The 72089-nt window shown below is 37.6% G+C and overlaps 2 protein-coding genes and 2 long non-coding RNA genes across 4 annotated transcripts in view; 2 read left to right on the top strand and 2 right to left on the bottom strand.

Moving 5' to 3' along the window:
- Nucleotides 1-23736: 23736 nt before the first annotated feature.
- LOC141646241 (uncharacterized) lies at nt 23737-24293 on the bottom strand. Its single transcript, XR_012545453.1, has 3 exons — nt 24259-24293; nt 24128-24173; nt 23737-23957 (listed from the first exon to the last, which is right to left on the bottom strand). It is a non-coding gene; the product is annotated as an uncharacterized LOC141646241 (long non-coding RNA).
- Nucleotides 24294-48594: 24301 nt separating this feature from the next.
- On the top strand, nt 48595-54292 carry LOC141649551 (uncharacterized). Its single transcript, XM_074458238.1, has 6 exons — nt 48595-49889; nt 50239-50279; nt 50723-51139; nt 51258-52836; nt 53012-53348; nt 53636-54292. The coding sequence occupies exons 1-6, from the start codon at nt 48595-48597 to the stop codon at nt 54290-54292; spliced, it is 4326 nt and encodes a 1441-aa protein (XP_074314339.1).
- Nucleotides 54293-54386: 94 nt separating this feature from the next.
- On the top strand, nt 54387-68839 carry LOC141647893 (uncharacterized). The gene is made up of 18 exons (XM_074456260.1): nt 54387-55110; nt 56282-56795; nt 56893-57153; nt 57250-57341; nt 57961-58167; nt 58746-59150; nt 60236-60396; nt 60629-60722; nt 60802-60858; nt 62603-62737; nt 62847-62918; nt 64255-64368; nt 65767-65928; nt 66017-66145; nt 66596-66697; nt 66791-66867; nt 67380-67505; nt 68010-68839. Exons 1-18 carry the CDS (start codon nt 54592-54594, stop codon nt 68575-68577), a joined length of 3795 nt encoding a protein of 1264 aa, XP_074312361.1. The 5' UTR covers nt 54387-54591; the 3' UTR covers nt 68578-68839.
- A 2863-nt stretch (nt 68840-71702) lies between these two features.
- Nucleotides 71703-72089, bottom strand: part of LOC141647892 (uncharacterized) — a 1730-nt gene continuing 1343 nt past the window's right edge. The window contains exon 3 of the long non-coding RNA XR_012545887.1: nt 71703-71860. This is a non-coding gene — a long non-coding RNA (uncharacterized LOC141647892). The remainder of the gene's footprint in view (nt 71861-72089) is intronic.

The following is a 72089-nucleotide window of genomic DNA, read 5'->3' as shown; positions in this document are numbered from 1 at the left end:
GATCCATATCAGACTCTCTAATTAAAAATAAAATTATATCATAATTCGTTTTTATGTAATCTATGTAACATGCATGCAAATATAAAAGCATAATAAATAAAGATTAAGGAAATACAATTTTCTTACATTGATTTTGATGATAATATGGGCACAATCTAGATCACCTATCTAGATTGTTCTTATGCTAATAAAAGATGGATGATCCTCCTAGAACAAATCTCCAAATAAGAAGATCTCCTTCAATATGCACCCAAGAACAACACCCAACAATCTAACAAATATTAACTAGATATTTGTTAAATATAACCCTTGATAATATGTAAATATTACTAACAAATATTAGTGAATATTTATTTTAATTACTAACAATCTTAGTAAATGATCTATATTAATTTTAGAGAGATGTACCAACTTTTTATTCACATGCAAAATGCACAAGTGAAGTAAACAAATAATGAAAAAAGTTTGGTCTATAAAGAAGGGAGTGACCGGTTTGAAGAGAGGGAGTGGAGTGTTATTTTTGTCTTATTTTAATATGCCCAATGGAGCATAGTTTAGAAAAGAACAAAAGTATTTTGGGAAGAAAAATGTGTAAGTGGAATGATAGTGTTTAAAGCAACACACATCTCATTTACACGATTTTCATGACCCATTTACGGGTCCAAATTGGTTCTTATATTTGTCGCACAAATACGTGTAATTTTACTTTAAACATCATTTTATGTTTAAATGCTTCCCGATTAATTTTGTCTAAAACACTCCGTAAATATACGTGTACTGCTACACATATTATTTACATACTAATATTAATCATATTAATCAATTAGTACAATTTTAGTGAATTAACAATTAATTGACTAAAACTCGTCTCATCAAAATTTATTATTTAATTATCGCATAATTAAATAATAACTGTCGCGCCTTGAGTTCGCAACTCGAAATCTCTCTAAAAAGAATTGACTAACCTTTTAGTCAATAAATCACGGGACTAAATAAATTGTATCTCATAAAATTAATTAGTTGTCAATTGGGATTCGTTCCTTTAGGTGTGACCGAAAGGAGTCAGTTGATTACTGTCGTCTCACGACAATAACATCAAACTCCAGTCAGCCAACCATTTTCGATTTACGTTAATCAACTGACGAGGATCAAATAAAAAATATCCTGATGATATTCCTTTAATGAGATTTAATATGTAAACGCACTATTGTGGAGGACACTAACTCCAACAATCTCTCACTTGTCCGACACAAGGTGTGCGCTACCATAAATTACATACTCACACATTCACCTATACATCTAAATATTACGGCTAGATTTTATAATCTCTTAGTTGACTAAATTTTTAAACAAATTTGACTTAATAATATGATATAAACTTATACACATCTATATATATTTTTCCCAATTTTTAGGTAGAAAACTCATGCATTTTTGTTAAAAATTTTAGTCAATTAAGAGAAAATGGAGACAATAAAAATAGAAAATAGGTCCCCTACAAAAATCTAGTGCAAAACAGTGGCGGAAATACTGTCGAATGAGATTAAATCACAATGATAAAACGAAATTAAGTATTATTATAACGAGAATGTGAAAATTCCCAAGAATAAAATTTAAATGGTCAAGTCTAAACAATTGTCACTTTTATAAAAAGGGCGAAAATAAAATTTCTCAAAAGTGTTCAAACTAAAACCATAAAAGAAAGTAGAAAAACAGAGTAGGATCTGCAAACCACTCGCTAGCTCACTTTTCGAACCCAGCAAAACCAAAATCTGTCATGTTATATACATAACAGCCACAATCAGTGGGGAGTAACTCAGACGTTCTCTCAGCTACATTTCAAAAAGTTAAAAATCAAGTAAATGCCAAAATAATAATTACTTGAAATATGAAATTTCAGTAAAACATAATATGTTCAAAACATAAATAAACATTGAACAATTGCAAATCCAAATCAAAGTTCAAAACATTAAAGTATAAGATACAATTTCAAATACTCCTTATGGAAAACCAGCTTAGTGTCTTAGTATAGGTTTTCACTCGAGACTATGCTAAAGTACCATAATACCACTCAACTATAATAGGGCGACGACTTACCTCACTGTGCATCACTCGAGGATAACACCGGTACGAGGCCCTAGTCTAAGACATGTAGAAAACTTTTGGAATACTTCACACCCAGTTCGACTACTGATGCATCCCTCCGGATAACACCAATTCTATAGCTAATGGCAACAACTTATTACACTGATGCATCACTCCAGGATAACACCAGTTGTATAGCTGAAAGCACAACTACGCATAGCCTAAGTTATTATTCTAAACCTCACACATAGCTGTTCCATAAGTATTCAAAACCGCTTCAAAAGTGTTCACTACTCAAAGACTTCTCAAAAGAGAAGTATCACGGCTTAATCATATCTCTAAAAAAGGAAACTTCCAAAAATAAAGACTTTCTAAAAAGGAAAATTTTCTAAAAATAGAAACCTTCTCAGAAGAAAATCTCGATCTTATGAAAATAGTAATAAATAATGTTATAAATAATATTATAAAAGAAGTTAGAATATATGAATTATTAACTTATTTCTAAATCGGGTAAAATAATTTTAAACATTAATTCTTCATTAAAAATAATAAAATAATTTTATTCAAACACTTCTTATAAAAAAGGCTCTTAACACATTCTGTAATCATATGAAAAATGACCATAGTACCATTCTCCATAAATTAACTTCAAAACCATTCTTTACTCGGTTTAACCAAAATAGTATTTTATTTTTATAAAATCGAGTTTAACTTCAATGCTCATGAAATTTAGCGTGAGTACTTTTTGTCACATATAAGACCAAAATGTAAAATTTCGTAAAAAGATATACTCATTTGGTATTTTAATCGAATTAAAAACCAGATTATCATAAAAAGCGCAAAGCACTATTTTAATAAATAAAAACAATTTTCGTCCAAATAATTTAGCAAGAAAATTTGTATTATTCTAAAATATTATAAAAAGGTCAACAATAAATTTACCAGCAATCATAAAGCATAAATATAATTTATTAAAATTATATCACTAAAACAGCCAAAATGGTATTTAATTTATTAAAAATAAAATTCGACCCAAAATAATTTATAATAATTTTTTTATCATCTTATGATGAATAACCAGAGCCATTAAAATAGATGTCGTAATTTAGAAAAATTAAAAACGATTTAATACCTAATAAACACCAAAACGGCAGAAACAATGTATAAATCATAATAATTATTAATTAAATCAAAAGATCAAAACCTTTATGATCCTAAATCTTAAAATATGTCATAGGACCAAAATAAAATCATCAAGATGAATTTTCATCGTAATTAGTATTTTAAAACCCTAGAAATCGATATATTGTTATTTAAACAATAACAACAATACATCTAATAAAAACAATACTTAAAATTGATGAATACATAAATAAAATAAATTTTGACATATGATTAAACATCATAAACTTTTATGCCATAAGATTAAAATTTCGTAACGTACAAATAATATATCAAAAATTGAATAAAACAACAATTAATTAAAACAACAAGCAACTACTCAACAATAACCATTGAAATGTCGGGTCATGCCCTTAAGAGTTACCTCTAATCGCTGTCCGAAACAATGAAATACTTGTCCTCGTACGGATCTTGACGATAGCCTTCCAAAAACAAACATTCTTATATGATTAAATCATCATATACTAATTAAATAAAAACAAAACTAATTATAAGACAACGATTAAGGGTGATAATTACCCTTAGAATAAGATGAACGGATGATCAGAAAAGGTCGATCCAAATAGACTAGCAAGAAGGCAAGCATGTACGTAAAATGATTTGTAAAACGGAAATAAAGAAGCAATAAGGTAAGCACGTACGTAAATTTAATTGAAACAACGAACGTAGCGCGGCCGTAGGGTTCCTGCGTTCCTCTTTTTTTTTTTGCAAGGGAGAATGATATGTGAATGATAAGATATTATGTGAACAAATAAAATAAAAAGATGCTAAACACCTTTTAAAATATCTTGGCAAAAGGCTTGGGCTTTGATCTTAAAATGATTATTTGAATAAAACTCGGTCCAATTGAGAAATTGGACTGCAAATCAACTAAGAACGGATTTAATTAAATAAATAAATCAAAATCGTAAATTAAAGATAAAAATTTAAATCTCATAAATAAGAATTAAAATATATGAGATTAGAAATGAATAAGAAAAAAACGAGGGTTCAATAGAAATAATTTCCGAAGTCCAACGAATTAACTCGGAGTAGAATTAGAATACGAATTAAATGAATAAATAAAACGAAGCTCCAATGATTAGAAATATAATAACTCTCGAAAACAAAGGAATATTTGAGACATAAGAGAACTTAAGAGTTCAAAGGAAGAAAAAGAAATCACTCAGGAATAAATTCCGAGTCAAACCAATTAAGTCATAATCGAAAATAATTACGGTTCCAATTTAAATTAGAATAATGGCGGGTGTTATAGTAAAAATTAGATTGAGAGAGTAAATTAATTAAAATGAGATGAAAAATAAGACGAGTTTCCTCACATGCTTATACTTATTTTGATCTTATTCCTACACCTAACAAATTAATTTACATTTAATATTAAAATTTTAGAAGCACCCTATGCAATTTCTGCACAGGTGTAAAACTAGTTTAAGTCTATTGGTCAATGACATTTTTATGTGCTTCACCAGTTTTTCTTAAATACAAAGTATGATTTTTAGTCAAACCCAACACAATAAATGTGGAATGGAGGGAGTATCTATTACCCTCCCGAAGTATCCGTTAACTCATTCGGTAGTGTCTATGTACATACCTAACAATTCATGAAACCGTTTTTATTATTTCATAATTCATGGGGATACCGGTGTAGTTTTATATATACGGACTACTATTTTGTGTTTGTTAAAGGTTATATATGATTTCTTCTCATATAGGAAAGCCACATAATGTTTATGGGTGAGAATGAATTATTAAGATATAAGAATGGCGAAAATGGTAATTAATGCCCTTAAGTTAACTCTATTGTGATATTAAGCCTTATAACTTTGAAATATAGTAATTGATCTCATTTACTTTGATCAAAAGTAAACACGAATCCTTTTATTATTTTGGGTTATTTAATGAGAATACTCCAAACTATTTGGGTGCTTCTTAAAATATTTCAAACTCTATTTTAACTACCAATATACCCAACTTTTACACTCATTCTCTTTTATTAAAACAGGTGGACTAGTTACTTGTTGAACCGGTTTCTTTGACTTTAACCTTTCTCTTTCTTGTACTATTCTCATCTTCTTCATTATTTAATTATCATTAATCTTCTCTCTCTTCTCCAAAACACCATTAATACTCTTCAAAACTCCATACATTTTGTATATAGATGACGCGCAGACCAATAATTTAAAACATTGCCTCATGAATAAATCTTCCACAAATACAATTATGACATTATGAGAGTACGACCGTCTTATTCATCAACTTTAACATAGTACCAAAGCAACTAATAACACTGCCATCCAAGGAGCCGTTTGCCACCAAGAGAGTCGTTGGCTTATATCTTACCTCCATGGCAATTTGTGATTATTTCCTTTCCTTTACAATGTTAGTATTTCTTTCCGTAAATACGCAATCTTTACATTGTATAAATATAGCTATAATCTGTTTGTATAAGACATAATTTGAATACGCAGAACATACGTTTACTTCTTCTATTATGGTATCAGGCTTAGGGTTTTTCTTTTGAAATCTTTTGCCTCCGTCTTTCGAAACGAAAATACTGGTACAATGACAAACACCGAAATCTCTACTGTCGATCAAAAACAAACCTCTTCCTTCTCGATTGTACCAGTTGAAACCCCGGGCACCAAAATCACTCAAGTTATTTTTACTGGTGCAAACTATGATGCTTGGTCTCGCGATCTCCGTCTAGCTCTCCTTACCAAAGGAAAGTTGTATTACATTGACGACATAATATCGAAACCGACCACCACCGATCCCGATTACAAGTCCTGGCGGTCCGCGAATGCATTGGTGACGGATTGGATCTTTAATTCCATTGAACCCGATCTCAAAAATTCGATTTCACTTCGTGATGAAGCAGCCCAGCTTTAGGCCGATATCAAACATCGCTTCACTCTGGTAAACGACGCTCATATCTTTAAATTAGAGTCTGACATTCTCGCTTGTAAGCAGGGTCCCACCGAGACGATCATGTCTTATTATGGCCGCGTTAAGAAACTATGGGACCACTTGCTTGCAAGCGATCCCGTTCCAGCATGTGATTGTAATCCTTGTGCTTGCAATTTGGTTACACTGTTGCATCGTCGGCATGAAAAGAAACTGGTACGTTCCTTTCTTATGGGTCTCAATGCCCGTTTCACTTTCCTTTGATCTCATATTCTTGGCACTGATCCCCTGCCCAATATGAACCATATTTATAGTCTTCTTTTACAAGAGGAAGGTATGCGTAATACTATCAAATCTCAGACCGAAACCCGTCCCGAACCTATGATTTTTTCCACCACTGCACCATATGGGGGACGACATCCAGGGGGGTGTCTCGGGAAACAGGGGCAGTCAACCACCTCGTATTGATAAAATAGAGACTCCTCAACCCGTTAAACCCTCTTATCTTGCTTGTCGACGACCCGGCCACACATATAAAACTTGTTTTCGTGTCACCGAAAATTTTTCGGATTTGTGGGGGGAGAGGCCACGCGACCGTATTTATATCGTCCCGATGCCACTGACTTGAGTCAAGCAATTTTTGTTCCCGACGAACGCGGTAGACAAAAACGACAGGCTGCTCATCCTTCTCGTGCTCATATGGTCGGTTGATACCGTCGTTTTGTTTCAAAATTAAATTTATAAATCCGAACTAAAACTATAGCTAGTGATAGTAAGGGTCGAACCACAGAGAGACAAGATCAATTCTATTTGCTATTTTTAATCTATTGAAGTAACAATTATGTGGGGGGGGGGGGGGGGGGGGGTTGGTTGGTTGATTCTAACTAAAAACTGGAACTTAAATGAAGATTAAATTCGATAAAAAAAAGCAGTTAGGAACTTCGGTTCACTATGGCAAAATGGTCAGTCAAGCAAAGTCAAGGTTTGTCCAATACCGTTTCAGGATGTCAAATAGGTCCTCTAAGTCCCTATTCGAGCTAAGCCTCTCGGTCTCTTTTCCACCCTAGAAAGAAACTAAATTACTTTCGCTCCATAGTCTTTCCAATTACTTGTAAGAAATCTAACTCCGCTAATCTCTCAATCTAGCAAAGGGATGAAATCTCACAGCAGTAAATAAGACCGGTATGGGTTCAACCTAGACTTAATAAAACCAACTCATGACACCATGGATTCCCTAATTCCTAGCATAGGAATTTTAGCTACGCATGATTAAGAATACGACAATTGCAAAATTAAAGACAAGGAATAAAATTGACATGATTGAAATTGAGTTTAAAATAGAGGATTAAAACTGAATTACTTGAATATAAATTGGTAACAACAAGAATTAAAAATACAAGAATAAAAGAAGATTGAAATTAAATTAAAGCTTACTAAGGAAATTGATGAACAAACAATTAATTCGAATCCGTGCCTCCACTTCGTGTCTCCAAAACTAGATCTCAAACTTCAGTTGTTGAATAATGAAAAGCATAACCTAAATTATTGTTGCGTACTACTGATAAACGTTCTGCCCATAAGATAAATTACAAGTGGGCTTTCAAAAGACTAACGCATAAAATAAACCACAGCTTCGCGATCTAGTCGATCGACCAAGTGGCACGGTCGATCGACCAACTAGTACAGTGCTGGCACACTGTTTCTTCTGCTGAACTTCCACAGTCGATAGACTGGAGATGTTGGTCGATCGACCAACTACGCTGTTCAGTAACTTCCTTTACTCTTCCAATCAGCCTCTTCACTCCATGCACGTATCCCGAGGTGAACAAGTCCGAACTCCCATCTTCCAAGTTTCCATAAAGTTGCCTCCGGAGGACGATTTAAGCTTGATTTAGCTCACTTCCACTCATTCCTACAATAAATCATAGAAATTCCAAAGTAAACCGTTTCGGGAGAAAAAGTAGCTTTAAGCTAACAAATACGCATAGAAATACGTGCCAAAACTGCGAATAAAGTGTATAGAATATGCACGTATCAAATCTCCCCAAACCAAACCTTGCTTGTCCTCAAGCAAGCACTATGACCCGACTAAAAACCTCTAATGGAACGGATTTCATGCTCAGAGCTAATACAAACCATCATACCCAACCAATTTAATGCAGCTATTAACATCCAAGTATCTTGTCAAATGCAAACGAGTTTAACATGTTAAAGAATTTGCTAAACCTTCGACCTTGCAAGACTCGTATATATCGGACTCTCACGGGTCGCTCATTCACTCAATTTAAGAATAGAGTGAGATATATTATGCAAGATAGAAGAGTGATAAAAATAAGACTCTCACCTATCTACGACCCATAAAAACATGCCTACAATCTAACATGAATAAAGTCTCTACAACCGTGCATATGCATTCCAACCATTTAATGACCATGACACATACCGAGGCAATTTTGGAATTGTGAGACTACGGGTAAGAAGGGGCTAAAATAAATTTGGATAAGAGGAGATAAAGCCGAGCAAGCAACTTCTAAACCCAAATTTCTGAACATTTCCCAACTTCATACTCGAGAGAAAATCAAAACGGTGCTACATGTAAGCACAAATCTCACAAACTCCCAAAATAACAATTCCCCAAATAATATGAATAGCACATGGGAATTAAGAAATCACCATCCGAAAATCATTTTAAACATGTGATCTCTCTCTTTTTTTTCATTTTCTTTCTTTTTTCTTTTCTGACTTTATTTTTTTTTTTTTTCAATTCCTGGACTGGCAGTCGATCGACCATACACTCCAGGCGATCGACCACCCCTGCTGGCCTGTACTCTTCTGCCCAGTTCAGTTCTCTTTTTTTTCACTTCATTCTTTTTCAAATCATAGCTTCCCTTCATTTCCCAACAAATCATCCAACAAGATAATAAAAACCAAATCGCAAGACAACATTCCCGAATTACTACCTTTACTAGCTCGGCTAGGGTGGCTTAATTTGGAATGTAGTTTGTGGGACAAAAAGGGCAAATTTGGCTTTTGTGGGGCTTATGGGCAAAATGAAATAAAGGGAACCTCTACCACATGTGTCAACAAACCACGGACCCGAATGCATATAGGTATCAAGTAGACTAGACTCATGCTTAATGCACAAGGTATATGCTTTGTAGAGTCTTGCAACAATTTGTCAAGATGATTAGCCTAGCACTTCTCACAAGTCCTAGCATATTAGGGAATATTAGTTATGAGTAACTTCTTACTTTAACCAAGTATTATTCCAAAATTCTTATTTCTCCTTTTAGCTTGAGAGCTTAGGATTTTCATAAATCCTTACATGTGTTCGAACTGCAATATGTGCAACCTCTTGGCACACAACAGAGTCTTCTATTCAAACACTGAAATCGCTCATCAAATTCTCCTCGAGTATTCATGACGTTTCTTGTATGGCTTGCCAACGATTCATCATGCTTTTATGCATATGAATCATTATTGGACATGTGCATGATTATTCTAATGGCGGAAACATTAGTAACTAATAATCATGAGATCAACCATTCTTAGGTTCAAGGAACGACCATGACTGCTAATGGCAATTCCATTTTCATTTACATGAATAACCTACGTTTCTTGTTGATTCGATGTGTATATCTCAATACTTATCCAACATCTCAAGATGTGATTGGATTCATCATAGTCCATTTTCATCCAGAATTGAAAACTCAAATACTCCTTTGTGAAGGAAGGTATTAGCTCGTCATTCTTCAATGAGTGATGAGTTATAAACTTTACAAGATTATTGCTCCCACTAAATTCCATGTCTTCACATGATAATTTCTAACTCCCACTTGATTCGCAATTGACTACTCAATTGAGACATTTCAATAATTGAAATTTATTGCTTTGTTTGAGATAGAACCATATATGTTCCCTATCATATCCTTACAAAATACCTATTTTGAAGTGGTCTCATCTTTAACCTTATGGAAAGAGACTTTAATCTCTAACTCATTCATATCATAATGATGCGTAGCAATGTCATTATTTAAATATAAATAATATCTAATACACGTCCTTCAAAAATACCCTTTTCGGAAGGAGGTTTAACCATTTCATTTTCATAATGAGGTTAAGTAATGACATTAGCGTGGTTAAAACTTAGCTATTGATGATATCGGTATATCAATCCTTGCAACCTCTAGTCATAAATCATGTTTATTTTCTAGGATGTTACTTGATTCATTTAGGCTCTTAAGTAAATATCAAGGTTGAAACTATTGGTCAAAATTTATCATAAACTAGTCAAAACTCTTGTTAAGACTTTACATTAGTCTTTTTTCTTCCAAAACTTTCTTTTGGTCTCCTCGTGTAATTATCGTGAGAAAACATTCATTTGATTACTTCACTTGGTCTCTTTTGTCATGTAGTTTTATCCGAGACCATAGATCTTATCTATTGGGTATACTATATAAATAGATATACCTTTATTCAAATCATTCTTTCTTGCGTAGATCTCGTATACACAAGTATATAGATTTATCTTGGTGTTGTGTCCTCATTTTCTCCCACTCTATCGTTAGAATAAATACACTAGAGATTCAAAGATAGCTTATGGGACACAAATAATGATTTGAAGTATAAGGAGGACTATCTCATAGGTTTGACTAATAGTTTTAGATTTTGTAAGTGTACTTGGTGATTGACATTCCTTTAAGAGAGTTCATAAACTCAATGACACTTTGTAAATGATCATACACAAGCCTTAAGCATGTGGTCATATAATGAATCTCATCATTATAATTGTCTATTAGATCACTTTAAGTGAGTAATCATATGTTTCTAAGAACAAGCATGTAAATACGAATTTTAGAACAAGGATAAAATGATAAAGCGGGTGACTTGGGTTGCAAACCAAGCCACCATTATCCAAAATACAACGAATTATCCAAAATACATTTCCATGTCGAACACGGAAATAAAAAGGTTCTAAAATCCAAAACATAATTAAAATAAGACAATAAAAAGCGAAGCTCCATGAAAGTTATTCCTAGCTTCTTGATGGTTTCTCAAGCTTGCTTTTCCTTTTCCTTGTCTTTGCTTGGTGGAGGCCCTATTTACAATAAAAAGGGAGATACATTATCACAACTTTGTATCACAATACCATAGTTGAAATAGAAACATAAAAGAAAGGATAGTCATTTACCTACTGGAGTAATCTTTCCAGCCTTAATATCACCAAGGTATTTGGAACAATTTCTTTTCCAATGTCCAACACCATTACAATAATGGCATTTATCAAGAGGACCCTTCTTGATTTTTGAAGTGCTAGCTTCATAAGTCTTAGCTTTGGTGAAAGTGGGAGCTTGTTTCTTACCCTTCCTCCCATTCTTCTTGAACTTCCCCTTGCTTTTGGTGCTAATGTTAAGCACATCCTTGGGTGGGTTCACATTTAACCCCATGTCCCTTTCGGCTTGCACAAGTAACTTGTGCAATTCTTCAAGAGACACATCCTTGTCTTGCATGTTAAAATTCACCCGGAATTGAACATACGCTTTGACTTTGGACAAGGAGTGTAGAATCCTATCTACAACAAGTTCTTTGGGGATTTCAACCTTTTGAATTTTCAAGGTCTCGACTAGCTCCATAAGTTTGAGCACATGAGGGCTAACCTTTTGGCCCTCTTTGAAGTCGAGATCAAAGAATGCCGCGGCCGCCTCATATTGGACGATCCGCGGAGTTTGTGAAAACATTGTCACAAGCTTGGAGTAAATCTCATTAGCGGTGCCCATTTTAAAGGCTCTCCTTTGGAGATCCGCCTCCATCGCAAAGATCAACACGTTTTTCATTGCGGCGGACTCCTTATGGTAAGCCTCATATGCTTCCCTAGTGGCGGCGGTCGACCTAGTGTTAGGTTCGGGTGGAGAGGCCTCGGTAAGGTAACGAAGCTTGTCGTCACCTTGGGCGGCTAATTTGAGTTGGGCATCCCAATCGGAGAAATTTGACCCATTCTTTTCAAGTTTACATCGATCCATGAAGGATTGGAGCCATGATGAATTAGCGAGAGGCGTGGCGTTTGGGTTTGGTGTAGCCATTTGTTATGAGAAAAAGAAGTGGTCTACAAAACAAAAGATAGAAGGAATAAAACATATGCCGTTTTAATAATAATACTCGTAAAATAATTTAAACAAGTTTTATTGCATTTTTCTAGTGACCTCTACCCAACTAGATAAATGATTCCAAGACCCAAATTCATATCAACTTAGGCACGGGGTAGCCGATGAAACCCTTATCAATATAACTTGGTGGATTAACCTTTTAATCGATTCTACTTTTAGAACTCTTGGTCGATAAAATTACTCTAATGTTTATCTATAGCCCAAAACACATCCGACAAGGGCACGGGGTAGCCGATGAAACCCTTATCAAAAACTTTTGTTGAGTTCAATCCAAATTTCGAATAAATGTGTCCATGATCCAAATTTACATTAATTTGGGCACGGGGTAGCCGATGAAACCTTCATCAACATAAATTCGGTGGATAGACATTTATCACCCACTTCCCCTACGTAACAAGGTTTGTACCCCGGGGTAGCCGAGTGCACTCCCTCGCGAAATAGGTTTTCATGGTTTCTATTATTTGGTAAGGCTATGTCTCAATTGATTGTTTTAGCGAGAGGTCATGTCAATTTATTATCTATCACGTTTTAAGTGAACTAAAGCGGTGAACTACGATAATTCTAATTGACACGGTCGATAAACTCGATAAAAAAGACAATGCATGTTTTAGTTATGGCGATTTAGCGATGCATGCGACATATAATAAAAATGCAAAACATAAAATAAATCCTAGTATGGCCTTCCTAAAATAGAAAAACTATTTAACTATTACATATTCGGAAACCAACTCCATTGGTCCCTTGAACTTCGGTTGTGGCACACATCTCGAGGTAACACCGTCTTTATGTATCGCCTTCTTGAAGAAATCCGTCTTTATGGAACTCCGGAATAAATAAATTACATAATAAATCACATAATTTCCTATTATACATTTGTACTTAAAATAAAATAAATCTATTAAATTACAAAACGGTGATACGAGATCACAATAAAATTACAACCGAATCGATATTCCCTTACATTTCGGGTAATATCAATTAAAAACTAAGGCCATACTAAGTAAAATTACATAATTTAAAATTACATAAAATAAAATTATGATAATCACAATGAAAATGCAGCATTATAATATATATGAGCATGCCCAATTTTATGCTAAATCGCCTTTAAGTAGTCAATATCGTATATTACACGGTTTTTACGGATTTGCGTGATTCAACGTTTTATAATCACAAAAATTACATTAATTCATATTTATGCATAAGTTAATTACCCTAACCTCTTAGGACTCAAAATTTAGTCTTCACCAATTATTTGACCATAATTAACTCATATTTCTAAAATTTGTTCATTAATGGACCTAAAATTACAATAAAAAGCTATAAACTTCAAATAAATCACAAAATTTCAAATAAATTCAAAATTTGAAATTTAAACTCATGAACATTCTGGAAAAATACCATGACACTCATAATGTTCAAAAACTTAGGTTAAATATTTCGAAATTTATCCGGGAAAAACAATGTTGCGGTTTATCGGTTTTAACAAAAATAATCATAAAAACATGAGAAAAATATATTCATCAACTTTTCAATTTTAGATCTGAAAAAGATAATAAAATGCAATATGTGACGTTTTTCCTTAGTCATGGAGTATGTTTTATTAATATTTCACTAATTAAGTCACTATTTATGCTATTTTTCTTCAAAATATCATAAATCATGCATAAAGACTTCAATATAGCCTATTATTTTACACACATCTTGTAAAATTTCATGTGACAACATACTAATTTTCTATGACCAGATTCGAAATTTATCTCATATTAACCTATTTTTCATCTAAATCCGATTTTCATAATGAAAAATCCATTTTTCGAGCATAAGAAGTCCAAAAATTATGAAAATTTACAGGTCATCTCAAAATAAAACATGTGATAACATATCCAAAAATCACTGGAAAATTTGTGAAGTTTAGCTAATTTTAGTCCGAAAATGACATTTTATTCATAAAATCACATTTTAATGTCATTATTGTATAATATGAACAATAAAAATCCATAAAATTAACCAAAATATCCTAACAACATTTTAGGACCAAAAACTTAACATGCATAAATTTATTTCGTGATATATCATAATAACACAAATTTACAAGTTTTATATGTTAATCGTATAACTCGGAAAAACTTTTAACCGATTTGCATGCAAACAACCAAGGCTCATGATACCGATTGTTAGAAATCTAGATCTCTTTACTAACATATTCATATATGTTTTATGTTAATTTAATCATAAAATTAATTGGTGATCTTATGCATGCAAACAATAAAATAGTTAAAGAAGAAATCTCTATCTTACATTGGTATTTCGGTTTATTTGGGCACAAGAGAGATCTCCTTCTCTCTTGTTCTTGTGCTCTCCTTAATGGATGAACTAGGATCCAAGAGTAGAATCCCTCCCAAAGTAAAATACCCAAGATAACAATCTTAATAAAATTAATATTATTATTACTAGAATAATACTAATTTTGTATAAAAATGACCCAAAAATATTTAATTTTTGGTCTCCTAAAACCGGTTAAGAGAGAAGGAAGAGGAAGGTATTTTATCTTTCTAAAAGTTCTTATTTTAGATGGATGATTGAATGAATTTTCACTAGTTTGCATGTAGTGTATCTTATGAAATTATAAGGCAAAACCCTTGGCTTTGCTCTTATGAAAAATCGGGTAAGGGGAAGAGGAGGGACCAATGCATGCACTACTTTGTCTTCACAATGACAACTAGGTTTTGCATGGCTAGTTTAGTAGGTAATGATCATGTTTACCACTAACATAATCAACACAATATAATCCTAAATCCTCCCTTAATTTCGGTACATATGGATAAAATGGAATCCATTTTATTTTTGTCAATTTGTCAATATGTCACATGTCACATGTCACATAAAATTGTTATGTATTTTTAACATATTAAAAATCAACGTATTAATAAAAATACGTCATATACAAAATCGACTTAGTAATTCGCAATTACTTGTACCAAAATATTTTACCAATTATAAATCACAATGAATTGTATTTATAATAATTCAATTGTTTCCTTAAACAATAATTTCATCTGAGTAATGAAACAATTCGATTACTCAGACCGTATCTCATTTAATCAGATTATAATGAAATACGTAAATTTTACTTCCAAAATCGTCCGTCAATTTTAAGTAATTTAATTTACTCGTAACGTTATACGATTAATTAAATGATCAATTAAGAGTGTTACCCTTTAGGTATGACCTAAGGGGATCAACTGGTCACCACCGTCTCACGACAGTTAATGTCAAACTCTAGTCACCAATCATTATCGATATGTGTGGACCAGTTGACAGTAAAATATTACTTCCCAATTGTATTCTTTATAATGAGACTTAAACATGTGATCATCATGATCAACAGTTGTGATCGCATTATTGTCGGAGGACACATATTCCAACAAATCCAACCCTCAACCCTTTCCCTTATTCCTCATTGTAAGGTGAGGTTGCATTTTGTGAGGCTGTCAAAGTTAATGTTGATTAGTTCATGCAGGTGTAGGGTTGTTTAATGTACATATCTTTTTCTTTCATGCATGTGCAACGCTACGTCATGTAATGATAAGGAATTTTGTTTTCATGAATGTGCAAGAGTAAACTGATTTTCTTACTCAAATTGCTTGGGTCAACAGAATCAGTTGTTGCGGCTTTCGATTTTGCTGGAAAATAATCTTTGACTGACCGACCTCCTTTTAGTAGAACTTTTTTCTTGGATGCAACACTCTTTCGCCCCATATCTATCAATCATTTGAGGGATATTGTAAAGAAAGTTGAAAGACAAACTGTTGTACAAATCACATGTTTATAATGAAGGTAGATTGCAGCATTTCACAGTTAATTATGTTGCAAAACAATGGTGAAAAGCATAATACAACTTGATGAATACAGATGAAAAATAAGTAAAATTGGGAAATGAAAGAACATAAGCTGTGAAAGTCAAACCAAAAATATAATATATATATATATATATATATATATATATATATATATATATATATATATATATATATATATATATATATATATATATATATATGTCAAACCAACATTCATAACAACTTCTACAATCCAAAATGCCAAAACTAATGACATAATTATTAGTAAAGCCTGACAAAAAGGAACATTTAAACCTTAACGTTCAATACCCTAAGTGGCCTAAGTACAAATACAATCGTTGGCGAAAAGTTGTACAAACTTATGATAAACCTACGTCAAATCAACGACTTCAACATAAGAGAACCTTCGACGAGCTAGTAAGGGTGTTGCTATTGCTTTCGCTTCTTCATGTAACAAAGGTGGCATATCCGGCAACATCTCATCAACTTGCTTAATTTGACTGTCATTAAGTGGATTGAGATGGGTGTTCTGAAAAACATTTCTTCGTTGGTGAACATGCATGACGAATTTGGCTGCCATATTACCCGTCATAAAACACTTGCATCTTTTGGAAATTAGTCTACCCCGACTACGCACTATCCTCACGCCATTAATGTCATTAAATCGCAAAGTTTGCAGGTAAGCTATCAGAACACCAGGTGAATACGGGAAGAAAAGAAAGAGTTTAGCCCACAATTTGCAGACATTGGCCATGCTTGCCCTATCAGAGTATTTATCAAGGTGATTGAAGATTTCTAACACAAGATTTGGATCAGTTAAGACATCATTTCTTGATTGATTGCGACGATCAGTGAGCTCCACTTTGGTAACTTGACCAAGGTAAGTCAGAGAGTCAGTTTTCTTTTTGACATAATGTTGGATAAAAAGTTCTTGTTCTAGTTCCTCGTGATTGACTACCCAACCTTTGCACCAATTTTCCATTTTTTAATGTTTCTGTATGCAGAATTGAAAAGAAGGAATACTTTTAAATGGAGAAAATTTGTAAAAATTTACTTGACTCAGTATAATAGTTACTAACGTTAGTAGCTTTACTCACAGCGCATATGCTACTTAGTATGCATTGTTTGAGCTTGAGATTTAAACAATTTCAGTAAAAAATCAGCAACAAACGTCAACAACAACATGGGGAATCAGGGTTTGATTATTGCGTAATTAGGTTAATTAGCGAAAATGTGAACAACAAGACTACAAATCTAAGAATCTGCCATATAAGGACAATGAATTAGCGTAATTAGCAAAAATTTTGGAAGTTCGGTCCCTAATTTCATGATTTCAACTAAGAATCTGCCAACCCTCATTTCCAAGTTTCCCCAATCTAATTCACCAAAACCCTAATTTAACAAACATAATTCATTATTCCGACTGTAACACATTAATGAAGGCGTAAATTCAACTAATATGGTCGACGAATTTAAAAATTACAAAGACAGAAACACTGAAACCCTAATTTCGCAAAATCAGTCCCTAATTTCATGATTTCAACTAATGTACCTAATTTGACAAACATAATTCATAATTCCGACTATAACAAATTAATGAAGGCTTAAGTTCAACTAATTTAGGCGACATAAAAATTGCAAAGACAGAAACACATAAACCCTAATTTCGCTAAAAAATTAATCATGAATATCGGAAGTTTACCTCGTTGAATTACCAGGATCTGTTGCTGGAAAAAACGTCGAAGATTTTGATGGACGAGGAAGTTGATCGGAATATTTGTGACCTCGAAAATGGAGGAAGAATCTAGAACGATGTTTTTCGAAGAGAGAGAAAGGGAGATGAGTGAAAAGGGGAAGTTGTAAAATGAAAATGATGGACGGGTTTGGGTAATGGCGTTAGTAACAATGTTTTGTTCAATTATAAGTGGCTCTCATGGTTCTCATTATCTTGTTGGTTCTCATAGGATCCCAAATATATATATATATATATAGAGGCCGGATCCGGTGAGGCCGCTAATTATGGCGAGGCGGCCGGCCTCACCATATTCCTTCATGGACTGATTTTCAATGTTTATTGGGCTGGAAACTTAGGGTCATTCCTAACTTTTCTTTTGGCCCAAATATTTTCTCACACACAAAAGCCCAAATACTTTACTCTATGTCTCTAAAATATAACAAACAAAATTCTTAAGCTACAGCTTGTGAGACTACTTGATTTATCTAAGCTTGGACCTGATTTTGTGAACCCTATGCATATTTTTGTGAATCTTGGATCTTATTTTGTGAATCTAAGACTTGAATAGGTGACTTTAGACATACATTGGCAATGGTAATTATTATATAATAATCGTATATTTATATTTGTTCATCTATGTGGGTCTCGAACCCACACCTTGCGCAATAGCACAATGCTCTACCTTTTGAGCTAATAGATGATATTGTACCAAAATTAAATTATGCATCAACAATATAAGGCCTATGATTCACGAAACAAGGTCTATGATTCACAAAATAATAAAAAGAGCAAAATAGGTGATTTCGATAATTTTGTGACCAAATTTCACAATATTACCTTCTAGTTTCACAAAAAAAGTTCTAAGATTCACAAAATAAGGTATATGATTCACAAAATAAGAAAAAGAGGAAAATAGGCGATTTTGACCATTTATGACCAAGTTTCACAATATAAGGCCTAGGATTCACGAAACAAGGTCTATGATTCACAAAATAATAAAAAGAGCAAAATAGGTGATTTCGACCATTTTGTGACCAAATTTCACAAATTTCACAATATTACCTTCTAATTTCACAAAACAAGCTCTAAGATTCACAAAAAAAGGTATATGATTCACAAAATAATAAAAAGAGCAAAATAGGTGATTTCAACCATTTTGTGACCAAATTTCACAATATTACCTTCTAGTTTCACAAAACAAGCTCTAAGATTCACAAAATAAGGTATAAGATCCACAAAAAAATAAAAGGAGTAAAATAGGTGATTTTGACCATTTATGACCAAGTTTCACAATATAAGGCCTAAGATTCACGAAACAAGGTATATGATTCACAAAATAAGAAAAAGAGCAAAATAGGTGATTTCGGCCATTTTATGACCAAATTTCACAATATTACCTTCTAGTTTCACAAAACAAGCTCTAAGATTCACAAAATAAGGTATAGCATTCACAAAATAATAAAAGGAGCAAAATAGGTGATTTTGACCATTTATGACCAAGTTTCACAATATAAGGCCTAGGATTCACGAAACAAAGTCTATGATTCACAAAATAAGAAAAAGAGCAAAATAGGTGATTTCGACCATTTTATGATCAAATTTCACAATATTACCTTCTAGTTTCACAAAACAAGCTCTAAGATTCACAAAATAAGGTATATGATTCACAAAATAATAAAAAGAGAAAAATAGGCGATTTTGACCATTTATGACCAAGTTTCACAATATAAGGCCTAGAATTCACGAAACAAGGTCTATGATTCACAAAATAAGAAAAAGAGCAAAATAGGTGATTTCGACCATTTTATGACCAAATTTCACAATATTACTTTCTAGTTTCACAAAACAAGCTCTAAGATTCACAAAATAAGGTATATGATTTACAAAATAAGAAAAAGAGAAAAATAGGCAATTTTGACCATTTATGACCAAGTTTCACAATATAAGACCCAGGATTCACGAAACAAGGTATATGATTCACAAAATAATAAAAAGAGCAAAATAGGTGATTTCGACCATTTTGTGACCAAATTTCACAATATTACCTTTTAGTTTCACAAAACAAGCTCTAAGATTCACAAAATAAGGTATATGATTCACAAAATAAGAAAAAGAGGAAAATAGGCGATTTTGACCATTTATGACCAAGTTTCACAATATAAGGCATAGGATTCACAAAACAAGGTCTATGATTCACAAAATAATAAAAGGAGCAAAATAGGTGATTTCGACCATTTTGTGACCAAATTTCACAAATTTCACAATATTACCTTCTAGTTTCACAAAACAAGCTCTAAGATTCACAAAAAAAGGTATATGATTCACAAAATAATAAAAAGAGCAAAATAGGTGATTTCGACCATTTTGTGACCAAATTTCACAATATTACCTTCTAGTTTCACAAAACAAGCTCTAAGATTCACAAAATAAGGTATAGGATCCACAAAATAATAAAAGGAGCAAAATAGGTGATTTTGACCATTTATGACCAAGTTTCACAATATAAGGCCTAGGATTCACGAAACAAGGTCTATGATTCACAAAATAAGAAAAAGAGCAAAATAGGTGATTTCGACCATTTTATGACCAAATTTCACAATATTACCTTTTAGTTTCCCAAAACAAGCTCTAAGATTCACAAAATAAGGTATAGGATTCACAAAATAATAAAAGGAGCAAAATAGGTGATTTTGATCATTTATGACCAAGTTTCACAATATAAGGCCTAGGATTCACGAAACAAAGTTTATGATTCACAAAATAAGAAAAAGAGCAAAATAGGTGATTTCGACCATTTTATGAACAAATTTCACAATATTACCTTCTAGTTTCACAAAACAAGCTCTAAGATTCACAAAATAAGGTATATGATTCACAAAATAATAAAAAGAGAAAAATAGGCGATTTTCACCATTTATGACCAAGTTTCACAATATAAGGCCTAGGATTCACGAAACAAGGTCTATGATTCACAAAATAAGAAAAAGAGCAAAATAGGTGATTTCGACCATTTTATGACCAAATTTCACAATATTACCTTCTAGTTTCACAAAACAAGCTCTAAGATTCACAAAATAAGGTATATGATTCACAAAATAATAAAAAGAGGAAAATAAGCGATTTTGACCATTTATGGCCAAGTTTCACAATATAAGGCCTAGGATTCACGAAACAAGGTCTATGATTCACAAAATAATAAAAATAGTAAAATAGGTGATTTCGACCATTTTGTGACCAAATTTCACAATATTACCTTCTAGTTTAACAAAACAAGCTCTAAGATTCACAAAATATGGTATATGATTTACAAAATAAGAAAAAGAGAAAAATAGGCGATTTTGACCATTTATGACCAAGTTTCACAATATAAGGCTTAGGATTCACGAAACAAGGTCTATGATTCACAAAATAATAAAAAGAGCAAAATAGGTGATTTCGACCATTTTATGACCAAATTTCACAATATTACCTTCTAGTTTCATAAAACAAGCTCTAAAATTCACAAAATAAGGTATATGATTCACAAAATAAGAAAAAGAGGAAAATAGGCGATTTTGACCATTTATGACCAAGTTTCACAATATAAGGCCTAGGATTCACGAAACAATGTCTATGATTCACAAAATAATAAAAAGAGCAAAATAGGTGATTTCGACCATTTTGTGACCAAATTTCACAATATTACCTTCTAGTTTCACAAAACAAGCTCTAAGATTCACAAAATAAGGTATATGATTAACAAAATAAGTTAAAATAGGCAATATTACCTTTTTCCTAAACGTTGGCTGCTATGTTAATTAGGATTTGATAAATTATTAGCCAGTGTAGCCACTGTATGTTAATGTACAAAGAAAAAGCAAAATTACGGAACCACAGCCAGTATATCAACACAATTCAAATTTAATATCAAGAGTTCTCTTGTAAAATGGTTTGACACTGTTTTCCGTGGAAGACACACTTATACCCCCATACTGTAATAGAAGATGAAGAAAAAATCAACAAGGTTATGTGGGTCAAAACTACACTATTTTTCAAGAATACTAATGTAAATCCGTCTTACAAATATATTAGTAATTCACGATAAAGGGAGAATTAAAGATTCTTACTATATTCAGATCCAATCAATCTTCCAGCACTGGATGCCCTACGAAAGTTGCTGCCAACCCATTTAACCTGCAAACTTGTTCCTCAAATGGCAGAATACAGAATATGTGGTCCACAAAATGAGAAAGCCCCTTAAGTCTTGCTTCACCGCCTCTCCACGCCAAAAAAAGATGGTGCCACCCACATAATGAAAGTGAATTGGACTTCTTAAATGTTGCAACTGACATGAAGCTGCAAAAGGCAAGCTCTAACCTTATTCACAATGACTTTACACAGAAGAATAATTCACACAAATCCAAGGAACTGAAGTACTGAAAAGGAAACGAAAAGAGAAGCCTTTGGATTCGACTGTCACCACAACATGTGGAGTGGATTGAATGAGAGAGCAGCTTTCACAGTTTCATTTTAATCTTGCCTGAAATTCTACACCAATTTTAGAATCACAGAGCCAAGAGTCTTGACATAAATTATTGTCTTGTTAATACTTGTTATAACTCATTCTAAGGTTTTCACTGAAAGTTCAGGATCAGCATATAATTATTTGTAAAGAAGTCGTTAGCAGTATTCACCTCGAGCAACACGGTACTATTTGATGGGGAAAAAGATGAGCTTGAGTTTGATATATGCCAATCAGGAACATATAAGCCATAAATAAGCCCACTCTATACGGCACAAAGAATCCCAACAACACACCTACATAGCAACATTGCATCAGCATACACTGCATACATGGAAGAAAATTTCAGTCTTAATATGAGATGACATTTAAAACTCACCAATGCATAAAGTTGAATCTCATAATTCCGAATCTTTTCCACTTTCGACAAGGAAGCCAAATCTCACATAATGTAGCCGCTAAGTATGCAATAGATATCCTCTGGACATATGAAAGAAAATCTGAATCAATGCAATATTTGAGACGGTCTCACATGTAAGTGACTCAGTATATCAGCTAAACTAGCTGACAGACATCGTTATACCTTCATTTTGATATTAGCACAATACCTTCATTTTGATACGGAAGGACAGGGACGGGCTTCATTATTTTCGATACAGAAACAGGAGCAAAGGGACCATACTGAGAGCTTCCATTATTTAATTTCTCCTCCTTTGCTGCTTCTTTAAGAGTATAATCAACCTTGGTTTTCTTAAAACTCGTGTTAGTGATGTCGCTTCCAAACGTCCTTTTCTTGATTTCAGTGGAGAAAGGAGGCCCGGACACACTGCTCGTTGATATTTCCTTCAACCGCAACCATCTCCATGCGGCCTTGTTGTTCTCCCTCTGATTAATCTGAACAATTAACATAGAACTACATTTACTTTTATAACAGTAGAAAAACCGAGATGCATCAGTAAACCTTTTATATTCACCCAAATGAATATTTGTCGAAAACATTCTTACCTTTTCAATGAGTTGCATAGCGCATAGAACATTTCCAATGTCATATAACCGTCTTCTTTTAGCTGTATTATAATTTGAAGATACAATAAGTCACTGAAACTGCAAATAACATCGAGAGCAAAAGTAAATGCAATGAAATTATTCTTACTTCGCATCACTGTTGCATCGGAATATCGCCAAGCAAATACTTAGCAAAGATCATTGAGAGTGATTTGCTCCGTCTGCAAGTTCATAGACAAGATTAATCACAACATGCTATATATTCCGACATTTCATCAGTGTGATTCTTGTGTCCGACACCACATGTCAATTTAGTACTTCATTTTCATTTTAGGCAAAAAAACAGGATACGTCTTCACAGAAAAAAATATATCGTGTCAGACATTTTCAACCGAAATTGTGCAGCATAGAAATCAAATTGATAAATGATAAGACATGAACTTCACTCACATTAGAACAAAGAAATAGCTTGATAAAATTCCGCGTCATAAACCCCAAACACTTCTCCCTTTTGTTATCTGCCATATTACCAAGAAGTCACATTAATCCTCACTCTTGACTGTACTATAAAGCCGACTTCTATGTGCAAAACTCGCTGACCAACACGACACCCTACAAATATTCTGAATAATAATACGAGTAATTGAAAGCGAATACTTAGTAGCTTGTAGGCAGCAGATTATATTACCAAGCCTGGAAGCACCATTAGAATTAGCATTTGCATCATCCAGAACCTGAAATTGTAAGCCATGTTTTGTAAATCTTCGGTCTGTTATAAACATAAGAGACAACTGAAAATCAAACATACAAAATCCTCACATTTATTCGGCTTCTTCCTTCATCAGAAACAAATTGTAAGCCATCTTTCGTAAATCTTAGGCCAGCGTGCCTATTGTTTTTGCAAATGTTGCATCTAAAATGCTATAGAGCAAACTAGGAGTAGCACAGAAAAACCGAGTTTGCTAGTCTACATACACTGGCTACCTACAAGTTATAACTGTTGCACCACTTAGATATTCAATTAAAGTAACGAGAAATTTGAACCTGAAGAAGTTAGCATTATGAAGTACTTAGATGCTAGTATATCGCCGTAGCAAAACAACAGTCGTTCTTAGAAGTCATTCATAATAATCATCTAGCTAGAGATGTGACAGAGAATTCAGTAATTCAGTGGCTGCTTAGGCAAAAATATCCTATTTCAGTCCAACTAAGTAAATGCATTCTTCAATACATGAAATCGATCATAACTAATAAAGAACAAACCTAGGTAACCTGAAATCGATCATAACTAATAGGGAACAATAACAATGAAGCGTCAACTACGAGCATAATCGAGCACAATAGGAACGTATAGAAATCAATTGAAGTCGAGTGAAGACAAAGAGTAAAACAAGAGCGAAACTTAGTAATTAAACGAATTTAAGAAGTTTGTAACCAAAACTTAACAGATTAAGCAGCAAATATCGAAATCTAGGTGGTAAATAGTATACAAAGGGAAGGAACATACGAAGAAGGGCAGAAATCGACTTCAATTGATTTTATGCGTTCCTACTGTGCTCGCTTATGCTCAGAAAACGATCAAAACCTGGATAAGAACATGATAATTTGACGAATTAAATAAGTCGAATGAAAATTAGTGTGAAAAATACGGAATGAAAGCGGAATGAAATGAAATTAAAATTAGTTGATCGAAAATACGTAATTTGCGGATGATAATGGCGGTCGAAAAGCTCTGTGATAATGGCGGTCGAAAAGCTCTGTGACAATAGCGAAGATGTAGCTCAGCTGAAGGTTGAAGAGAGAGATATCGGATGGGGTAAATGAACGGTCGAACGAAGTTAATGATTGAGTAATGAGGAGAAATGTGTGTTAGTTAGAATTATATAAGGACACGTGTCATCATCTGGTGAGTCTATAGTTATTAGATCCGACGATTTAAGATGGGTACGGCCGCCTCACCCTAAGAAGGGTGCCTCACATGATTCAATTTATATATATATATATATATATATATATATATATATATATATATATATATATATATATATATATATATATATATATATATATATACTTAAAAGATGAACTTTTAAAGCGATTTCATTGGCTATTATTTTTGTTGAATAAATTATGTGTATAAATAAAAAATATAAAAAGATGTGTTGAATAATTATGTGTATAAATAAAAAAATAAGAGTATCTTCTTTGATGGGGCATATTCTGCACCCGCTGACCGAGTCAACATATTGAGCAAGGTCAAAGATATCCACAGCAAGTCAACACCTTGGACAGCCTAACCGACGCATCCTGTCGGCATGTCACTTGGGTCTCGGCTGGTCGATCAGCCAGCCGGGAGGCACATCCGCATACTCACATCCCAAACCCCTCGGCATTGAGTCAACAGGGCCCGCCGGCCTGCCATGGGTCCCCCGGCCGAGGGTAGAACAGTCTTTCCGCCTGCTAGCCACTTGGCCACTACGTGACAAAAGGTGAAAGCCTATAAATACTCCTCAACCCTCATTGAGGAAAGGATCCCGCAAATAATTAATTAAACATACTAATCTGGTATAAACTCCCTTATCTCTCTACAATATACTTTGTGCCAAGTAACACACAACTTAATCCCTTTAAGTTTACTGACTTGAACGTCGGAGTGAGTTCGCTCGGTACCAAGCCGAGCCCTCAGTTTGTTCATCGTTTCAGGAGAGGCCGAAAGGAAGAGTCAAGCAAAGTCATCATTCTACAAGCTTACGTGGTAACAAATCTGCTCCGTAATCACACCCGAAACAATTGGCGCCGTCTGTGGGGAAACACTTACTAAAAGCTGATTAAATCCCTTACAAAAAAAAACAAAACCCACCCAACAAGCTAAGAAGATGTCGAAACAACAAGAAGCAATTGTGACCGACGAAACTGCATTCTATCAGGATGACACAGTCCACAATTCTGAGATTGGGCGGTCCCCCACCGGCCGAGTAATTCAACCGGCGTACGGGATGCCAATAATACCAAACACCGCCGCACGCACGCCATGTCACTTGTCATGGGACATGTGGTCGATGCAGCCAAATCAAGTCGCTCCCGGACCTGATGGGTAATACGTCGATCACCCCCGCCGCAACGATGGTGACGGCAGCACACCCGCAGGTGACCAGGGCCCATAAAGTGACTCCGATCAACTTGAACGGAGCAATACAAGGAGCTGAGCATGCAAGGACGCCGGCGGTGCCCGTGGTGTCGATGGGCGGACCAAAGTCTTTCCCACCTCGCGGAGGACAGGCGTCGCCGCGGCAACAACGAGGCCACCCCCGAAGAAACGAAGAAAGGAGCCCGACTCACCAGAGTCGGATAACAAGAAGCCCTTCCCGCTACGGGGAGAGAAGCCGGACTAGGAATGCGAGGAGCCGATCGCCGCGCGTCATTCGGCACGTGGTCAGACAGCCCCTCCATGACTACGTCCTCGAAGTCCCGGTGCCGACCAAGCTGAAGCTGTCGTCCCTATCGTACAAAGGGGACAGTGACCCAACCGACCACGCCGAGGCTTTCGAGTCTTACATGTCGGTATGGGAGCAGCCTGATGAGATATGGTGCCGAGTTTTTCCAACAACCCTACACGAGATGGCCCAGAGTTGGTACAAAAGGCTACCTAATGGCTCGGTGTACTGTTATGCCGACCTTAGAGATAATTTCATAGCCCAGTACGCTTGCAACAAGCGAAGGGCCGTGTAGACATCGGATCTCCTGACTATCCGACAGGGGGATGACGAGTCCCTCCGGAGCTACGGCAAGAGGTTCGACGCTAAGGTTCAGCAGATTCGTGAGCTAAACCCCGAACTGGCGGCCTTCGCACTGATGAAAGGCCTGCCGAGGGGCGATTTCAAAAATGAGCTCATCAAGTGCGAAGACCTCAATCTAGCCTCCGCCAGAAAGATGGCCGACCGAGCCATAAAGGTGGAGGACTACCACAAAACTCAGGGTAGGCCACGCCAAGCCGGGCAACCAGAGAGGAGGAGCCGCCGGAGAACACCGACGAAGGTCGCCGTGACAATAATCGGTCACGACCTGAAAGATCTAACAGAAATGTAACTCGGCGGGCGCCGGGGAGTTCGGGACCATACACCCGAAGCGGTACCACGGTCTCACCCCCGGTCAAATCACCGGCCGAGGTCTTTGCCCGAGCAAGAATGAAGGGCGAGTGGGCAAGGCCCCCAAGACAAAGGCGGAGGGCGACGCAAGCCAATTTTGCGATTACCACGGCCAGCCCGGCCATAAGACCGACGACTGTCGGCATCTGAAGAACGCCATCGAGGAGCTGATCCGAAAGGGGGCCCTCAGCAAGTATATAGCTCGGCCTGCGGAATCGAGCTCCGACGGGGCGAATAGGAAATCGGTGTTCCAGAGGATAGGAGTGATCCAGGTGGTTAGCGGAGGTAACGAGAACGGAAGGTCATCTAATGGGCACAAACGGCACCTAAATGAACTTTACCAAGCCATCAACTTTGTGCCCACCACAGCGATCCCCGCTTCCACCGTCCCCGATATAACCATCGGAAAGAAAGACTACGAAGGAATCGTAGCCCCACACAAATGACCCGCCGGTGGTCCACCTTGACATAGCCAACCACTTGGTTAAGAGGTGCCTAATTGATACAGGCGCCTACACAAACATCATGTTCAGGGAATGCTTCCTCAATCTCGGTCTGAAGATTAAGGACCTGAGCCCCTGTACCAACCCACTATACAGCTTCTCGGGGGCCGGACTGGTACCCCTGGGATCAATCAAGTTGCCGGTGATGTTTGGCCAGGAGGATACGGCCAAAAATGTTTGGTCCGAGTTTGTGGTCATTGATGGTTCGTCTGCCTACAACGTTCTTATAGGTCGAGTCACTTTGAGCGAGGCCGATGTTGTAATGTCCATCCGGGCCCTGACATTGATGTATATCTCGGACCGGGGGGAGGCACAAAAGCTCGTCTCAAAGGACGAGAAAGACGAAATTGTCAATGTCCAAATATCTGCCAGAGGGTATAACATGCAATCACTCAAAGTGGCGAAGAAATACGAGAAGGGGAAGAGCCCATCCTTACGACAGGAGGGTGATCCGATGAGCACCAACAACGTCGCATGGTCGAGGGGCCGAGACCGAACAAGTAGAAATTGACCCGGGCGCACCGTAGAATCGTAACTGTCGGTGTCGGTCGGAGCCAAAGTTCGAGCCGACCTCCTAGACTGTTGAGAAAGAACAAAGACGTCTTCGCGTACTCGGCCCGAGATGCCGGGAGTGAGCCGAGAGGTGATCGTTCACAAGCTGAACGTGCTCTCCAACGCTCGCCCTGTCAAGCAGAAGATGAGGAACTCCTCGGCCGAGAAAGATGAGGCCATCAAGGCCGAGGTAGGCAAACTATTAGAGGCATGCTTTATCATGCCTTGTACTTACCCCGAGTGGCTAGCAAATGTTGTAATGGTGAGCAAGTCATCGGGGGGGTGGAGGATGTGTGTGGATTTTACAAATCTTAATAAAGCATGTCCTAAAGATTGTTATCCCTTGCCTCGAATAGATAGTTTAATAGACGCAACGGCAGGCTACACTATGTTGAGCCTACTCGACGCCTTTTCAGGGTACCATCAGGTATTCATGGCCGAAGAAGACATGCCTAAGTGCGCATTCATCACCATACACGGCACATACATGTATAAAATGATGCCGTTCGGTTTGAAAAACGCTGGCGCAACTTACACTAGGCTGGTGGACAAAGTATTTCAAGATCAAAAAGGGCGAAACATCGAGGCTTACGTCGACGATGCTATTGTAAAAAGCAAGTCTGACGGCGAGCACTTGGCCGACTTGAGCGAAACGTTTTGTTCACTAAGGAAATACAAGATGAAACTTAACCCAATGAAATGCAACTTCGGTGTCCGGGCAGGTAAGTTCCTCGGTGTGCTTGTCAGTGCCAGGGGAATTGATACCAATCCAGAGAAAGTCCAAGCAATACTGGACCTTCCGGAGCCGAGGAATTGAAAAGAGGTTATGATGTTGACCGGGAGAATGGCGGCTCTCGCCCGTTTCATCTCTCGGTCAGCCGACAAAAGCACCCCATTCTTCAAAGTGTTGAAGGGGAATAAAGACTTCAGCTGGGGGGAGGAACAGAGCACATCTTTAAGGCAACTGAAAGCTCATCTTCAAACTCTCCCGACCCCCGTCCAGCCGATCTTTGGGAGACTCGATATCTATACATAGCAAGATTACCTCGGCCACGGTCGGTCTGTCCGTAATCATCGAGAGAAGAAGACAAGCAAGAACACCCAATCTACTTTGTCACCATACACCGTTGTTGCCGAAAGAAATTACCCACCGATTGAAAAGGCAGCCTTTGATGTCGTCGTTGCCGCAAGGAAACTAAAACCTTACTTCGACGCACATCCCGTGACGGTCTTAACCGACCAACCATTGGAGAAAGCATTAGAAAAATTTGAACAATCTGGCAGGCTCGTTAAATAGGCAAGAGAGCTATCCAAACTTGGCATTCAATACAAGCCGAGGCCCTCGATAAAGGGGCAGGCACTTGCGACTTCCCGGCCGAGTGCACATATCAAGAGGAACCAAACCCCGGGTTTGGGAAGTATACACCGACGGGTCCTCCACGACGGCGAATGCTCAGAGCCGGCATCCTTATCATCAGCCCAAACGGGGACGAGTTTGAGTACGCCTTGAAATTTACCTTCTCGGCCTCAAACAACGAATCCGAATACGAGGCGGTGATAACTGGAGTCGAGCTAGCTAGAGCTGCCGGAGCAGAGCACATTGTGTTGAAGACAGACTCACTATTGGTTACTAACCAAATCAGAGGAGAGTTTGAGGCTCGGGACGACGGGATGGTAAGATACCTGGAAAGGGTAAAAGCTGACACAGCAAAATTGAAATCTTTCCAAATCCAATGCATTCCCAGGTCTGAGAACAACCGAGCCGACGCTCTCTCAAAACTTGCCAGTTCTACCATCAAGAATGTCAGCCGGACCGTGCTGGTGGATATCAGGAATGCTAAAAGCATCACTGAGACCGTCGGCATGGTGGGCGACATAGAAGCCGAGACGACGTGGATGACTCCGATAATGAAGTACAAACTGACAAATAAGTTACCGGAGGACCGCAGTCTCTCCCAGAAGATAAGAAGGATCGCCGCAAGGTACTCGGTGTTTGAAGGAGAGTTGTATAGAAGGTCCGTAATAAGCCCACTTTTGAAATGTGTCGGCCCAGCCGACGCAGAGCTCATACTGACAGAGATTCACGAAGGCATCTGTGGACATCACATGGGGGCAAGAACACTAGCCCACAAAGCTCTCCGAGCCGGCTACTTCTGGCCTACCATGCTTGAGGATTCCAGAGCTAAGACCAAGAAGTGTAAAAATTGTCAGATGCATGCTCCGGTGATACATGCACCTTCCCGAGACCTGCAACCGGTGCTTAGTCCCCTTCCTTTTGCACAGTGGGGGATGGATTTATTGGGGCCATTTCCAACGGCCTCCGGAGGAAGAAAGTACCTGATCGTCGCCGTCGACTACTTCACCAAGTGGGTCGAAGCTGTCGCGGTACCTGCCAAGACCACGGCGGCCGTAAGAAAGGTAATCTGGGAGAACGTCATAACTCGATTTGGGTTACCCCAAGTCATGGTGTTTGACCACGGCCGAGAGTTTTGGAGTGACATAGTGATGAACTGGCTAGAAGAGCTCGGTATCAAGTTTGCATACTCCTCCGTCTGCCACCCTCAGAGCAACGGGCAGGCAGAGGCAGCTAATAAAACAATCCTAAACGGGCTGAAAAAGAAAGTTGAAGATCTAAAGGGAAGGTGGGCTGATGAACTACCCGGCGTCCTATGGTCCCTTAGAACCACGGAGAAAGAAGCAACGGGGTACAGTCCATTCCACCTAGTCTATGGGTCTGAAGCCGTACTGCCAATCGAAGCATCGGTGTCGACATTTAGAAGGCAAACCTTTGACCCAGTCGAGAATGAGGAAGGCCTGAGAGTCTCCCTAGACCTGGTCGAAGAAAGCCGAGACACGGCACGGCTTAACTTGGCAGTATATCAAAATCGAATGAGAAGAGCATACAACCGAAGGGTCCACAAAAGAGACTTAAGAGTAGGAGATCTAGTCCTAAGAAAGTCAGCCGCCACCAACAGAGGAAACATCCATGGCAAAATGACGGCCAACTGGGAAGGACCCTACAAAGTGGTTGAAGAAATGAGGTCGGGTACATACCGGCTGACAGACATGGAGGGAGTGCCTCTAATGAGCCACTGGAACACCGACAATCTTAGAAAATACTTCGTATAGCGGCGGAGGTGTCCGAAACCGTTGTGGGCACCCCAACGCTTGATTGTATCTAATGGAGAATATTCCAAGTTTCCTATCAAAGTGAAGTGTCCCTCCCATAGGCATACCAAGATATTTCCAACAGCAGTCAAAACGTAAACTCGATCACCTCGGCCAAAGCCGGGGGTGACGAGGGAAACGCGACTTGCCCCCACAGCAGTTGATCCAATATGCTTAGGAACGTATAAGTACGGTTGAGAAGCGCAAATCGGACGCCTCGGCATGGCCGAGAGTGAAAGAGGAAGCGATCAACACGTCTACAGATACGAACGCTGTCGCGCCGTAACCCCGATTGCCTCGGCCAGACCGAGAGTGACGGGGACACAACGACCGATACGCTAACATGTTCACAACGGCGGTTGGGAAACGCAAATCTGACTGCCTCGGGCGGTGGAGGAAGCGACCGACACGCCAACATGTTTAAAAACGTTAAGCACAGTTGAGATACGCATTCTAACTGCCTCGGCCAAAGCCGAAGGTAGAAACAAAATAAAAAGCGCTCAATTAATAACGAAGGAAGACAACTCAGACAAAAATGAGAAAAAGACCTCGGCCAAGCCAGAGGCAAAATAAACAAACTCTTATTAAAAATTGTTTACAGGAAATACAAGGAAGAAGTCGACGGTCGTCCCCATAGGGATAGCCTAAACACTACCTACCAAAGTTTACAAAAAAGAAGGAACAGCAAAAGGGTACAGACATAAGACATGAAGTGCCAAAAGATGGCAGGGAGGAAAGGCTTAATAATTGGCCCCCGAACAGCTGAAGCTATCCGAGATGCCGAGTGAACCTGGTGACGACCGCCCGTCTCCCTATGCCTCGCTGGCTTTGCTCGCCACCGGCGACATCAAGAAGATCATCTTTGGTGGGCGACCCGAGTCGACTTGGCGCCTTTAGCTTCAGCTGCCTTTAGCCTCTCAGCTTCCTCCCTGACCGCCTTCGCCTTTTCAGCATGGGCCGCCTTCTCCGCAGCCTCCTCTTCCTCCTTCTTCACCTTTGCCTCCTCCGCAGCCATCTCCTCGCGGCCTTCGCCTTAGCATCAAGCCTATCATCAAATAGCTCGTCAAATCTTTGCCACGGGAAGGAGCCTTCAGGAAAGAGCTCTCCGATCACCTCCCTGGCGGCTTCCTCGGCCAGGTCCCAGTATTGGGCGCACATGTTAGGGAGTACGACGCTTTGGAGTGTCTCAATGTCCTCCTCCCTCTGGGCGAGTCTTTGTATTCCTATGTGACTTCGACTGAAGCCGATACATAGACTTCCATTCTTCCCTCTTCTTAACAGTGAAGTCGAAGGCAGCCTGAAGCTTGTCACGCTCCTCCAAAGAAGCCTTAGCGGCATCGGCCTCCGCACCCTCAACCTTGGCTCTCTCGGCGAAGAACCGCCTTTTCGGCGTCCTCCCTAAGTTTTCGCTCGGCAAGAAGGACCGCCTTTTCAGCCTCAACCTTGGCCCTCTCACTTCCTTCTTCGCAGCGACGAGCTCAAGCTTGAGCCGCTCAAGCCGAGGGGCGCTTCGGCCATGACCTTTTCTTGCTCCATAATATGAGCACGCCATATCACCACTTCGCCAAAGATCTTTCTAATCAAGGCGGGGAAGGCTTCGGGGAGGAGGAGACGACGGCGGCATCTTTATCACCCGTCTGCGCAGTCGCTTCTCAATACGCCGTTCGAGGGACCGGTGAGACGGCGGCGGTTGATCTACAAAAAATTCGGACAAAGCATCCATGTCAACGTTCATTGACATGCCGAGAGCCCGTCATCGGAACGCCTAATGAACCAAATGCAAATCGAACCACGGGTTAGATCTGTACCAGGCTTGGCCTTCTTGGTCGGAGGACCCATTTCTTTCTTGGCCTCGATGGCGATGAGTGAGCGCGGCAGCAGCAGCAGTCTCTTTTCTCTTACGTAAGAGAGGAGATTCCTCCGCCACGGTGACCTCCTCATCGGTAATATCGACGACCACCACCGTCTCCTTTTGACCGCAGGGATTGGAGGTGGAACTGAAGTTGACGCCGTCGCCGCCGAAGACGTTGCTTTTCGCTTTCGGCGCGGCACACGTTACGCAACCTTCGCCCGGGCCGCCGTCACATCTAGGGCCTTCAACTCGCGATCCATGAGGTCGTTTGGCGCCGGTCTGCGATCACGTGTATCGGCCTTCGGATGCAACTCAACAACTTTCTTGTCTTTGTCAAGTCCCATCCTCTTGAGGGTTTCCTCGCATGCATCCGGCCAAAACGGTCTGCAAAGGAAACGAAGCAAGAGTTAAGTAAAAGAAATAAATCAAAGTTCAAAAACAAAACATTAAAAGCGAGAGATGGGCCTCACACCGACCCCACTCACCCCGTTCGAGGGCCGGTGTGAGGCCGACGTGGGAAGCGACTCATCCCGAAGAATGATCTCGTCGGGGCATCCATCCCTTCGGCGTCCCATCTTTCTCAGCCTCAAACAGCTTCATCGCCCGCCTTTCGTCCTCATTAAGATGGACCTTCAAGGCGTCCATCTTAAGCTTATGCCAGGAGACATATTTCTCACGCTCCCCTTTGCTCTCGCACCGCAAATTGACGCGGTCTTTGGAAGGACCGAGGCGATGGATAATCCCCTGGAACCTCAACATATACCCACCGTGCCTTCCAGGTCCTTGCAGAAGTAAGCTTGGAGACGGTGATATAACCTGGCTCGATGGCCTCGTATGCTATACCACCCCTTGCCACCTTGGACATTCAAATCGAAGGTGATGAAGCCGGCGGAATAGGTTCACCGTTGGGGCCTCCCCTTAAATCGGCATAGCCACACAAAGCCAACAATCGTCCCGATGGCCAACGGATGCGGTGTGCCACGGCGACGTTCATTGCTTTAATTATGGCGAAAACGTATGCATTGAGAGGAAACCGGAGCCCATACTCCAGGTGTCTCATGTATACGCCGATACAACCCGGGGAGGGCAACAGACGGCCCGACCCTCTTTAGGAATAACAATCCTATACTCCCCGCCGAAGGAGAAATGATGTTCGAAAAATTCAACACTGAACAATCGGCGAACTTGTTGGTCCAAGCACGATCAGGGCCGATCTTACAGGCGTCGCCGTGATCCAAGAGATGCGGCCTCTCCTCATCGGAATGAGTCCTTTCCTCATCATCACCATCATCATCACCATCATCATCATCCGAGAAATCCTCCAAATACTGATCGTCAACCTCAGGAGAAGGAGACCTGGGGCCCCCGGACCTTATCGGGATGGCGGCCAGTACCTCCTCTTCATCAAGGCGCGACGGGGAACCCCGGGCGCAGGATTACTAGGTCCGATCGCAGAAGACATGACAACGAATATTTAACAAGAAAAAAGATTGAAGAATTTGTTTGATTACCTTGGAAGGAAATGTTACACCGAGTAACGCTTCGAGGAATTAGAAAGAGAAAGGAACTCTGCGAAAGAAAAGCTAAACAAGAGAAATTTTTTTTTTTTGAAAATAAAATGTAGAAGGCCAAAATGAGGGGCTAACTGCCCTATTTATAGAGCAAAGCCCACTCAATCCGACCAATCAGAGCAAAGCCCATGAGGCGTCAACCAATCAACGCCGAGCCACGTGTCAAGCATGCGACCATGGAATGTCAATCGACAAACGATTAAAAACTTCTTCAACACGCTCCTTGACAGAATGCCAATCGACGTATCTTCTTCAAAACGCTCCTTGGTATCTACTTGCCAAACGGCCCGCCGATTCAACCAAGCTTGGCAAAGACCGGTGAGGGGCAATCAAAAGCACACGGCACTCACAACCTCGGTCTCGGCCAGCGCCATTTTCTTTTCCACATTTGATGCCCTTTACACATCCATGTGGAGGGGGATACGGTACGGCCTAAGCGAGAACCAAGCCGAGGAAGAAGAAGCCGGGCGAAAATTTTTACTTGCGCGAATACGCTCAACACTCATCGAAGGTCCATACCACGGCATAGACTACGCTGGGGCAAATTGATGGGGCATATTCTCGCACCCGACCGAGTCAACATATTGAGCAAGGTCAAAGATATCCACAAAGAAAGTCAACACCTTGGACGACCTAACCGATGCATCCCGTCGGCTGTCACTTGGGTCTCGGTGGTCGATCACCAAATGGAGGCACATCCGCGTACTCACATCCCGCACCCCTCGGCATGGAGTCAACAGGGCCCGCCGGCCTGCCATGGGTCCCCCGGCCGAGGGTAGAACAGTCTTTCCGCCTGCTAGTCACTTGGCCACTACGTGACAAAAGGTGAAAACCTATAAATACTCCTCAACCCTCATTGAGGAAAGGATTCCGCAAATAATCAATTAAACATACTAATCTGGTATAAACTCCCTTATCTCTCTACAATATACTTCGTGCCAAGTAACACACAACTTAATCCCTTTAAGTTTACTGACTTGAGCGTCGGAGTGAGTTCGCTCGGTACCAAGCCGAGCCCTCAGTTTGTTCATCGTTTCAGGAGAGGCCGAAAGGAAGAGTCAAGCAAAGTCATCATTCTACAAGCTTACGTGGTAACAAATCTGCTCCGTAATCACACCCGGAACATTCTTGATGATGGCTATATGACTACATATAGTCCATGCACACTGGCTGTAATTTCATGCACAATTTTCCATTATCTAAGTACACGCCTATCAAAAGCGTGCTTATAGTTGGTGTATTTTATATTTTGATGAGAATAAAATTACAATGTATTGTGTATATATACTCACAACGGAGTATGTGGAAGAATATAGACATGCCAGATATATACGTCATAGTTAATCGGTTGATCTCTTAGTAGTTAGTAGCAAGCCATAAATCTTTCTTTATTCAGTACGTCTCATGAGAGACCGTCTCCCGCTAATTTAATGAGAAACATAATAGGGAAAAAGAAATTCAGTGGGTCTCTCAATCTCATCATATGAAAGGTCTTCAGTGGGTCCCTCAACCCATCATGTGAGAGGTTTATCAATAACGCTATTGAGATGTCGTCTCTCTGGAATTTTTGTATTCTTTATTACTTATTCCGTACGTTATTGTCTGAGACGATCTCATAATATCGTCCTTTTTTCATACAAACTGAGCTTCTCACATGTTGAGACGGCCTTTGCTATAATATGTGACTAGTATTGGTGCCCGGCTTCGCCCGGGCTACCTCTACTTACTATTAATTTTTTTTTTCATTAAATAAAATTGCTTAGAGTTGCATAACCCATAAATTTATCATTAATATATTTTTCTATGACATATCCTAAAATTACGATAAAATAAATTTTGAGACAAATTAACTACTCCCGCTATTAATATTTTACTCTTATTAATGAAATAATAGTAATAACATTTCACTACTTGTCCGTAATCATTGTTACTTTCACTACTCCCGCCGTAATTATTGTTATTGTCACTACTGCCGCATTAATATTGATAATTTCACTACTCCCGCCGTAATTATTGTTACTTTCACTATTGCCGCATTAATATTGATTATTTCACTACTCCCGTTGTTGTTTCTACCACTTTCATTAATCTCGCTGATAATATTGTTACTTTTACTATTCAAATAAGTGATTATTATCATATAACTATATCCAATGTTACTACAATTCTTTTCTTTACTGACGAAATTCTTTTTACTACTTAGGCATACAATTTTAAGAGGATTATACATTTATATAAATATATTACATATATGCATTAAATCAAATCGAAAAAATTATGCAATATTATGTATTATGAAATTTAACTTGAAATATTTATAACCTACTTATATTATATTTTTGTATGTTAAATAATTAACATCTCTATACATCTAATAAACTATAAAGTTTAATAAAATTGCATAGATTTTAAATTTAATATATAACTAGTTTTAAACCCCTGCAAAATTGCACGGGTATGTATTTGGGCCGGTATTAATGATTTTGGATTTTTTTTTTTTTTTTTGCATTTCTATTGTAATTATCTAGTTGGTCTAAATCAGCGATCTATATAATTAATGTTTACACTTGTTTCAAATACGTGTTCAAATGCAATGGTTTAAGGGGAAATAACGTAATATACTATTGTAAATAAAATTTTCATACATAAAAAACTTTACACCCCGAATAAAGAAATATAATTTAATAATATACTTTAACACAGCTTAGTGTAACATCAGAATGTCAAAGCTTATATGATTTATTGGTGAAATTAGTGTGTGCTAGTAAGCCAATATACAATGAAGTACATGGATCGATAAATAATACTTCGTATTTTGTTTTGTTAATTAAATATTTCTTATTTTTAACTAACAAATTCAAAGATGCCGTATTTATCATAAAATTTCGAATTGTTAAAATAAAATTAATAATCCGTATACAAATAAAATCAAAGTGTAAAGCTTGGGCTATTATTGCTTTGGACTCGTTGTCAGTAAATCTATTGCATATGTATAAATATAGTTTTATCAAATTATTCGGAATGTATAAAATTATTTCATAGTATTATTTTCATTTATTTCGATTTGTAATTCATACCGCTTATATGTCATTAATTTCATTTATTCGGAATGTATAAAATTATTTCATAATATTATTTCATATTATTTGTTCTACGACGGAATTTGTAGGATATTTGTATTGACGGAATTTGAAGAAATATACTCATTTGCACACTAACGGGTCCCACCATAACATAAATTTCAAAAAAAAAAAAAAAAAAAAAAAACTGAATTAATGAGGTGGCACGTCCTGGATTGAGTATTGTCTTCTGAATTAATAAAGATAAGATTTTATGATGATAATAATTAATACCATAAGTGTGCATGTTTATAGTAATTAATTATTTTATTTTAAGGGAATTGACCAACTTCTATAAATATTTAGGAAAATTACCAAGCATCTTTTTTCTTTTAGTCTCCTTGAAATTGACCATCTTAATTAATTATTTTATTTTAAGGAAATTAACCATGTTTTAGTCTCTTACAAATGTTTAGGAAAATTACCAAGCTTCTATATAATTTAATTTTAACCCAAACTATATAATATTTGCATTGATATCCCTTAATCGGGTCCATCACACGGTGATAGTGATTTAAAACTATATAGTATAATTAATTTGTATAACTTTATTTAATTACATTGAAGTTCCTTGGTTTCTGGATTTAATATATAGTATTGATTGATTAATTGATGTACAAGAGGTTTTATATTGTGAGAATATAAAAATAACAATGACTGTCAATTGTCTCTAAAATCGGGCAAGTGATTTCATAGAGTTATGGGATTTTGAGTGTACTACAGTGTTCAAGTTTTGATAAATTGTACGGAGTATGAATTTTAATTTTAATAAAAAATACGAGTAATTATTTTGCATAGAAACATTAACATACAAATTATATCATCATAATATACCCTATAAGTATTCTTAGCTAAATTGTAGGGACGATCAATAAGACCGAGTACACAAACACATCAAGAATTTGCTTAGAACTAGAATACGCATATCCAATTGTTCATTATCAAGTACACGACTACGTTGTTAGAATTGGCTGCCAAGGGAAACACTATTATTATTATTATTATTATTATTATTATTATTATTATTATTATTATTTTTACTTTTCTTAAGTTTAAATTGTTATCTTTGATAACATAACCAACCGTTTAATTTAAAGTTCATTGCGATAAGGAATTCTATTGTTTCTAACTTATGGATGAGTTTTGGCTATAAATAATAGTTTAATTGATTATACAAAAAGTAAAAATTTGAAGTTTGATGGTGACCAAAGTGACGGGATGATAGAGACGACAATAAAAATAGGCTTGTTTAAAGCTTTATTATTAGGTTCATATTCGTTTTTATCATTTTATTTGCATTTATAAATGTAAATAAAGCAACTCAACGCTATTCTCTTGCCGTTTTATGTTCATTGATATACCCTAAATAAGATGTCATACGAAATGATAAAAAATAATAATATGACGCTTATTTGTTGTTGAGAAAACCCATATGTTGTTTAAAATTATATTAATCAGACTCTGAATAATGTGGATCACCAGAAAAATTAGTGCAAGTAATATTCGCAATGTTTTAGGTAGAGTCGAAGACCATATGTAGTCCAATTGATATGTCGAGTGCGTGAATATTTCTGGTAGAGTGAAGATTTTTTTAAGCGATAACATAAAACAATATGGAAGTCTTATGAGGACTCATGTATTAGAAAAAAATATTACCCAATTAAAAAAAAAGGAAAATGAAAGGGCGCCACCGGGTGACCATTAATCCTATTATTATACGAGATGAGATAGATACAGTCTCAAAGAGAAAACCTTAGTAGACGCATCTCTAACAAGTTGGACGATAGACCTTATTAGTGTATACTACTCCTCCTCTCAATTAATAGTTTACACTTATTTTATTTTTCTAACAAGTTGGACAATAAACACATCACTACTTTTAATGGTTTTAATTTTATATACTTTTTTCATAGATAAAGTTATTTCCTCCGTTTCAATTATTATTTGAAATACTACCATTACAATACAATAAAAGTCCTACAAAGCTTATCATTAATGACCCATATAAGTAGTCATCCTGAGCTAATGCATAAAGAAGAGATTGGTTGCACATTGCCACACTTAGACCATGTCATTTTCAACTTAATTTCAGCTAAGTTAAGCTAAATTCATTCAGCTAAAGTCATTTCAGTTTTATTGATCTCAAGTCACTTCGATTCAGGTCAGCTCTATTAACCTCACTTGAGCTCAATTCTCTCCAGTTCAGTTCAGTTTCATTCAACCCAACAAAATATAACCTTAATAAAATAGAAAGTGTTGGACAATCCTCCTTTATCTTAGTAAGATTAATATTAAAAAATTTCATAAATTTTACAAATGATTACAATCATTTCAATTTCATAATATGTAACTTCAGGACGGGTTCTCATTCCTTACTCTTCTTTGATATAATACTTATAACACTCCCTAATTACAAGAAGCGACCAAAGCATGGGTAAATAACAGTTATAAAATCAACACCATGGTGTTATTTGTAGAGTAAAATTATCACACGGATTAACAAAAATATAGGTATATATTTGCTATAAAATGCTTTTAAAGCAGCAGTCTCAAGATACATATTTAGAAATTATATTTTGATATTACCCGGCCAGGCCACTCACTTTTAGTAAACAGTTCTTTGGAGAAAAAGTTCAACGATATACACAATTTAGTCTAATTTGCAAGCTTATGAGCCACGTTACTTAGACGTATGGTACAACTATTAGCCAAATAAAACGGAAACTGCGATGAAACAACATAAAAAATGACTTTCATGTAAGATAAATTATAAGGATCATTGTATATGGTACATACCTTTAGCGGAAGCAACAGTCAGATCGTCTGGAGCGTATAATAATAATAAGTAATAAGATGATTAGTATACTAGGATCTTCTCCTCCCTCTTCTAGGTTTTCTTTATGTTGACAATCAATGGGGCATGTCAACCCAATAACCTATTTATATAGGTTAGAGGTATTCTAGACAGAAAGAGAGACCTAGCCATAATAGAAAGCGTATTTGGGCCCCCATCAGTCAGCGCCCATCGTATAATAAATGACCCTACACTTATCAGTACCATCACACTATGTACTTAACTTGTATCGACCGAGACCCTAGGCCCAATGGATCATATAACTTTAGTGGGCTTTACCTATTACATTCAACCCGTTTTCACAAATAAGAAAACCGACTAATGGAAGTCCAAATCCAACATTCTCCCACTTGGGCGACATTGTTGGTTTTATTAAAATATTTTGTTTCAAGAAAACATTTCGAAAACTTTTATTTTGTAAAACGACTCTCGGGTTGAACAACATGGCCATATAAACATCTCAGTTAACAGAACTCGGTCCAATAAGCAATTTAATGTGAATCATAGCGGACATAGTACAATTAAGTCATACAAGACCTTCCATGATCACAACACCAAAAGCTTACCGACATGAGTCCCAAGTGTGACAAAGTGTAGTGTGGTTTTAGCATAATAGATCCAAACTTTAAGATGAGCATGCTTAACCACATTCGGTCACAGTCTCAAACAAGACTCACTTGTGAAGAAGTATTCCCCTTATTTACCTCAAAAGGTAAATACCACTTAAGGTATATTAGATATTAAACCACCCAGTAAAGGGTAAATACACCAAAACAGGCAATGGCTAAACCGCCAACATCCATTAAAGGATAACTCCACCCACCAATGGGCAAATGCTTTAATGCAGAACATCTCTTCACGAGACAAGAATTGAACCATAAAAATAATCATAGATGCATTAAGCTTATATTTAACATGCATACATTTAGTGAGAATTAAAACATCAACCTTATTACTGAAAACATATATACAGTATCTCAAGTACCAAAATATCTCAATTACAACTCCCACTAATTCAATGCATCATAAAACTCATATCTTTAACATACTTTTCAAAACTCAATAACAATGAGTGCTTTAGTCAATGGGTCTGCAATCATCTCCTTAGTTTAAAAGAGACCCAAACTCGATATTTCCAAGTTCAACCCATTCTTTAACTTTATGAATTTTCAAATCAAAAACTTAGATTTGCCATATTTTACATTCTTCTTAGTGCATAAGACTAAACCCCTATTATCACAACTAATAGTGATAGCTTGTGTGATATGAAGAATGACCATAAAGCTATAAATGTAATCTCTCAATTTCTTGACATGATGAGTGGATGTATAACAGGCTGTAATCTTTGCCTCCATAACAAAGGTAGACAACTAGACATATTCTTTCAAGAGATAACACCACCATCTTACATAAAAACAAATCCTATACCGGATTTCACATCATCAAACACAGCCTTGAAGGTCTAATACACACTTCAGTATACATCAAATTATAAACAACACTATCATAAAGAATCTCCTACATAGTGTTCTCATCAAGTATACTTTAAGGACGACATTCATTCTTACTTAAATTGTCACTTTTAGATATAAGAGTTACACCAGGTTATTCAACATTATTTCTCCCTTAAGATAATCCTAGCTAACATTCTGTTAGACATGTCACACACAATCTTAATACCAAGCACAAAACATTCTTCCCCCAAATCGTTCATGTCGAAGACAATGAAAAGATTTGCTTTTGTGTCATGCAACAAACCAAGATCATTACTACCAAGTAAAATATCATCAACATAAAGAACAAGGAATATCAATTTAATATCCTCCCACTGATCTTGTAATATATGCAAATATCATTAACATTTCAACAAGTCCATTAGACTTCACAAACTTATAAAACTTCATATACCACTGACAAGAACCTTGTTTCAATTCATAAATTGATTCCTTCAATTTACATACATATGTTCTTTAACTTTCTCAACAAAATCATTCAAAACAGAACAATGAGAATATCCATTTTAGTATAACTTTAAATCATGAACAGTGAAAGACCTAAGAATCCTTTGAAGTAGTAGGTGAAACTGTTTCATTTAAATTCACACCTTCTCTTTTAGTATAACCCTCTCTCCTTAGGTTTCTTAACAACACCTTCAAAATCCAACTTTATTTTAGATATTCACTTTACACCCGATTGGATTAAAAAACAAAACCCACTGGAGTAAGAATTAACTCCTAAACTTTATTATTTATCTTATCGATTGCATCTCATCATACATATATAACCTCTTTTCATTTATCTGCTTGCACAAAATAAATACCTTATTTATAGGTTATAATCTTATCTATTTCACCCAAGTCATTATCAACTTCCCGATATATAGACAACAAAATCACCATACTTAAATGCTTAAAGCCTTTTGAAAACACTTTAAAATGTGCAACAACATACGAGTTATGTGAAATAGCATTACTGGTCATCATACTTCCCCCATTAGAAAAAAAAAAAAGAATAAATATTTTTCTAATGCATAAATAAAAGACCAACAAACTCATGATGAGACAAATGAGCCTTCTATTACAATAGCAGATTTATAAGCCATTCTCTAGAAATTTAACTGTTATATATTCTACAAATCTTAAACTTTAAAATTTACAGGATAAGTAACAAAGAACTTAGGAGTGGTTTTGGGATCAAAATTTTCCAGAAGAATTATAAATATAAATTCTCAACTTAACTGACAATCCCACACCATAAAAAAAAAAAGTTCAAACTTGGCTTTCATCCATCCATAGTTCATAAGACACTTAAAAAAAGTTTTCAGGTATTGGATCCAAGATATATAAGGCAGATTTAAAAGCTTTACCTTAGATCAAATATGTTAATTTGTATCTCGAATCAAACTCCTCACGCTATCTTTATAAGTACAATTACAACGCTCAGTCACGCCGTTTTGTTCAAGAAGACTTGGCATCGTATATTGTCTAACAATAACAAGCTCATAAAACAACTTTAAAAACAACCATCTTTAAGTCATATACAACCATGAATCACCATGTTTAATTTGACACAACAACTTTCCAACTCGGTCTCATCTTTCAGTCTTAATTGTCATACATAACAAGCTCTAAACCTTGACAATAAATACTTTAAACTTAACAAGAGTCTTAGAGTTACTACTTATAAAGTAAACATAACCACATCTAGAACAACCATCAATGAATGTGATATACAACGTCTTTCCACAAATAGTAGTGATTCACTAAAGTTAGTGTGAATATCCTTTAAGAGTTGCTTAAAATTAAGTCCAATTTCACATTTGACAAGTCCATGAATTTTCTCTTTAGAAACATGGCTAAAAATCTTATGCCATAAAATAAAAGAAAATAAAAAATTCTTTGGTCAATCTTCTTTTAGTTCCAACACTCTCAACATTCAAGAAAATATCATGGGAAATCAAATCCAATCCAATTAATACAAATCACCACAAAGGAAAACATTTCCAATCATATGAGAGTTATAAAATAATTCAACCTTTTAATTATAAGTGACCAAACAAAATTCATACATGTCAAAATGCGAAATAGAAATCAAATTTCGTCTCATATACAACACATAAAGAAAATTTTCTAGAGTCAAATAAAAACTTGAACTAAGTTTTAAGACAACTGTTCTTATGAAATCCACATCAACTTTCCCTCCATTCATTTCAAAAACGCTGACTATAACCTTACCTGATGTTTATTTGTTTTGAAACTCTTTAAGGAAAATACTTTTCATAAACAAATGAACCACTATCTAACCATCAAGAATAAGATGACACGTTTATTAATCATGATTTAAAACAAACTGAGGCCAATAAATTACATGTTTTTATTATCCTTGCTAACCAGATTTTGTATTTTAAACACTTTTATCAATTTATGGCCAGTTTGGTCGCAAAACACGCAAAACAAATAGGTAAGTCCAATAGTAATACTAGATTGTTTATTACTCTTAACCACATTACCCTTAGAAGTATGACATGGACTATACTTTTGATAGAGACCAAGTTTGTGCTAAGGGTTAGACTTGTTCTTTTGGAACTTATTCTCTTTAGTGTTCTTGTATAAATGTTACCTGACCTCCCCTTTGAAAATAATTGCTTAATGAATAAGTTCACAACTTCTTACTTTATCTCCTTTTCTTTTTCAATACTCACCCATATACGATAAGTCCATGACAGTCCATGTATCAGTTTGGGGCACTAAGCTATTTTGAAGTGACTCTTTTCTGGGAAGAGAATTAAGAATTTAACCGACAAGGAACAATCTCAACAACGGGTACTTTGTCTTTAGTAAGATGATATGATATGCACTTCATTACTTCTAATCACATCATACATGATTTAAATTAATAAGGCAGTCCATTAATTCCTTTAAATTCCCAGACATCGAATTCTTCAATATCAACATACACAATTTATGTACCAATTCCCACCTATAAAGGTGATAGTCATTTTAAGCTTGAGTACTCTCATGTACGAGTGCAAGAGGTTTGTGCCCAGTTAAGTCGATATATACATATATTAATCAAATAAACCAATGGCCAACTTACCATCACTTTCCACTTAACAAAAGTATTCTCATTTATACTCTTAATAGCACAAATTTCATTGCTCAAAGAAAATTTGTTGACTAAAACAACAGATCAAGGCCACTATTAGCATGATATGAGTATAATTTCTTTATAACTTTACACAAGAATATGCTAGGGGAGTCGCAATATTCTCACAGGAATTCATATTACTCCCTCCCAGTCACTATAATGTTCCCTCTTTCCCAAAACGGATTATTCAAGTAATGTTCCCCTTTCTATTTTTAGAAACTTTTACTCTTATTTTATTCATTTCTCTCTCCTATCACCAAACCCCACACAACTCTTTTACTCCTATTTTATTACTTTCCTTTATGTTTTGACCCCACAATTCTTTATTTAACTACTAATAATTCATCCCTCTCTCCTATCACCAACCCCACACAACTCTTTTACTCCTATTTTAATAATTTTCCTTAAGTATCGTGCCATTATCAAAGGGGAACATTATGACGACTGGGAGGGAGTATATTTTATGCATTCACCTTTGGGCAGAATACACAAAACACAATAACTACCTCCAACAGGAATCATATTATACCTTATGCATTCCCCTTTGGGCAGAATACACAAAACACAATAACTACCTTCAACAGGAATCATATTATACCTCATGCATTCCCCTTTGGGCAGAATACACAAGACATAATAACTACCTCCAAGTAAATAGACAAGGAAATTTCTCAAAAATAAATCACCTTTGGGCAGATAAATTTTCAAGAAATCAAATTATTACACTTGTATTTACTCAACCACTTACTTAAATTAACTTATACAACTTCCCCCTTTGGGCAGGAAATTATAGAACCTAATTTAAGAAGCAAAAACATTCCGAAATCCTTACGAACTATTTTAAATATTAGTAGATAGCCCGCTTTGGCCAAGCTAACCACCACAAAATAAAATAGATCACCGGAACCTTACCCGTAAATGATACTCATGCTATTTACAATCTTATCGTATTAAATATATAACATATAATTAAGCAAACAAGCAAAAGTGTTGCTTACTTTGATATTAACATCAATCATATACATAGTTTGTTCGATTAACAACCACCGACTTTGACGGACTAATTATTTATTGTGCTGTAAGTTTAATAAATTGGACATAATGATTCAACAATTAGAAGCATGGTCATATGGAGTCATTAGTAAAAGTGCATGCAAAATATCTTTGTAACAAGCATATAGTACGACACGTCAAAGCATAAAACTTTATCAAATTGCACAACCACACTCCATATGTTCTAATTAACAGTGTGACAAATCCGAAAACGAATAGCACAGAATTGCCACTAATTAGAATAAAGAGACGACACTTTATCAAGATTTATGAAAGCACGTGATCAATTCTCAATCAACTAACAATTGTAGAAGTCAATCTATAAACACTTGATTTGTCCAAAAAATTGACGTAAAACATGAATATATCATAACGAAGTGTAATATCAGATCATGATGTACTATTATTATCGTTGATTCAACGAAAAATATTATTTGTATAAACCCTAATACAATCCTGCTCTGATACCACATGTAAGATAAATTATAAGGATCATTGTATAGGGTACATACCTTTAGCGGAAGCAACAGTCAGATCGTCTGGAGCGTATAATAATAATAAGTAATAAGATGATTAGTATACTAGGATCTTCTCCTCACTCTTCTAGGTTTTCTTTATGTTGACAATCAATGGGGCATGTCAACCTAATAACCTATTTATATAGGTTAGAGGTATTCTAGACAGGAAGAGAGACTTAGCCATAATAGAACTGTATTTGGGCCCCCCATCAGGCTGCCCACTGTATAATAAACAGGCCCTACACTTATCAGTACCATCACACTATGTACTTAACCGTACTGACTGAGACAGACCTAGGCCCAATGGATCATATAACTTTAGTGGGCTTTACCGGTCACATTCAACCCGTTTTCACAAATAAGAAAACCGACTAATGGAAGTCCAAATCCAACATTTCAGTCTCTCTTAAGACGGATATATTCAACCTAAGATTAAAGTGGATCAAATAACACCTTACTTGAATAGATGAGACAAACTTTTTGATAGTCCCTATATATTTTGTTTTTGTCCTATTTACCTTACTTGACCCGTTTTCAATTTAAAACAGATAAAACCGTCTTAAACAATAAGTTTTGCTCTCTAGTAAACGTGTTACTCTATGAGATAATGACTGCCTCCCAAATCCCTTCTTCGTCCCTTCGCCTCTTTAATATTTACCGTTCTTTAAAATTTTACGGCTCTTTTAGATTTACGGTACATATGATGTACCATAAATCTAATCGTCGAGTTTCGCGTCCCTGCTTGGGGGAAGGCATGATGAATATAAGAGCAGTTGCTGAAAGAAGTCGCAAGGATAATATTGAAGGGTAGTAATGGTATTTCATCGTCTTTTCTTAAATATATGAAATTCTAATCAAATATGAATTTTCTCTCAAAATAGAGAGTTCCTCTAAAAAGAGTACCCTAAAACCTTCAAATTGATAACCTAATTTCCCCCTGCCTAACCCTCCACTACCGCCTCCCCCTATCCACCGCCCAAACACGCCTAATTTTCCCTTCTTTGCTGAGTTGTTATGCATGCAACCTCTTGTTATTGACAACTCACCTTCCTTTGTCTCCCTTCCCTCCCTTTAAAACACCATCTTCATCGTCTCGCCACCCTATACTTCCTTTTTTCCTTACCCTGTTTTTTTTTTTAGCTTCCCCTGTTTTCTATACCTTCCTTTACAAACATGACCTCTTCATCTACGCCGAATCTCTGTCGATCTGGTGTAGGTATTAAATTACCCTTATATCTTTATGCGGACTTTACTGGTGTCGATTTCTCGAAAGCTCTTATTGCTAAAATACTTGATCAACGTTTCTTGGATGTTTTTCGCCTTTATGATCGGATTTCCGAGCACTGGAAACTTCAAGGATCTGTTACTATTCGTGCTATGAAGCCATATTATATCTTCGAGTTCTCCTCTGCTGTTGACCTCGCCTTTTTTCGCCTGCGACAGACTGTTAACATTGAAGGCAGTTTGTTCGTGTTTAGGCCGGTTTCCCCTACAACAGTTCCGGACAACTTGCTCTTTCATGTTGTTCCTTTATGGATTCGTGTTCATCATCTCCCTCTTCAGCTCCTTAACACCTCTGTTGCCGCGTATCTTCTCTCCCATGTGGGAGATATTTGTGAAGAGGAGTCGTATCCCTCTCTGCTTCCACCTAGAAATTTTGTTCGAGTGAAAGTTTGGGTGGACCTTTCCAAACCACTCATTCCTGGTTGCTATCTTGCTCTTAATGATAGTGAGCATCTGTGGATCGGATTCTCCTACGAAGGAGTTTTCAGATTCTGCAAAACTTGTGGTCTTTTGGGCCATCGTGTTTCGTTTTGCCCCTCGGGTAAAGTCCATGGTTCTCGTGGTATTCGAACCCGTCTGAATGAGCTTGCTGCTCGTGGTCTGCAGGTGTTACATGGCCCTCCTGGGTCGTCTTTTTATACCCCTGAGATATTTGGACTTCCTCCTCATCTTCACTATTTAAACTCGGATGTTCATACGCTTTCTTCCTCGGACCCTGTTCTTGTGGATTCGGGTGGCAGTTCCCCCGTGTTTTCCTTCTCATCATCGTCATCGGATGATGATGACGATGCTATGGACTATACTTTTCCTCCTGATACTTGTGTCCATGAGGACGAGTCTCGGGAAGTATTGCTTGAGAATTTCCCGCTGATTAGAGGCTCTGTTTTGCCTGGTCCTTTTTCACCTGGGTGTTCTTCTTTTCCTGTTGCTGGGCATTCACGGGGGGGACTTTCCTCGTTTGAGGTTGGTGGACCATCTCATGGTGGTGCACCTCCTCGTGCTAGGGAGATTTCCCCGTCGTTTCGTATGAGTGTCCCTGAGGACGAGGTTGATGCTACTCTCGAACTTGGTCTCGCTGAACCTTCGACTCCTCCTCGTTCCGTTGATGTCAGTTGTCTTTTTCGTTCCCTATTTTGGGTACCGTTAGCCCTCACCATAATGCTTTGGACTCTTTTGGACGAACGGTGAAGTTTGTTTTTAAACGTAAGGTAGGGCTTGGTTTTAATTTTTACAAATAGTACTCGTTTTAAACTTTCTCGTAAAACGAGTGTTATGGATTTGGTTTGTTAACACGGTTTATGAACCAACGCCCACTGCCTTATTGTTGGGAAACGTTTCATCTGAGCCTTTTCTTTATCGGCCGCCTGGTTGGCTGAGTTCGTGCTCTTTGGTCTCACGGTTGAAAAGGCATTTCTCTTCTTTTTTTTCGGCTCCTGATGGTCCTGTGTCAAAGAAAGCACGTTTGGATCAGGGTGATCCTTTGTTTTTTATGGATGGATCTTGTCTAACTTTTGTTCCTTTTTCTGTGTCCAGAGATGATGCAGTAGTTCAGGTTTTAGGTCTGGTGGCGGACCGTAATTCGCCACCCGTTTCTCCATGAAGATCTTTTGTTGGAATTGTAGGGGGCTGGGATCGACGGATGATCCTACAATTCCTTTTATATATCGAAGCGTCCACAAATATCATCCGTCTATTTTGTTTCTTCAAGAAACCATGACTTCTTTTTCCTTGGCTTCAATTAAGACATCTCATCTGGGCCTGCCTAATTGTTGTGGCGTTGATTCAGTTGGACGTAGTGGCGGCCTCCTTTTGCGATGGGATAGCTCTCTACAACTAACTACTTTATATATAGAACCTCACTTTATATTATGTAAATTAATAATCCCTATGACACCTTGTACAAATAATGTAATATATGTAATATTTATATATGGTGAAGCTCGGTTTGAATCTCGTCGATGTTTATGGGATCGTATCTCTTCCCAGGTTGTGAACTTTTCTCCTTTGCTCCTCATAGGTGACTTTAATCAAATTGAATTGTTTGCTGATAAGTTTGGAGGTTCGGAATTCATTAGGGGTCAAAGTGATTTTACGGCTTGGAAAATTCAGAATAGTCTTATGGATGTTCCTTTTTTTGGCCCCCGGTTTACTTGGATGAATAGTCAGTTTGATGGTAATTTTATAATGGAACGTCTTGACCGTGCTTATGCCACTCAGGATTGGTTTACTCTTTTTCCGTCTGCTTCAATTTTGCATCTTCCTATTCTTGTCTCGGATCATGCCCCTATTCTTCTTTCTTTAGGCCCGATTTCTAAATCACATAAACGCCCGTATCGTATTGACAATTGGTGCTTATCCTATCCTGAAGTCCGTGACCTAGTTTTAAAAGCTTGGGAAACTCCTTTCTTTGGATCTGCGATGTTTGTGGTGTCCCGTAAACTTGCCATAGCTCGGCGTGAAATTCTGCACTGGGTTATCAATCATCGTATCTCTCAAGGGGTCAATTGGTCGGAAATAGAAGGCGATTTGACTGTCTCTCGCTACTCATATAGTTGATGAGATTTCGGCATCAGCTTTTTTACATCTTCGATCCTCTCGCTTACAACTGCTTCGAGATCAAAGACAATACTGGGTTCAACGCTCAAAGGTCAAAAGTGAGATTTTGGATGGGTTTCCTACACGCTTCCTTTATAATCGAGTGAAACAGCGATCAACCAAACATCATATCCTGGCCCTTCGTACTACTGATAACGTATGGTTGGAGTCCCCTGACGATATTACTGAGGAGATTGTTACTTACTTCAAGCATTTACTCACCTCTAATACCGCTTTGGCTCCTGCCTCTCATGTGGAATCCTTGAAATCCTGTTTTGATGGTTTAACTTTTCCTAGGCTAGGATCCTTTGAATGCTCTTTATTGCAAGAGCCTTTCAGGGAAACTAAAGTTATGATTGCTCTCCGTGGTATGGATGCATCGAAATCCCCGGGTCCTGATGGTATTACACCTCTTTTTTTCCACACTTTTTGGCCCCAGATAGGCCATTTAGTGACCTCGGCAATTCTTCGGTTTCTTAATTCAGGTGTCATGCTTAAGGAATGGAACAATACTCTCATTGTTCTAATACCGAAAACTGATAAACCTGAATGTGTCTCGCAGTATAGACCGATTAGCCTATGCAACGTCGTATACCGTTTGGCTTCCAAGTGTATGGCTAATCGTCTCAAGCTGGTAATTCCTTCTCTTATTTCTGAATCCCAGCAAGCGTTTGTTCCTGATCGTCTCATGTCTGATGGCTGCCTTATTGCTCATGAGATAATGCACTATATTAACAAGACTAAGAAAGGAACAAACTGTTACTCTGTCATCAAGCTTGACATGCATAAAGCCTTTGATCGTGTATCATGGAATTTTCTTATGTCAGCTTTGGATCTTTTTGGGTTTCCAATCTCTTGGCGTAATCTCATTTGGGAGTGCATCTCCACTGTGACATATAGTATCATGATTAATGGCGAACCTTCCGTTTCTTTTCATCCTTCTTGTGGATTACGACAAAGAGATCCTCTCTCACCTTATTTATTTATCATGTGTATGGAAATTCTCTCTCGGCAACTTCAGGCAGCTGAGTCCAGACATCAAATAGTTGGCCTCAAGATTTCTCGGTATGCTCCGCCTTTATCACATCTGTTTTATGCTGACGATGCTTTTATTTGCTGTAAGGCGACGCCTGCTTCCTTTGACTCCATTCGGGATATTTTCCATGATTTTGAAGCTGCCTCGGGTCAGATGATTAATCTTCAAAAGTCTTTTATTAAATTTAGTCCAAATTCGCCAGCTGATTTCAAATCCCACATGACATCCATTTTGCGTATGAAAGCTGCTGATTCCTTTGGTACTTACTTGGGTGTTCCGGTGGACCTTCCTAAATGTAAGAAGAATGCTTTTCATGATCTATTGGACAAGATTACTACACGTATTTCGTCATGGGCATCTCTTCATTTATCTCAGCCTAGCAAGTTGGTTATCATTAACTCTATTTTGATTGGTTCGTTGGTCCATATTCTTGCCGCTGTTCCTCTACCTCTTTCAGTCTCTAAAAAACTTGACTCTTTAATTGCGGCCTTCCTGGTGGAGTAAGAGCTCTTCTCAACGATCAATTCACGGCTCTCTCACCACACTTACATACTCCACGGATACGGGTGGTCTTGGTATCAAATCCGTGACCGTTCGAGTCGCTTATCTCTTGAAGAACTTTTGGCGCATCCATCATAGACCTAGTGGTATTCTTGCTAAATATCTCGCACCCAGATATCGGAAGGATCTCCCTATTCCATCTCAGAAGTCCAAGATCTCACAACCCTCTTTTGTCTGGCAAGGTCTTTGTAAAGTTGTTGCAACTTGCTCTGAAGCTATGGCATGGAAAGTCGGTAATGGCACTTTAATTAATCTTCTCACTAGTCAATGGGTACAAGGTCATAAACCAGGTGTTCGGCAAGATCAGAACTGTCAATCTATTGCAATCTCAGATTTGATTGACGCGAATGGCTTATGGCGAACATCTTTTATCTTTCGTATCTTTGACACTTCAATCGCTAAAGGCCATTCGGCCATGGAACCGCCCCTTCTTGAAATTGATGACTTTCTCGTATTGGAAATACACCGAGGATGGCGCCTATAATATACGATCGGGCTACAAGTACCTTTTACCTAGACTATCACCGCAACCACCGCAGCGATGTGTCTTCCCTTGGAAATTGATTTGGCTCGTCCCGTTCTCAAACAAATTTCCCCTTTTTATTTGGCGCCTTGCCCATCTCATCATCCCAACGAAGACTGTCGCCCATAGAGGTTTTAGCCTTGATACTTCCCGCCTTTCGTCAATCGGGTATGGAGACCCCTGAGCATTTATTCCGTTCCTGCGATGTGATTCAGCATGTCTGGAGGGCTTCGTTGCTTGGGATTCGATCTATGGCTAACTCAAATGTCTCTTTTATTAAATGGCTTGCTGATCACCTGTTGTATCTTTATCGTGCTTCATCCCCGGGGTTTGATGGTCTTTTGTATTTCTTTTGTGTCTTGCGATCCATTTGGCTCACCCGAAACTCCATTGTTTTTGAGAATGCTGTACTTTCGCCTATACGCATACTTCGGCTGGCAGAGACCTTGCACCGGTCCCACTTAAGTTTAGCTTCTCTCTACCATGAAGAATTTCAACCATGGCGAATTTCCAGCTTGGTACGTTTGTCTCCACCAAATTTGAATGCTACGTTCTCTTATGAGCTATTCATTTGCAGGAGTCCTGTTCAGAATGGATATGTGGCTTCCGTTGTCTCTGACTCTTGCTTGCCTAAGTTCTTCCACTTGCGTGCTTCCTCTCTATTCGCGGCGACCTCGTATGCTTTGCACCAGTTTATGATAAGTCAAGCGTCTTCCTTTGCTGATACCGCTTTTATCGTTTCCTCACAAAAATTATGTTCAGTTCTGGCTTCTCAAAAGCCAGTCCCAATTGATGTGCGTAATTCCCTGCGTGGAATTCGTACTCTCCTTCGATCTCGGCGTAATTGGTCAGTTAGTTTAGCTACTGGTTAGTTTCATGTTGTATTTCTTTGCTCTGGACCTTTTATGTTTTCTTTCTTTCTTTAAATATATGGTTTACTTTTGTCGAAAAAAAAAAAAAAAAAAAAAGAACAATCAAATTTGGAAGACTGAAGCATATATGTAGTATATACCACAAATGAAACCATGTCTCAAAGCCTGGTCTGTTACTTTGAACCTAATTAGGCAATGTACACGAGCAACCCACTGACCCAGCTTTTAAAACCACAATCAAAACCCCCATTTTGTAAAACCCTACCCTCAAAGCCATCCAGGAATTCCAACCTTCAACAATGGAGGTCACTACCATGGAAGGTCTTGAAACCAATCAACCTTACAATCATGAACCCGACAATGATTTCTGCATTTCAATCCTCAACAAATTCACACCAACTTCTTCATCAAACGAATTCCACCAACACATCTGCAAAATCATCGGAGAAATCTCTCAGGAACTTACAAACCGCCACGTGTCACTGTCCAACATCGCCTACTTCGGCGCCATCTATTCATCTCTACGCAACCTCGTACTAGACCCCACTTCCTCGACACCTTCACTCGATGCGCTTGTCGTTTTGTTCTCCCTCATTCTTCCGACGATATCGTCCGGGATTTCGAGTAAGAAGAAGACGGAGTTTTTGGAGTTGGTTGATAGGGTTTTACGCGGCGGTCGGGTTTCCGAGAATGGGGTTGTTGCTGGGTTCAAGTGTTTTTGTCAATTGTTGTTGATTAGGAGGGAATCTTGTTGTTGGGATGATGTTGCCAATTATTATGCCTTTCTTCTTAATTATGTTACTGATAGTAATCCCAAGGTAAGGTATATTTTCCGTCTCAATTATTTGTTTACTTTATTAAAATACCTCACAAAGAATAGATAATTAATATATGTTTGAGCCGGAGGGAGGGAGTATTAAGGTATTTAGGCCTCTTTATTTTGAACTGAACTCACGAACAAAATGTACTGAACTGAATTAAAGTTGAGAAGAATAGGGTGTTACATTGTGTTTTACCATAATTTATTACTTTAGCTCGGAGTAGCATGAATTTGATGCTTGATGCAATTTTGAATAATGATGGTATTAAGGCAGCTAAATTAGTGCTGGTACAATGCCGTGTCTTCTCGGTTAGGATTATGTCACAGATAATGATCTGGGTTTGATGTTCTATACTGCTTTGGATTCTATTTCACTGGAATTGTTGTTTTCTTTTTGTGTCGTTTCAGTTATGTTTTGGATGATGACCCCGATGAATTAAAAGAGTGACGTTTTATCAGCGGCGTATCCAGGATTTGGGTAAAGGGGGGGCACAGTTAAAAAAAAAATTTTTGCGGACAACATTTATACATTAAAATTCAAATATCGTCTTGATTTTATGGTTCTATTTTGATTTTTGTGTTTGTGTTTATGTTATTTCTGTCTCTGTGTTGTGTTTATCGTCTTTTTTTTTTTTTTTTTTTTTTTTTTAAAAAATTTTTTTTGTCACGTGAGGGCACTTGCCCTCCCTATCCCCCCCCCAGATCCGCCCCTGCGTTTTATCATCTTGTGGTGGGATTTTTATGGCATTGCAATCGAGGTTTTTTTAATTGTATTGTGTTGATGCTGTGTATGATAAGCTTGGTGCCTTGTCGAACTTACTATTTATTGGTACATTTGTGTGTGTGTGTGTGTGTGTGTTATAGATGATGTCAAACAATAACGCTTAGGGTAGAAAGTTAACTCCAAGGCTCGGTGAGGCACTAGCCGAACACCCCGGGCGCCTTAAGTTCACCTTGTTAATAAACTATGTACTGGTTTAACATATGTTTTTGAAGTCTTATTGCCAGTATGTGTTATGTGTTGTTCTTGTTCCTATGGTGACTTGCAAACTATCTTGAATTTTGGTTTGAATGAGATGTGCGTTGGTGAATTCATACGTTCTTGGATATGCTTATTCTAAATGTTGTTGGCTAGAGTGCTAGACATTTGATTGTTTGCTTCTTTGTAGGTGAGGAAGCAATCACATACATGTATTCGAGATGTCTTACAGAGCTTTCAGGGTTCACCATTTCTGCCCTCAGCAAGTGAAGGATTTACTAACATGTTAGAAAAATTACTACTTTTTACTGGATCATCAAAAGGCGCCCCTGCTGAGAAAGGAGCTCAGGAAATCCTGCACATTCTTGAAGCTCTAAAAGACTGTCTGCCTTATCTATCCATGAAAAATAAAACTTGTATTTTAAAGCATTACAAAACTCTTTTGGGATTGCGTAAGCCGCTTGTTACGAGGCGTATTTCAGACAGTTTGAATATCCTTTGTCTTCACCCTACTGTGGAAGTTAATCCTGAAGTGTTGGTCGATGTTTTAAGCTTATTGGCAGTATCGAACCCAGTAGATGAGACATCTGCTGATGGCCTGACATTTACAGCTCGTCTATTGGATGTTGGGATGACGAAGGTTCACAATCTCAATAGGGAAATCTGCGTTAATAAGCTTCCAGTTATCCTTAATTCCTTGCAAGGTTTTTTTTGGCTTTCTCGATCTTTCCAAATATGAAAAATACAGTATTTCGAGTCCTCCATAGTCACCATTTGCTCACTTGTATTTTTTCATGGCAGATGCTTTTGGATCTGGGTTTGAAGGGGCGAAACTTGCTGCTACTGAGGCAATGAAGAATCTTATACAGACTTGTATAGATGAAGATCTAATTAAAGAAGGGGTTAATCGAATAAAAACTACTTCAGACCTCAATAACAAGAAATCTGTACCATCCGTCATTGAGAAACTGTGTGCTACTATTGGGAGTTTGATTGACAACCGATATCGTGATGAATGGGACATGGCATTTCAAGTGGTGGCCGTAATGTTTGACAAATTAGGTAATTTGAACCTCCTTGCGTCCAAACTGTTGCAACACTTCCCATATTTTTTTGATTCCTTTTAATTACTATGGTAGCTCACATTATCTTTTGTAGGTGATTCCTCTTGTCTCTTAATGAAGGGAACCCTTGAGAACTTGGCAAACATTGAAAAGGAAAGTGGCGAGAATTTTGCCGAGAGGAAACAGGTTGCCTTGCTATTCTTTTATTGTTGTTTTATCAGTTCTCAGTTCTTTTTTTTTTGGTTAAAATCTCATTGGTTAAATCAAATGAAGTATGCTGAGGTACTGAATGCAATCAGGGTCTATGAAATAGCTTGCCTTGCTATTGTTGTTTCAATTTTTATAATTTGTCATTGTTGTTTATCAAAATATCATTGGCTCATTAAGATGAAGTATGGTGGATTGGTGGCATACTGAACAGGTTGTGGTCTATCAACAGTGGTCTTGCTTGTATGCAGTGGGAAACACACTCCCAAATCATATTGTGGTTCATTGTTTCTGTTATTTGTGCTTTTGTGGTGCCGCTGTAGGCTTCAGTAATATATTTATTTTTGATAACTTTAGTAAAATAGTTGATAGTAATATGCCATCCTCATCAAATAGGACTGCATCATTAAAGTTTCTGTAATAAGATGATTTGCATTAATTAATTGCCCTTCCAGGAGTGTGGTGTATAACATGCTATCATATATTAGTTTACTTTATATGGGTTCTCATATTTATCTTGTTAGTTTGTTGGTGTTCTGAAGCTGCTCGTTTCTTTCTTTTGCGAATCTATAACATATGTGCTTGGTCTCATTTGCAGTTGCAAGAATGTATTGGATCAGCATTAGGGGCAATGGGGCCTGAATTATTCTTGAGCATTCTTCCTTTAAAATTGCAAGCTGATATATCTGAGATCAATGATTGGCTTTTTCCAATTTTAAAGCAGTATACAGTTGGTGCCCGTTTGGGTTTCTATGATGAGTCTTTGTTGGTTGAAGTTGAACATCTTAAACAGAAATCCCAGAAGGTATGTTATCACTGCTTCCAGTAAAAGCTCCTATGGCAGGGCAAGGAGGGGTTAGCAGGGGATCTGCCCCAAGTGAAAATAAATACTCAAGCTTATTCAGCCTATAGTTCCCCTTTCTCTAATATATGTGAGGAGTATTATAATGAAAGGGGAAGTATAGGCTGAATAGGAGGGAGTATGATGTTTTTGGTTTAAATTATCACCTTTTTTGTTGCTTCCTCCAATTCTTTGGAATTGCAACATTTACTTTTGGCACGACTATTAGGAGTTGTGAGAAGGAGGTGGGTCTCAGTGTCTCACACAATAAAGTGGTATAATTTTATTCAAAAAAATAAGACCCAAGTAGAAATGTTGCAATTTCATGAATAGGCCAAATAAGGAAAATGTTGCTATTCCAAAGAATGGAGGGAGTTCTTTAATTTTTTTAACACCTGCAGTGCCCCCACACCACCACCGACAAAGAACAAAAAAAAATTCAATCTAACTTTTTGCCACGGAACCTCAAAATCTGTCTCGCCACTAGTAAGTGCTCTACTTCTTCAGCCTTTTGTCACTAACAAGTTCAATAATTTTGTCAGCTTAAACTGGAGGGAAGAATCCAGTTGTCAAGAGTCGTGGATTCAGTGATATATCATATCTGGTCGTTATTGCCTGCCTTTTGCAATTATTCATCCGATACTTCCAAAAGCTTAAATTTTCTGAAGAAATTGCTACACATTGCCCGGGTTGGAGAATCTGATCTTCATGGCATCATATGCTCTAGTTTGCAAATCCTTATTCAACAAAACAAGTGTGTTTTAGAAGGAACTAGTTATTTGCCAAGAGGTAGACCTACTATTTCCTCCGAAAGAGCTATCAGCCGTTACAGCAAAGAGGTGGCTACTGCTAATTTAGCGGTGTTAGGGGACTCTGCTCTGGACCCTTTTTCAGCTCTATCTGAAGTTTATCAGAAGTCCTCAAAAGATCCCGGCGGAAGTTTGCTGGTAAGAATATGTACTCTTCTCCTTGGACAAGCAGTGAAACAACATATTCTGAATAATTAGTGTTCTGATCTGTGTGAAGATGACTTTCAAATAATTTTTTTATGTTAATGAGTGCCACACTTCTGTTTTCAGTTAATGGTCAGTTGGATCCATGGTAGGGCTTAATTTATAGTATGTCCTGATACAAATATGCAACAGGCACATAGAAAACACACTTTTTACACGGTTATACATGTATTTTAACCGAATGTCATAATACAAATATACGAAATACGTGTGAATAGGTTCGCAGTTCGCCGGGTTTGAGCGAATCAGGAAACCAACGTTGGAATAATGTTTGTCTCTCTGTTATTGCAATTTAGCTTATTATGCCCTACCCCTTTTACCACACTCGGAGTGAGAGCTTGTTTGGAGGCTTTGATCTGAGGATAAAGATTCATTGCTAAACTGATATCCTCTTATATAGAGTTGTCTGTTGTCTCCCATTTATCCGTGCCGTCTATAGGCATCGTGTTCCCTTTGAACACAGCCTTGTGTAGTACCAGTCTGAATATTTTTATTGCCTTTGGTTGGAGGGGAGTTTGAAATCGGGGTTGCAGTTCTTTGTTCCACATTAGTCATCTGCCTATCATCTTTGTTTTTGTTTTTGCTCTCTATTTTTGTTCTTGGTCCACACACCCAACACTCTCTCTCTACACACACACACACACACACACATAGTGTATTCAAGCTACGCTTGATTCATATTTTGGAAGGTATACATCATTCTTTTTCTCCGTTTTCACTGCTTAATCATTTCATCCATTTTCTAGGTTTGATTTCATTCAATTTGGAGATCTGCTGTTAAGTACAGTGTGGGATTCCTAGGTTCTCCTCTTTTTCTCCCGCACCTACACACCCGATTCCCTCCGTTCCGATCAAAACATCTTTATCGGTTCTGGTTATCATATAAAAACTTGTGGACTGGTGTTCTTGGTACCTTTATCGATAACTGTAGCCATTACAGCTGCTTCATGTCTGCTTATATTGCCACAGCGCACACATGTATATTTCATGAACTTACATTGGTTTTGTTATTTTTGCAGGCTACACTTGGCGTATTCGCTTCAATAGCGGACAAGCAACGTGTCTCAGTATTCTTTATGGAAACCATGACGAAGCTCTTAAAAGTCACTCAAGATGTTGGTAGAATGGAGAACTCTAAATCTTCAATGCAGATTGACAATAACTCACTTTCTCATCAAAGGTGTGGTGCATTGCCTGCTAGTGTTAAGTCTTGGAAGTGTACTTCAAAATTTTCAATGAAATAATTCCCCATTCGTTCTAGTGTGCATTCATCTAGGATTCTAGGGAGTATACATTAAGGATGGGGGTAGTTTTGTAGTCTTTAGTTAGAAATTCAATTATATTTTCTGTGTGCGCCAGCTGCCTTATAAGATTGTTGATAAGTGTTAATCTTTTCATCCTTTTTATTGCAGAGCACAGCTTTTTGATTTGGCAGTTTCGCTTTTGCCTGGTTTGGAAATTTCGCAGACAGAACTGTTGTATTGTGCAATGAAACCAGCATTAAAGGTTTGTCATTTCTGTGCTTTAAATTTAAAAGATGCTCTTTTAGATTACTAATTTTGAGTAATGCCTGGATGACTCTCAGGATGTGGATGGCTCAATCCAAAAGAAAGCATACAAAGTACTTTCAATGGTTCTCAAGGTGCCTTTAATCTCTTACTTTCAATTTCATATGCATTGCATCCTATTGGCATATTTTCTTTGTGAAATATGATATCAATAAATTATGCTTCTACTTCAAAAGATATTTGTAATACTATGTGTCCATATATGGATATCCACCGCTCCACCTTTTTATTTTTCATTTTCTTATGTTCGTGCTCACTTAATATATGACTCACATTTTACTAGATTATTACCTTCGAAAGCATGATGCAAATATGCTTATGCTCAATGCTTGGTGAGGCAGTAGCCAGAAGTCCAGAACACCTTGTGTGTCTCTTGTGCGCCTTCTGCATTAGGCACTTCATGCAATTTCTTTTATATTTTTCTTCTGTTCTTTTATGATGCCCTTTTCTATGCATTAATCTTACTTTTTTTTTTCACTTGTTAATCCAATTTAAAATTAAGAAACTGCTGTTAGTTGCACACGACCTTTATTTCGAATAGACAATTTTCTTTGCAAAATTAGTGCATCTTATGTGCATGAGGCGTGCGGCTTGACCTTGAGCCTTGCTCATCATCTACTCATCTCCACTGGCCAATTGCCGTAGCAGGGCTTATGCCTTTTAAAAGCTATTAGCCTATGACTGGTTTCACAAGCTACTCATTACTCGTAAATCATGAATTGAGAATAACTTCTTTGTTGTCTCTCTTTTTATATGCAAGGCCGCAATGGTCCCACATCTAACTTCATATTTAGTACATATTAAGTTCGATAAGAAGCTGTCCTTCTATTGATATTTGTTAGATGTTATTCCCTCTATTTCACTAAGATCTTCTTGTCACTTTTGGGCACACTATTTAAGAGAAGAGGAACATGTGTTTTTATTTATGAAGGGTGTGGGGGATAAGAGACGGGGGTAATATTAGCCGCGTATTTTTTGTCAAAAAAGAAAGAGGAAGATCATAGAGAAAATACAAGAAATTGAAGAAAATCTTTGTAAAATGGAGGCAGTACCTGCTAGGTGTTTTTATTTTTTGATTTTTATATCTTCTCTCCTAAGACAACATTTAAGTGGGTAAAGCCTATTTAAGTGAAAATAGCTATGGCTATGTTTGGTGCCTTAAAAATTTTACTTGTATAGTTGTATCCAATTACAGAATCAGTGGTTGAAAAATAAATGTGGCCAATATCACCCCAGAATGCAGCCACAGCTTACAAAACTTTAGTCACGCGGCGTCTCAATCCAGATTTGAAAAGGCGCGCCTCGAGTGCGCCTAAGGCACGCCTTGGATGAGGCACTATCCAAAACGCCTTGGTGCACTTTAGGTTCGCCTTTTAGACAAGGCTCACTTAGCGAGGTTCATTAGCATGTCTAAATTTTTAGATATGCCTTTTCTTTATACCATTATTCCAAAACTTTACTCCTTTAGATGTTAGACAACTTGAAAACTCCTCAAAGGAGTATTGTTGCCCAAAATTTTATTCGGGAAATAATATTAAGCTGAAAAAATAAGGCGCCTCGCGTCTAAAAGGCGCGCGCCTTCACCTTGCGCCTTGCGCTTCATCGCCTCAACCCCTTAGCGCATAAGTGCGCCTTGCCCCTCTTCAAACTAAGGTGTCACTGTAGAGTGTGGAACTGTGGATTTAGTACCATGTTCTTTTTCTAGCGTTGTAAAAAAGAGCTACGCATTTGTTTGTCACAGCCTACAGTAGAAATTTAAGATGTTTGTGTCATCACAATTTTGATAAGCTTTTCATATAATTTATGCCTTGTTGCCAGAACTCAGATTGGTTTATTGCAAAATGGCATGGAGATTTGGTCAATCTGATGATTGAAGTGCTGCCATCATGTCATTTTTCAGCCAAGCGTCACAGACTTGACTGTTTATATCATCTTATTGTGTACAAAGCGAAGGTATTTGCTTATTTACTTTTTATAAACTCCTGTAGATCCCATGAAATAGTTGATTGTATAATTATATGTCAAAGTGTTAAATTATCGTATCCTTGCTTTTTACCTGAAGGATGAAACAGAATTGAAAAGAGTTGAGATCATCAGTTCATTCTTGACAGAAATCATACTTGCTCTGAAGGAGGTATGCATTATTATTCAAATTGATAATCAGTAACTGCTTTTAGTACACGTAATATCAGCCTTCAAGTAAATCCCGAATAGTTTTGTACTTCTTATTTCGATATATTTTTGTGCTTTACATTTTTATGAGAGGAAATTGTCTCCTAGTAATTTTGTGACATTGTGATTAATGAAGTTCTTACATAGTATTCTACTGTTTATAGGCGATCCTTTATTTTTAGGTGATGGGGAGGTTTAGATCTAAGGCCCTGTTACTTAATGTAGTTTTGCATGGTGCTGGTTGGAACAGTTGTTACATTCAAAGTTCACCCTATCAATCCTTTTTATCCATTGTGGGGCATGAGATTCATAAATCTTTATAATAGATCAAAGTGTATTATTGGATATCATAACAGGAAATTACATGCGGATATTCATCAGTAGTCTTGTGCCTCCGTACGTACGTCATATTACTAGAATGTTTTTCATAGCTTTCATTCACTCACAGCTTGTCTATTTATTATTCAGCATGCGTTGTTAAGCACTCCGTACTATTTAGAAATGTAGAATAGAGCTTGGTGGGAGAGATAAAATTTATAAGCTCTTGTGGGTACTGTTTAGAATAGAGATTTATAAGCTCTTGATGAGTTGATGGTGATATTATATAAGTCGTTTTAGTTTGGAGTCTACTTCAATGGATGGAGGTCATTTCCTTCTTATAGCGTCAGTAATGAGGCGAATAGATAATAGACACAAGTTGAATGCCCGGCTCATAGTGAAAAGGAGTGGGCCTGCTGTAATGAGAGTTCATATTTGCCAAAACTTCTCCTTGTGATACTTATTCATTTTTACCAAGTGATGGCTGTTTATTTTGCTGTCATTGACAGTCAGGTATGTATATAGGTTAATGGTTAATGTATTTAATGTTGCTGTGTATATCACTCTTCTTGTAAGAGGTTCAAGGCTGTTGAAGTTCGTCCCGAAGTTCTCGTAGACTGCAGAATTTTTTGCAAATCAATGTTATCCTATGACAGTAATATTTGCCCCAACGGTGGATTGAATTGTTCAGTAGCAGCTTTATGTGAAGTCTTAAATAGCTTAGAATTTCTCATTTTAGTGTCAAGAATCAAATTACAATCATGTTTAGGCTTATGTTTTTCTCCTCAATTTATGAACAATATCACACATTTTTAAGAAGCTAACCCTTTATGAGGTTATGGTTTCCTTGTTTCGGTTTCTCAAATGTCCATCCTTGCCATTTGTTGTGTTATTATTTATTATACTACATAAGCTGTGCCTTGTGTGGCTGGGTCTTCATTGAAGTTATTTGATGTGCTCCTGCATCGTTATTCTTGCAGGCAAACAAGAAAACCCGTAATAGAGCTTATGATGTATTGGTCCAAATTGGCCGTGCATTTGAAGATGAGGACAGCAGTGGAAAGAAGGGTAGATTACATCAGTTCTTTGATATGGTATGTTTTTTCCTTTCCTTAAGGGCTTGATTTGGATGGGTGGTTTTAGAGGGGAAGGGTGACGGATACAAAATCTTCTGTATGGATGCGAAATGGGGTAGGAGGGAAATGGAGGGAGAGGAATTTGGAAGGATCCCTTTTCCCTCCCCTCCAAGCTTAATCAAAATCCCTCCACCATAGGAAAGATTTGAAGGGAAATTGTATCCAAACAACCACACCCCATTCTCCGGACCCTCACCTTGTGGGGACGCCATCGTGCACCGACCTGCTCTTTTTATTTGGTCTTAAATGAAGTGTTGTTTCAGAATGTTTGATACGCGATACAAAAGGGTAATGTTGAAACTTGAAAGTAATGTAGGTTTTGTAAGATAGTACTACATATATAACTTTTTTTGCAATTCACGTGCTCTTGAACAGCTATTAAAACTCGTCCACTAATTATATGGCTGTTATCAAATGACTCTTAGTTTCTATTATGTTATTTACCCCTATATGATGCATGATCAAAGGACACCCATATTATGGCCATGACCACATCACCACATACCTAAAAATATTTATCTTAAGAATAAATCTTTGATATTTCACGGCGTCTTCTTAGAAAGTGAACCATCTTGGTCTTAAGCATGGTTATGTTACTACCCGTTACCTGACCGAGCGTTTGAATGAAATTTGGACAGTAACAAACCGACATCATACTCAAAAATGTTCAGTCATTACTTTTTAATTTGTAACAATGTATTTTTTAGCGATTTTATCTATACAACCTTTTTTTTAAAGAAGAAATGATGGGTAAATACACTGTCATTTGTGTACTCGGCCGTTTGCATTATGTTTCGTGACACCGGTTGTAGGCCAGAGAGTTTGATAATTGGGCCCTGACAACATACTTAAAAATACTGACTACTTAAACGATATCTTTTTGCAACTTCATTTATGCATTTTTTAAATGTGGGAGAGCGGACACATTTCCGAAATCGTGTGTATTTGTGAAACAAGTTCATTAGAAAGATAGAGTAGATTATTAGCATGAAAAATCTACTTAAATTTGAGATTGCATAATTGAAATGAAAACGGGAGTGTTAACACTTTTGGTAAACAGCTTAGACGCTACGCTACGTCTGCATTGGTTGCAAATGTGCAATCCGTTACATTGCATCCCAATACCGTGATGTCGGAATCGATTCTGCAACCATGATCAATTTCATTTTGTTTTTAGAATGGTGTGGACTGTGGAGGGTTGGGGACTTGGGCCCATCAGTTACATGTCCCCATATACTATATAGTATTATAGATAGCATCATGAATAATTTATTATACCTTATGAAGCAGTTTGATTTATATAATGTTGATCGAATTTATTGTGTGAATTTGGCCATTTGAATCATTTTGTTGCAGGTTGCTGGATGCCTTGTTGGTGAAACTCCACATATGATTAGTGCTGCTGTAAAAGGCTTAGCTCGCTTGACTTATGAGTTTTCTGATCTTCTATCTGCTGCTTACCAAGTGCTGCCCCTTTCATTTCTTCTACTTCAAAGGAAGAACAAGGAGATCATAAAAGTATGTCTCCGTTCGATTGGTCAATCATGAAGTTTGATTATTAACTTTTAAACTTAATTTAAGGATTGTGATTGACCATTTTTTTTAGGCTAATTTGGGTCTACTGAAGGTTTTGGTTGCAAAATCACAATCTGAGAACCTGCATAATCATCTAAATGTCATGGTTGAAGGCCTGCTAAAGTGGCCATGTGAGACAAAGAACCATTTCAAAGCTAAGGTCTGTATCCTAAATACTAAAGTTGCTTTATGTTTCCATTGAAGTTATTTACTTCTCCCGACAGTTTGTTGGTTTTATTTCTGGTTGTCTTTAAAGCCATCCTTAATTGTTTCAATTTTCTCGTAGGAGTACAGAAAAATCTTAATTTTTCTCTTGGACCTTTTTTTAAGAGTTTTTTTTTAATGTTTGGAGTAAATGCTCAATTTTGTTGGTAATTAAGCAGTTCAAGCATTATAAGACAAATCAAGGATTTGAAATTGTTTTACCTGTTTGTGTGGTATGGGATTGACTGGTTTTGCTGATAGAGCGTTCTTACAATTCATTTTTAAGCTCTGAAGTTGGGACTTTGATGTTCCCTGCATATATAAGAGAATCTTGATTTGCACTAGCCTCCGCAAATCTATAGAATTCATCTTTGAGTTCTAAAGTCTGTCCTTGATTTATTGCTAGGTTAAACATCTGCTGGAAATGCTTGTGAAGAAGTGCGGCCTTGATGCTGTGAAGGCTGTGATGCCTGAAGAACACATGAAGCTCCTTACTAACATTCGGAAGGTGTGATGAATTATTTTATTGATAGTGTCTATTTCCGTGTGTAAATGACTCTGTTTATGTATTTTCCCGTATTTGCTTGTTGATTATACTCAGATAAAGGAGCGAAGAGAGAAGAAATTTGCAGCCAGTTCTGAGACAGGATCTTATCTGTCAAAGGCAACTACATCTAGGTAATTTTTGGTAGTCAGTGTTTCTTTGATCTGATCTTGAATTGAATTTGAATCTCTTCCAAGACATAGTTACTCTTTATACACCACTGCAACTAGGGACGCCAATGGGATGAAACCATACCGGATCCTGCTGCATCCATTAACATTTCCATGGGTCCTAAAATTCTTAAACCATATTAGGATTTGTCAGTTCAATGTCTAACTAATCCAACTAAATTTGTGAAAAGTTGCCTATTTTTACAGATCTAGATCTGAAGTAAAACTGACCCCAGAAATATTCTCCGACCTAGATCCATAGTCCACTTGTCCCCCATCTGCAAGACTGCAACAGTCAATCTACAAAAACTCTATCTGGGAAGGAATATCCAGGTGTCCTTGACAAATTAAGTACTTGTTGAGGAACTTTTGGCGAGTGTTTGAAGTCACATTTTATGTGCGGACATGGCTAGTAAAACAAATTGGAAGATATATTTGCTCCGATATTTACACGTATATAATTTTGTCCTTTGTAGGCGAAGTGAATGGGGTTACACAAAAATATTCTCAGACTTTGGTGAAGAAACAAGCAATGCTGATACATCAGTTGGTCGGCGGAGCATGTTGTCTTCAAAAGTGAAATCAAATGCATCTTCTTTAAGGTTAGTCTGTGTTTTAGAACTCTATGCTGCAGTCTCTGATATCTCTTATTTCGAAAGTGTCTGCTTTATTCGACAAGGAGTCCACGGTCTCTGTGGCGGAGGGTAATATACAAAATGTTCCCCAATTTACATGAGTTAAAAATGTTGTTATAAAGGAAAAATATTCAATGGCGAGTAAGGGGGTGTCCAATGTACAAAATAAACCTATGTAACACTGGTTTTAACAACGCATGGATTTTGTTTTCGGATGACCCATAATGAGAAATGAGAATTGTGTATGGAATAGAATCTAGTATTTGGCCCCATTTAGCTCATTTATAGTAAAAATTGGGAGTGGCTCCACTTTGATATTGAAAGTTTTATCATAGACTCAAAGTAAACTGGGAACATGGTGTATAGATTGCACATTTCAAATAAAGTAATCTCAAAAATACTTGGATTTCTAAGTGTATTGACGTATTGTGTACTGAACTAAACTATATGTCTGATAACTTGTATGTCGAGGAAAACTACAAAATCAGGAAAAACCCTATCAGAGGACTTCCTTCACCAGATAGAGGACGGACCCCTTGATCTTCTTGACCAGCGGAAGACAAGGCTCGCTCTTCGATCAGGGGGCCATCTGAAAAGGAAACATGATTCCGATGATGAGTTGGAGATTGATGAAGACGGGAAACTTATTATTCCCGATGAAGGAAAGCTAAAGAACATGCAATCTTCTGATCATGACTCTGATGATGATGAAAGAAGTGAAGTTGCCAGCTTTGTCTCTAAGAAATCTAACAAAGGTCAAAAGCGGAGAAAGACATTGGAGTCTGGATGGGCTTACACAGGAAAGGAATATGCAAGTAAGAAAGCACGTGGGGATTTGAAAAAGAAGGGAAAACTTGAGCCATATGCATACTGGCCACTAGACCGGAAAATGTTGAGTCGGAGACCAGAGCATAGGGCTTCCGCAAGGAGGGGAATGGCTAGTGTTGTTAAGTTGACAAAGAGGCTTGAAGGGAAAAGTGTCGCAAGTGCACTTGCTGACAAGGGCAGCAAGTCAAAGAAAGTACACAAGAAGAGATGATGGCCTGATGGGTGGGAGTGTGAACTTATGTCGTAGATGTCTGGTATTTATTCTTTTGTAGGTTTTTGAAATATAGAATACATGGTTTCCCCTTAGTAAACTGAAGTGACGAAATTTCAGTCAAATGTAAACCCATTTTTTTGGTATACAATGCCTTCTGTTGTTTTGAAGAAACTTTTTTACCTTCTGTGTACTGTAATTTTGATTCCTGTATACATGCAGTTTATTGAGTAAATTGCAGCTTTTTGTTCGTATTGCACAATGGCAGAGTTTGGACTTTGAAGGTGTATCATCTTTTAATGTGTGGAATTGAATCATTGCAGAAGACTGTTTGCAGTCATTTGGGTATAGGTTGTGAGACGACAGTTGCTTCCTTGTAGAGGTGGAAGGTAGGTTGCGGAAAGGAGCCGTGTTTGAACATGCCTTAACAATCCCTTCAGTTTAATCTTATTTGTTTGTATTTCGGACATGTCCAAATGTGCTGTGCCCAGATGGGTTTTGCCGTGCATGGACTAGGCGCGTTCTTTCTCAAGCTTTGGCCTAGTTCATGAACTATACAACCATTGTGCAGAATCTGAGTTATAACAAACTTTACGAGTTTTGTTTTAAAGAATGAGTTTTATTGTAAAGTGTATGAGTTTACACACTTATCATAAGAAAAATAAAAAATGGAAAAGTTCAAACAAAACCGCAAATTCTCATTGAAGACGGATCTTATCCGTCACAAGCTGAAGACGGATAGTGTTTCTCTCACAATATGCAAGTGACAAATCAAGTGGGAGTTAAATGGAGCACCCCACTTGCCCTTGTGACGGATAGTGTCCGTCTTTAATGAGACAAGCTGAAAAAAAAATACATATTAGCTCAGATAGGCGTACGTTGGTTGTACAAAGTTATTGTACAACTGGTTATATAATCTTATTTGTGGCTTGGCGCAGTAGCCTTTCCGATCTGTTGCATTGTGTTGGGTCATATCAAACTTGTGTCGTGCTAAAATGGGACATAGGTCAGGGCGTGCCATCCCTAGTACCCATTTGTTGATATCAACTTCTGTGCAACATTAACGAAGCGGGACATGAGGAAGAAAAAACTGGGTCAAAATCCTTCATTTTTTAACAAGGATTTTGCTTAAAAGAATTTTAGGAATAAAATTGCCTAAAACAGTAGAGGAATGACTCGTGAAGGAACTTCCAATATCTTTAACCCTTTAAAAGGAAAGAGATTGTGAGTGTAGTTGCACACTGAGTATCAATAATAAAATTTCAGGATTCAACAAATGAACTAATTCTGAGAATTCTACTCTTAGAATAAGGCAATGATAAAAGTTCAAACGAAACAAGATTATTATTACTAAAAAACTTCTCTCTCTAACTCTTCTCTCTACTTTTTTTTTTCTCTGAAAATCCCCTCCAAAAAACCTTAACCTTGATCCACTTCAGCCGCCACCCACCCATCTACTCTCCCTCTCCTTCAATCCTTTCGCCGGAGATGCGGCTTTCTTATCCCATCTCCGGCGACCCTCACTTCCGTACAAATTAACACACTTTTAATCAATTTCTGTCCATTTTCTTGGGATCTGACTTTTTCCGACCCGTAGCTCCGATCGGCGTGATTCTCCGGCCTCCCTCCTTCTTCCTGCTCATTGGTCCTTGTGTTTCTGTCGTTATTATCGATCCCTGTGTTGGTGTTGGTCACAAAGATGGTGTTCTGTTCGGTGTACCTCTGTTAATCGATTTCCGGTGTTTGTCGCTGCAAACTTGGGCTCCTGTCCCTTCGTTTCCTCGTCCTGTCACAGATGACCTTGCATGCAGCCCAGGGGTGATCCCCTTTTGTTTCATGTTTATGTCGGAAAATTCCGATTTCTTTGTGGTGTCCATGAGCATAGCTCGTTGGGTCGGTTAGGGATCGATAGGTGATCCCCCCATTTCCCCCATCTATCGGTCTTTAACCTTTTTTGTGTCTTTGCCCTTTGTTCTTCGGGACGGTTTAGGACCGATTGATGATCCCCCCATTTCCCCCATCTTTCGGTTCTTTGTCTCTTTGGTGCTTTGTGTTGGTTGGCTTTTGCATGCAAGGCAGTGGTCCTGGGAGGATCTGCTTGGTGAAATGGGTGTCGTTTGTTAAGTTTGTTTGCTGTTTGTTGGGTCTTTCTAGTTTGGCCAACTTTTGGCACTGTCGGTCTGACTCGGTTTTGATGGTGGCTTGGTCCATCTTTTGGTTGTGGGACTCGGTCCGTCTTTCTTTTGGTTGAGGGTGAAGCTGGAGGTTTTGTTGGTTGTTGTCTGCTTTTGTTTCGGAGTGCTGATCCAGTCGTCTTGGACACTAGTTGGTTTTTTGTGTGTTTTGTGTGGGTGTGTCGGATGGATTGTGTGGGTTTGGGTTGGTCTTTGGTGTTGGGTGGTTTGGATGGGGTGGTCTTTCACAAGTCTAATGTCGTCTTTTTGCTTTCTTTTGGTCTTTTTTCTCCAAATAACCTCCCTTTATGGGAGACTATCTGTTAGGATTAGTTATGCTATATGGAATAATGGCCGGTCAAAGGCGTCGTTGGTAGTGTTTGATGGATGGTTGGTCAGGGGGAGCTCTCTTGCCTTTCTTATCACCTTACTTCCTTTCTTGAGTTGTTGGTCTTTGGACTGTTGGGACCGATCGCCACGGTGTAGGAGATTCCTCTCCACTGAAGACAAGCTTGTTCAGCTCGTTCTTCCCCCTTTCTTTCTACGCTCTTGTGGCGTAAGTGCACCTGGCTCGTCTCGTTGGCTTATGGAAGTTGTTAGTATTGCTGATGGTTTGGAAGAAGCGGCTCGTGGCCTTTCTATATCATCTTACCAGCTTGTCACTTGGCGTCTCTTTTGTTATGAGACGGTTTTAGTTTTATTAGATTTATGGTTTGTTTTTATCTTAGCTACTGTTCAATGTATTATTAGGATCGCTCATGCTATAGCTATGTCTATAGCCTAAGAAAGCGATCTTTTTCATTCTGACAAAAAAAAAAAAAAAAACTTGCAAAAAAAAAAAAAAAAAAAAAAAAAAAAAAAAAAAAAAAACAGGTCTCTATTACACATCTTCTACATCCATGAAACAAGTATTCGATGTAGAAACTGGTCAGCCATGATACGAAATTGAACGTATAAACTCCAGAAGAGAGGTGCTTTTCAACCCAGCTTTTTTCGACTCAAAGACCGCTTTCATATTCAGATCAAATACAAAATAATTCGCTATTGTCGTATGCCTCGAGGCATTTGCCCTTGTAATTGTAAGATATAGCAAGCCATGAACATCCACCCTCCATAATGCATAAATGCCATTTCAGTTGGTGAATGACATAAACTCGTTTCATCCAAAACTTCGCAATGAAAAATAATCCTAACTCTTACGGCAGTGTCAAGCCTATGTTACTTGGACTCTTCACATTACCTCAGCATACACAAGTCCGACAGTCAACATTTGGACTTAGGAATGAGTGGATGACAATTGGGCAATTCCTTTCAAGTAAACATGGCAAACGAGTCGTT

The sequence above is a fragment of the Silene latifolia genome, chromosome 3, assembly GCF_048544455.1.
Source record: "Silene latifolia isolate original U9 population chromosome 3, ASM4854445v1, whole genome shotgun sequence".
NCBI classification, from domain to species: domain Eukaryota; kingdom Viridiplantae; phylum Streptophyta; class Magnoliopsida; order Caryophyllales; family Caryophyllaceae; genus Silene; species Silene latifolia.
This window is presented reverse-complemented; position numbering and strand designations above follow the sequence as displayed.

Bases quoted from the DNA above. Each gene is read 5' to 3' on its own strand.
- LOC141647893 (XM_074456260.1), top strand. From the start codon at position 54,592: ATGGAGGTCACTACCATGGAAGGTCTTGAAACCAATCAACCTTACAAT. The intron at 59,151-60,235 runs GTAAGAATATGT...TTATTTTTGCAG, and splicing joins ATCCCGGCGGAAGTTTGCTG to GCTACACTTGGCGTATTCGC. The intron at 62,738-62,846 runs GTATTTGCTTAT...TTTTACCTGAAG, and splicing joins TTATTGTGTACAAAGCGAAG to GATGAAACAGAATTGAAAAG.
- LOC141649551 (XM_074458238.1), top strand. From the start codon at position 48,595: ATGACCTCTTCATCTACGCCGAATCTCTGTCGATCTGGTGTAGGTATT. The intron at 49,890-50,238 runs GTGAAGTTTGTT...TTCTGTGTCCAG, and splicing joins TGGACTCTTTTGGACGAACG to AGATGATGCAGTAGTTCAGG. The intron at 51,140-51,257 runs GTAAACTTGCCA...CTACTCATATAG, and splicing joins TGCGATGTTTGTGGTGTCCC to TTGATGAGATTTCGGCATCA.